Raw genomic sequence first — 72089 nt, 5'->3', positions numbered from 1 at the left:
AGAGCAACTGCAGTCATGTTCAAAGGATTTCACGAACAAAACCTGGAGAGAATAGAGGCACTGAAGGGTGGGCCTAGACCAGCTGAGGCGGTTGTAGAACACAGGTGTGTGTGTGTGTGTGTGTGTGTGTGTGTGTGTGTGTGTGTGTACCTGGAACAGTAATGGTAGTGGCTCTGGTTCTACCTTTTTGATATTTGCCTTCCATAATAACTAGTTAATGAGGCAGCAATAACAAGCACAGGACATGGAAATACCAACCACTCTTTGCTTAAAAATTGAGAAATGAAAATTAAAAAAGCATAACAACACACAGAGGAGTAGATGTAGTTTGAAATGTACTGCATGTGTGCTCTGGAGAAAGACTGCCTAGGTTTCAAAGTTAGTGACGCTAGTCAAGTGTGCAGCTCTGCCATAGTTTTCTCATCATTAAAATGACTATATTTATGTATTTTTATTTTTAAGCCATTCTCAGAAATAAATGAGCTAATAATACGCCAAGTGCTTTAATCTGTGTTTTGTACAAGGTAAATTGTAAATGTTTCTCATTGCTAAAAGAGGAAAATACTTTGTGAAATTTTATTATACTGAATAAATTTACCTTATGTTTGCGTAGCTTTTATTCTTTATTTCAAATACGTTTTAAAGATGATAGATATTCAACCATTAAAAAAAGCTAACTTTCTCTGACCTATTTTCTGAAAGTCAAAGAATTCACATTACACATGTGCACTGAGAATTTCCTGTGTTGTGGTTTCCAGAACATTTTAGAAGCTAGTGATTTTACTGCTTCTTGTTCATACTATACATCGTGTCTCACCAATGCATGATTGAAGAACACCGCTGGAATATACAATTTTTCTTTTCCTTTTTATTTAAATTTCTACATGTACAACGTTCAGATTGCTAGCCTCCAGCTGATTCCGTGATCCAACAACGTGCTTCTTGAACAAGAGCATATCGTGTCTTACCGGTATCGACATTCGAACATTTCTCATGGCAGGTATGTTGGCCCGAGTCATAAAATTAAGTGTATGTCATTAAAATTTTGGTGTTGGATGGACCTCTGAGTGGGATGTTTTCATTTTCCAAAGTTGCATTGGCAAGATGATTGAGTTGTCAAACCAAAGAACTTTTTAAATTCTGTTCTCCAGATTTCTGCTTTTACACCTTCAGCTCCTGTGTTTCTTCTTTAAGTCATCACCCTACCTCTCTTTCTCTACAGCTTTTCAGACCACTCCATGGAGGTTGATCTGTGGGATCTTAGCGGTAATATGCCTTGTGTTAATGGCTGTTTCGGGAATATTGTTGAAAAATTGTAAGTTTTTGCAAGCAAGTCTATATTAAAATAAAAGTGTGATGAAAACATTTAATAATAAAGGTTTCAATTTACTAATGTGTAATAACTTGTTATTCCATGGTCAATGTATAATCAATTTCTAATCATTGCCTATAGTATTATCTAAACAAAGAATTCGGCCAACATCATCACCAGGAAACATGGAACCCCAAGAAGGTAGGTTCCATACTTTGGAAAAACTTAATGTTCATAGAGGATGATATAGACAGTTTCTTGTTTTCTTCACACAGAAGCTTGATGGACCATTACACATAGTAATACAAGTTTAACTACTAATTGTTGGAGAGTCTCATTTTATTATTCTCTCATGTATAATTAAACTACATTGATGTGCTTTATTTATTTATTTATGTATTTATTATTTAATAAGGGTATATAGTCTAAAATAGCATATTTTCCCTATATGACTACTGATGTTTAAGTAACAAATGAAAAATAAATTACAATAAATATTTCAGCTAATGCTAATCACCCTTCCATGATTGCTCACAAGTCATACTTTTATATCTCTGTAATATTCCTTCTATTTTTCCAAAATGCAGAATATAGTGCAGAGATTTCTGCAATTAATTAATTTTTTACTTAATTTTGTGTGTGACATTAGATAATTAAATTATATAGGATTGAAGCATTCAATTCTATAATACATCACCTATATTTTGCATTATGTGTTCACCACCCAAAGTGAAATTTCCTTTCATCACCATATATTTAACCCCCTTTGCCCTCTTCAACCTCATCCTCACCCCCTTACCCTTTGGTGACCACCAAACTGTTGTCTGTGTCTATGTGTTTTTGTTGCTTTGTTAGTCTTGTTCCTTTCTGCTTTCAGTTTTATATGCCACATATGAATAAAGACACATGGTTCTTGACTTTTTCTGTCTGACTTGTTTTGCTTGATATGATAATCTCAAAATCTGTGCATGTAGTTGCAAATGGCAGTATTTCAGCTTTTGTTATGACTAATAATCCATTGTGTATATGTACCACATCTTCTTTATCCAATGATCTATCAAAGAACCCTTTGGTTGTTTCCATGTTTTAGCCACCATGAATAACGCTGCAATGAATATAGAGATACATACATCTCTACAGTAAGTGTTTTCAGATTTTTTTGGGTAGATAGATACCCAGAAGCCCAAAAGAGAGATTGCAGAGTCATATGGAAATTCTATTATTAATTTTTCGAAGAAACTCTATACTGTTTTCCCCAGTGGCTGTACCCATTTACATTCCCACCAGAGGTGTATGACGGTTTCTTTTCTTCCACAAGCTCTCCAACTGTTGCAATTACTTGTCCTTGTTGATAATAGCTATTCAAACAGGTGTGAGGTGGTCTCTCACTGTGGTTTTGATTTGCATTTCCCTAATAGCTAGTGAGGTTTAGCATTTTTTCATATAAGTGTTGGCTGTAAGTCTTCTTGGGAGAAGTGTCTATTCAGGTCATCTGCCCATTTTTAAGAGATTTCTGCAGTTCTGAACCTACTTATCCAGTGTGTAAGCCAGAACAATGTCCAATTTTTTAAATGTATATTTTCCAAATATTCTTCAAGTTGTCTTACCACCTTCTGTGATCCTATAGAATGTACTTATATTTGTGTTTCTCTTAGTGTTTTCCCAGCTTCATTGAGATATAGTTGATGTATAACATTGTGTAAGTTTAAGGTGTACACTGTGTTCATTTGACATACTTATATATTGCAATATGATTACCATGGTAGCACTACCTAATACCTCCATCATGTCAAATAATGACCATTTCTTTTATGTTGTGAAATTTAACATCTATTATTTATCAACTTACATGTATATAATACAGTACTGTTAACACGAACACAATATTATACAGTAGATCCTTAGAAGTTATCAATCTTCTAAGTGAAAGTTTGTACCCTTTGGCCAACATGTCTTTATTTCCCCCACATCCCAGCCACTGGTAACTGCCATTCTCTCTGTGACTTCAACACTATTCATTTGGCAAAGATTTGAGTAGCTCTCGCTGAGAATAGTACATGTTCAAGGTGCTATCACTGGTAAACTGTATGACTGGATTTCAAACTGATATTTTTTTTTGTGTTCAGTTTGGAAATAAAATATTCAAAATATATATCAAATTTCTCTCAAGGTACCATACTCTTTTCTGACTCAGGAAATATGCTAAAATGCTGACCTTCTTTAAATATCTCTTTCCTCTAATTTGCTCTATTTACACACCAGGGCTCAACTTTGGGTTACTTCTTCAAAACAAGATTCTTTTAACCACCCCCCCCCAATCCTACAGTCTTCTAAGGAACGTTTTAATATTATGTTTAATATAATGAATGTCTTGTGTATAATTACCCTTATTAAAATTAATATAATTAATAAATGATTGGAAATTAATTTCCATGAGGTGAAAGGATCATGTCTGCCTCAATCACATAAATATCCTCTGAACTTTGGTGTATGTAAGTAGATTCTCAAAGACTATTTGTAGAAATAACAAATGATTTTTGAATGAGTAAATAACAGTTAAATAGTTGAGTTTTCTAATAGATGGATCTTGAGATTATCATGCCAATCAAAATAGATCTCACAGAAAAAGTCGTGAATCATATGATTCACTGATATGTGGGATATAAAATTTAAAGCAACAAACAAACAAGCAAAAACTCACAGACACCCACAACTGTTTAGTGGTTACTAGAGGGACAGGGGTCAGAGGATGATAGAAGAGGGTATAGGGGACAAATATAAGGTAATGGAAGGCGAACTGACTCTAGGTGGTGAACTCACAATGCAATATATGGATCAAGTATTACAGAATTATGCACTTGAAAGCTATATAATTTTACTAACCAATGTCACCTCAATACATTTAATTAAAAAAAATTGAAATCCAATGTCATCACTCAACTTTTATTTTCTTATTTTAGGCTCTGAATGCTGTTCTTGTCAAGAAAATTGGATTGGATACCAATGCAACTGTTACTTCATTTCTAATGAAAGAAAAACTTGGGCAGAAAGCAGGGATTTCTGTGTATCTCAGAATTCCAGTCTGCTTCAGCTGCAAAACAAAGATGAATTGGTAAGTATTTAATTGTGGTTTTCTACACTTTATTTGAACTAGGAAAAATAATACTGTCTAAGTAAGATGAATACTTTGAAATCTCTAATTAGATCATAACTGGATGGTTATATTTAAACTAATGATGACTTACAGATATCTTATCCCTTAAAATATTCATAAAACCAATGTACAATTTCTCAAATATTTATATTATAGTAATAAAGCTCAAAATATATATAATATAAAGTTCAAGAAACATTTTAGATAAATCAGAGAAGAAATAATAGGTCATAATTTTTAATCAAATAACCAAAGAAACAACCTTTTATATGTTTAGATCTTTAACTTAATTTCTAATTTCTTTGTTAATTATATAGTTTTGTCATCATTCTTGGATATAATGTCAATGAACATGGAGAGCATGACCATAGTTACCCAATTCTTAAGAAAAAGTGAAAGATTTCTCCAGGTTCATGAAGACCTATGTTGAGTAGGTATATCCAAGAATTTTGTCCCATAACATATTGATGATTTGGCATAAAATTTGACTGTCGATATCTATGAAGGAAGTGTTCTATGAAAATTTAACCCTTTATAATATTTTTCAGTCCTTCAAGAATGAGATTTTGTGGTATTTTGTCTCCATAAATGAATGGGCCTTATAGTGAGGAAATATGAGACATGTGACTATACCTCCTAAACTGGACATAAAAAAGAATTTCAGTTTAAGTGATTGGAAGTCTCAATATGATGCTGGACACTGACTTTCTGGAAAGTACTTCATTTTCAGAATAGACTCAAATTAAGTTAATATGTTTGTCTCTGTTTCTCATCAGAGTTTCTCAAACCACATCAAATTTTTTTACTGGATTGGACTGTCTTACAATGAAGAACAAGGTCTCTGGCAGTGGGAGGATGGCTCTGCTCTCTCCCCAGATCTGTGAGTTTCTCCCGCTCAAGGCTTTTTCTGAGTTTATCCTTAGGTCTGACCAAAGAATGTGACATCAGGAATACTGTAGGTAAAATAACCTCTCCGCATCCTGAGAATACAGAAAGTAGAATAGATACAGGACAGTAACAATTTTAGCCCTATCTGGAACAACCAGGTTTATGCTCAAGTGACATGAAGTTAGTGTACTTGTGACCATAAAAAAGCTTATGACTTTTTCTTTCTTCTTTGGTACACACACTTGGATGTGTTGTGCATGTACTGTTGTTCACACAGACAGAAGCTGCCCTGGGAAAACAGGATAGTCATTATATTCTTTATTTTGGGGGCGCCCAATATTCTCAGCATCCTCATGTTTTAAACATGCTGGTCTTCAGCATATTTGTAATCTTAAAATTTCATGTTCATTTATAAACATGGTATTTGCATCATCGCAATGACAATATTTATGATCTGTTTCTTTTCCTAGGCTAAATTAGTTAATACATTTTTAAACAAAATAGAGGCAAAGTTTAAAACATATCAAAACCATCAATGACAATGGCAGGAACAAAAATGTCCCTGACCTATTGATTATTGAGGCAATAAAGCAATTTTGTAATATTATAATATCATGAAAACTGTGACTAATGAAAAAGATGCAGTGGCTAGTATGTTAGTAACTCATTCAATTGTTTTAAAAAGTTCTGTCATTTAATAAAAACACCATCCCTGAATACTATTTTTTTCCTTTTATCATATGTTAATATTTTTTTTCTTTACAGGTTTTCATTCTCTCAACTTGTAAATACACGGTACTGCATAATATATAGCACAAGTGGAAGTTTTATGGGTGAAGCTTGTCAAAGAGAAAATCGTTATGTCTGTAAGAAGCAGCTTATTTAGTTGTTTCTTAGCGCAGAAACAGTAGGCCACAAGGTCCGGTATTACTCTTATGTTATTACTAATTACCTACTTCTAAGATATGTGAAATGTTTCAAATTGTTTCTTATTATGCAATTCTTTCATACTCATATATTTGAAACCCAGTGTTTTAAGGTTGATGAAATTGTTCACCTACAGGTAAAATTATTAAGCATCAAGATAAATAATTTCATGAATATTTTGAGTTAATGCGTGTGTTCAATATTGCATGCAATATATTCTTCCATATATATTGTTATAAATTTTCCCTGCAGAAATTTAAAAATTTACATAATAAAATACATATCAACATCATTTCAGTCCTGTATATGTTATAAAGTACCATCTCTACTCACTTTTCTGGAAGTCAGTTCTTTCTGGATATTTATCCATCTATATGTTTTAATTTGGAGCCTAAAATTCCATAGGGAAGTTTCCTCAGATGTGTCATTCAGCTTCAGAGGGGAACACATTTGTGTGTCTTCTATTGATGCTCCTGAGTTCTGTAGAACAACCGTAAGTTTTGGCCAAATATGTGGTTCCTGTGTGATTGCTTTGAGATTTTCAAAGGTGAAGGGACACAAGCCCTGATTATATAAATTTACAACAGCTGTTTCTTTACTCCACAGATGTTTCTTGCCTTATGCTTATTCATCAGTAAAAGAGTCACTTACATGGGCGTTGAACATCTTAATCGCTAATTAATACTAAAAATATTTTTCTAAAAGTTATGTGTACAATATGAACAACTCGAATATGTGCTGATGGAAAGAGAACAGACTTTGGGTGGTGAACACACAATGTGAGATATAGATGCCATATTACAGAATTGTACACCTGAAACCTATGTAACTTTAGTAACAATTGTCACCCCAATAAACTTTAATTTAAAAAAAGTTTAAAAAAATAAAATAAAATATGAACAACTCCTTTTTCTTTTTCTTTTTTTCTTGTGAGAGAGGGAGCAATCCATTTTATTGAGGGATTTCTGAGTGTCTCACAAAGGACTGGGAACTCAGTGAGTCCTGATGCCTTTGACTGGATGGGATTTTCCTGACCTCCCAGATATCAAAAGCCTATTCTCTTTTTTTAACTGTTGTTTAGACATCTTTACAAATTTATATTGACATCTGTGTTTTTCTCATTTTATGTTTTAATTATATCATACTAATTAAGAATCCAAATTAATATTTAATATATAAAGATCCAGGAAGAAGAAAAGACCTCTTTTTTTTATTTCTCAAACTATAAACATAATAGGACTTCAATAAATATATTCTGAGCTCTTCACATTCTTGTATGAAGATTGACTTACAAAGATCCACTAAAGGTATATTGCAAAAAATAAAGGATGGGCTATAACACATTGCAAATATTTAGCTTCGCCTAAGAGAACATGCATTGTACTTAATGGATATTTCATATTCTTTTTTATTGTCCATTCACAATGTCCAATCACATTTTATTGTGATTTCACAATAATATATATTTAATTACAAATTTAAATTAATATCAGTCAGCTGACAATGGAAATGAATAATTTACTGTCCCAACTACCCCATCTCCCTTATTTCCTCTCATTAGGCAATTTCATGTTTGTTTATTGTTTGTTTTGCTTGTTTTTTTCCTGTTTAGAGTGGTTTTCTCTGTAATGAACAAAGTACGGTCCATTTTTATATTTGTTCAGGGTGAATCTCACCTCTTTTCATTTAGCCAACCCAAGCATAGGTTCAAATGAATCACTTTTCACATCATCACCCATGAAGTGTCCAGAGTCAAATCCATGTTTTTTTCTGAGAACTCATAAACATTCATCACAGTTACAAAAGCAATAAGTAAACAGAAGGTGATTAATACCGTGGATTATGTGTGACTTCAGAGAATAATCTATGTCAAAATTGTCCCTCTGATAGTAGAAATTTCCGTTGCCTCCTTATTACAACTCAGAGGTTTTCTCCAGCTTCCTATCATTTCAGGGAATTGTGATGGAAAGTTCTGTGTTTAATGGGGGATATGGTCACCCATGGCAGAGTGTCTTTCTCACAGCATGGTCTTATCATGTTGGTTATAGTCAGTTCAGGACCTCCTGCCCATTGCATTTTGCTTATTGTTCCCCCCACTCTTACCTGCATTCTGCTTTCCTTTATCCTGAAAATATAATAGCAGTCTTTGGGATGGGAAAGATATTTTATGTAAAAGTCTTTCTACCAAAAGCAAACAAACAAAGAAACAAACAAACAAACAAATGTTTTTCCCTTTGAAATGAGATTTCTCATATATTCTCTGGGGAAAGACACATTGATTTTCTTCTTTTGCTCTCTGCTTGTTTGTTTTTGTTTTTTGTGGGGTTTTTTTGCTATGACATGAGCTAATGCAGATGGAAAAGTCTACTTGACTGACTATCTCATTGTTGAATGTAAAGGGTAAGGAAATGTCCAAGAAACACACCATATAACAAAATAATATTGCCAATAGTTCACTTATACTTTTGTTATCATTTTTTATTAGTTTCAGGTGTACAGAACAATGTAATAGTTAGACATTTAAACCCCTCACAAAGTGATAACCCCCGCCGCAAACTTCTACCCTTCTGACATTCTATATAGCTATTACAATTCCATTGAATCGATTCCCTATGCTGTACCCCACATCCTGTGACAATATATACATATATATTTATTTATTTATTACTGATATATTTATTATTGATGTTCAATATATTTATTATTGATGCTCAATATTATTCAGCTTCAACTTCAGGTGTATATTACAGTGTCAGGAATCTACACCATCCATGAAGTGATCTCCCTAATAAGAAAAGTACCAACCTGACACCCTTAATTAACTCAACACCAAAAAAACGAACAACCCGATTGAAAAATGGGCAGAGGAGATGAAGAGACAGTTCTCTAAGGAGAACATGATGTGGTCACACAGCAGCCTAGCCATCTGTCCCCCCCAACCTTTCCCTAAGGAAAGAAGAATCTGTGGGACTGTGCCTCTCTGGGATTGAGTTTATAATATCCTGAGTCTCTCCATCTGGTCTTCAAGAGAAGGGTCTGCGGTCAACGACAAGTAAGAATCCTCACGGGAGGGACAACTCAAGCCAGACGGGACCCTGTTGAGACCCCAATGAGCTGTTATAAGTAATAACAGGAGGGAGCCTTGCCCCTCCTTCCTCTTGTTCTTGTGGGAAGCTGCTGCTTGCCTCTGCTCCTCCCTCTCACCTTATTGTGAGAGGCCCATTAGAGCATTAAGATCAAGCTCTTTCTGCTCAGCTCATGGGACAGTTTCACTGAGAGACTCTCTCCCCCAGGGTGGTACATACCGGACCTTAGTCATCTTGGGACTATATGCTTCGGCTGCTTTGGGACAAATAATTGGGTATTGAAATCATTTTTTTGAAATGGTGTAAGAGTTTCACAGACCCTGCCTCTAATCATGTGATGTTCATTGTTTGTAAATACTGTCAGTGATCCAATTTGGGGTTCCAGTCTCTTGAGGCTGCGAGTCCCTTGGTCCTCTGTGATTTAACTATATTTGAGTCTCTGTCTCTTTATTATAGTTTAATCCTCGCGGCCTCCCTAGTCTTCCATGGCTTGTGTTGTGCAGGTCGCAACACATACAAACGGCCAACAGACATGAAAAAATGTTCAACCTCACTAATCATTAGAGAAATGCAAATAAAAACCACAATGAGATACCACTTCACTCCAGTCAGAATGCCTATCATCAATAAATCAACAAACAATAAGTGCCTTCGAGGATGTGGAGAAAAGAGAACCCTTGTACACTATTGGGGGGATTGTAGATTGGTGCAGCCACTATGGAAATCAGTATAAAGGTATCTCAAAAAAACTGAAAACGAAGCTACCTTATGACCCAGCAATTGCACTTCTAGGTATTTATCCAGAGAACTCCAGAATGCAAATTCGAAAAAATCTACGCACCTCATGTTTATTGCAGTACTATTCACAATAGCCAAGACATGGAAACAACCAAAATGCCCATCGGTAGACCACTGGATTAAGAAAATGTGGTACATTTATACAATAGAGTATTACCCGGCTATAAAGAAGAATGAAATCTTACCATTTGCAAAGATATAAATAGACCTAGAGAATATTATGCTAAAGAAATAAGTCAAATGGAGAAAGACAAATATCATATGATCTCACTTATATGTGGAATTTAAAGAACAGAATAAATGAGCAAACTAAACAGAAATAGTCTCAGAGATATAGAGAAAAATTTGATGGTTGCTAGATGGGAGGTGGGTGGGGATGGGGGAGAAGGTAAGGGGATTAGAAAGCGCAAATTGGTAGCCACAATATTGCCATAGGGACATGAAAGGCAATTTGGGGAATATAATGAACAACATTGTAAAGCTTATACCTTTTTAATTTTATCTTGTTACCCTAAATGTATGACCCTAATGTATATAATACATGTTATATATTGGTACATAACAAATAATGAGTACTTTGGAAACATAAAACAGCACATATTTATTATCTCATATTATTTATGGATCAGAAACTGGGCATGGCTTAGTTGTTTCCTTTATGCGTGGTTCCACAAGGCTGGAATCAGGGTCTTGGCTAGGCTGCATTCTCATATGAAACTCAGCTTCCTCTTCAAGTTCATTGAGGCTGTTGGCAGAATTTCTTTGTGGTTGTAGGACTGAGGCCCTCAGCCCACAAGGCTGCCACTCTGCACTGACAGTCACACCATGGCTGCTTGTTTCTTCAAGGCCATGTGGAGAGCTTCTCTGACTCCTCTCTCTATCTGTCCTGTATAATCTTTTTGCAGTGTATTTCTGATTATGTCAGGATAACTGAAAATTGGCTAATGTAGATCCTTCATAACATCTGGAAAATAGCCTCATCTTTGATATTTACTGTATTCTCATCACAGAGTCACATCCCATCATACAGGCATACCTCAGAGATATTGTGGGGTTGGTTCCAAAACACATTAATAAAGAAAGTATCACAAAAATGCTAGTCATAATATTTTTGCTGGTGGATGGTCTTGCCTTCCATTTGTAAAAAATGCAACACCTGTGAAGCACAATAAAGAGAAGCTCAGAGAAAGGAGGTATGCCTGTCCTCACAAATCCCAATGAAACTAAAGGAGAGGAGGTTATACAGGTATATATCACATCATGGAAACTATGAGTCATCTTAAAGCCTGAATACCATACCAACAATTCCTAAAATTTGTTTTAATTGCTACTGTATACTTTGTTGAAATTAAACACTGCCTTTTGGTTTCTGATGAGGTAACTGGAATTTAATTCACATATGCCACAACGAGGAATACTTTTCTAGTATCCTGATATACAAATTCTTAGTTCCTCCATTAGTGACCTCTACAGTTGCCTAATAAAGATTATTATTTCATAGCGGACTGGGACATCTCTATGCTTATCTCTTATGAACAACTAGCAATTAAATCAAGTCTATTCCAACAGCTATGAACCTCAACAATAATGAGCCTTTCTTTCCCACCCTAGTCCAGCCTTCAGATGACTATAGTCCCAGCCATTATTTTGACAGTAACCTCATGAGAGAATCTGAGTCATCCTTCCTCCTAAGTTGTTCAAGCATTCCTAATCCTCAGAAACTTTGTGATATAATACATGTTTATTATTTTAACCTGCTAATTTTTGGACTTAGTGGTGGAGTCAGTCACGAAGACCTATCTAAGAAAAAATGGAAACTAAACAAAAACAACCAAAATATTATTGAAAGGAGTCAGCAATTTTCCAAAGTTCATCGTCCAGCAGTTCCATGCATAAACATTTTCTTTATGTAATAATCATTATGAGCCACTTGTTTTCAGTAAGGTTTTTAAAACTTCAGTTTTAATGTGAGTCCTTTCTTTGTTTCTTTCTGAAGTTGTCTGTCCCTTTTCTGTGACTGTGGCATGGTTCATAGTAGATTGGGGACAGATGCAAGTGTGACCTCATTTGTAATGATGCAAAATTTTTGATAGAGTGTGAGGGTCTGTGATTGTCAGAATCCCAGTGTATTTCAGTTACAAGGTATAGATACATCAATATTTTCTCAAACCAAGTATCACACAGGTTCCTTGGGGAGAAATTAAAAATACTTCATAATTAAGCTGAACAATTTTAATTTGATTATTAGACATTAAGTGGACTTTTGAACATATTATCTGGTTATTACCTATACTATAAACACTTATTGTAAAACTGGCATAAATGCCTTAACAAATTACATGAGTAGCACAAAATTTAGGTTTTTGGAAAACGTTATAAAACTGTCAGAAAAACTGACAATACATAAAAAATTGGTCATTACTAAACACTAAGATATAGCCAATTGTGTGTGAAAATCAAATGGTCTAAGTCATGAATAAAGTACATGTATTTAATATTCTTACTATGTGATGTATTATTTAAATAAACTTATGAATTTTGTGTTTTGTAATTTAGGTAATTAAAAATAAAATAGGTGATCACAATTCTAACACATGGCTTCAATAGACAATAAAATATCTTACCCGTCGATTTATTCAACAGCAAATTAAAGTACTTTGAATCATAATAATTTTTTATCATCGCTGTCATTTGGTTTAAATTAATGTAGCTTTTTCCATGTCTCTGAAATAACATGAGGAACCATATTAGAGATATGAAAATAGAAATTAGTCCATCCTTTTTTTTTTCTTTAATTAAAGTTTATTGCGGTGACAATTGTTAGTAAAGTTACATAGATTTCAGGTGTACAATTCTGTAACACATCATCTATTTATCACATCCTTTTAAGAAAGAAAGTCTTGCTACCGCTGCATTCAAAACCTAAGTTCAGCGACATACAAACTCTAGGACATGCCCAGTGTTTTATTCACAAAGTTTCATTGAATTTAGATGTCTTGGGATGAGCTCTCTAATTATTTAGGAAGGAACTGTTGCTTAACACATTAAGTTCTGACCTCTGTTAAGATGAGTGAAGTTTGGTAGTGATTTATACTCCATGGCTGAATGTGTATACGGAGAGGGGAATGGGGGAGAGACAGAGACACAGAGACAGAGAGAGATCAAGAGAGAGATAAATGAGTCATGATTATTCTTTTATGGTAAGAGAAAGTAACTTATAAGCATTACTTTAAATGGCTGAGGCTGATGGCATGCATTTATTTTATTCAAAATGCAAGGTGGGCCCAGGGCTGTACAGGAAGAAGTAAATGTACGAATCTTGTGTCTTCTAAGCTGCCAGGAAAGGGATTCATTTCCAGTGTTTGACTGTTCCCAACCAGGGCTTAGGAACTCTGCACCACCTGTGTACAGGGGCAGACAGCCCTTGGTTCTGGGAGGATGGCTCTGCTTTCAACCCTAATTTGTTAAGTGTCTCCTAGTTCAACTGTTCTTTCGCTGTTTTTGAGTTCAAGCTGAGGTCGGACTAAGCAATTCACGTTTCATAGACTCGCACAAAAATAAGGTCTTAGCGCATGAAATTTGAACCAAGGAAACAATAATAATTTACCTTTACCCTGATATTGCAGCAGGCTCACGGGATGAAAGTGCTCCTGTGCTCGCACAAATTTTAGAGTTCTGTTCCTTTTGTGAGTGCGCGCGCGCGCGCGCATACGTATCTTCTCTATTTTATCATCCTATAGAGTACGGGGAATGGGAAATGTTATGAAATGAAAACCATTATATTTATAAGACACAGCTTGTGTAACTGTTTTCCTAGGAAAAATTCAAATCTCATATGAGTCAAAATAGAAAGTTATTATATTTTTAAAAATCATGCTAATTTCTTTGCATCCAGTACACAGAGAAATGTATCAATGTGTATTTTGTCTAATTGTAATAAATATTATATAAATAAAATTTAAACCATTTATATTGGTGACAATTAAATTTATTTGTCTCTACTTTAAATAAAAATATATTTTAAAAATTTTTCTGATTTTTTTTTATTTCATTAATTTGAACCTCTTGCCTTGAAACCAGGGTTCACACGGTGTTTGCGTCCACATTTTCCCAAGACAAACATAATCTATGTCCTGGTCACTTTTGTTCAGCACTGTGTACTTTTTCTCTTTGGTGTTTTTGCTTACGCTTCTCACTTGCCTTTTTTCCCCGATTAATCCAGAAAACGCTTTCCCTAAATACCATGAGTTGTGCTTTGTTAAACTAACTTTGATGATAATGTTACACAGATATATTAAGAAACTTGGACTGATATACTTATTTTGCATCTACTTGTATATTTCAAGCACTGAAAGCACAACTGAGGCACATCGGACTTGATTTCACTGTTACCACACAATGGGCCAATGCTGATTAAAAAAAAAACCCTTCATTTATTTCTTCAAGTATTAAGACAACGTGACTATGAAAGCCAAATCATTATGCTTTTTGGAACTTTCCTCTCAATTGTCTTTTTATTTTTTATTTTTTTTGCCACGGCCTAGGGTATATATATATTTTAAAAACAAAATACGGAAGGACTTATGAAAATGAACAATTATTTTTCCTACTTGTTCTCACTTGGTGTCTCTCTAAGGGGCAGCTGCTTTTCATTCTGTTTTTTATACTTTTATCAGCTTTCTCTGTAAAAGTGTGAAGAGGTGTTTTCTTAATTTCTGGCCAAGGATGAATCTTGGAGTCCTTTCATCTGACCAAGCAAAGGTTCTGAAATACTCTTTTCTACCTGACTATTAGAGTTGCATCTTAGTTTTTAATTAATTTATTGTTGTTATTATTTTTTTATATTGCTGAGGGATTACACAGTTTATTATTATTATTTTTTTTTCCCTGCTATTTTTTTTAAATTAAAGGTAGATAAATGGATAAAGAAGTTGGGGTATATATACACAATGGAATACTATTCTGCCATAAGAAATGACGAAATAGTACCATTTGCAACAACATGGATGGATCATGAGATTATAATGTTAAGCAAAATAAGTCAGACAGAAAAAGTCGAGAACTACATGATTTCACTGATATGTGGTATATAAAACTGCAAACAACACAAGAACAAGACAAACAAATGAAGAAACAAAAACTCATAGACACAGACAATAGTTCAGTGGTTACCAGAGGGTAAGGAGAGTGGGGGTGGTAGATGAGGGTAAAGGGGATCACATATATGGTGATGGAAAGAATACAAAGATTATTAGGTACTGTAGGAAACTAGTTGTATGACGTTATTAAATTTTACAGAGGTTTCTCTTTAAAAGGGAAATTATCTCCTGATAATGGTAAGAAGAAGAGAGTTGTCTTCAGATGTGTGCTCATTTCCCATAATGATTTGAGATGTTGATGAAGGACTCTGCTGATTCCAGTATATATGAGTTGTCCCCCAATGTGTTCTCTCCTCTCATAGCATGTTTTCTTCCTTTCAGTAGTGCTCAGTTTAGCCACCTGACCTCTTTTTTTATCTTCTTACCCTCCTCCACCATTCCACCATTAGTTTATCCTCCTTTTCATCATGTCAAGGAAGTTTTTCATAGTCTTAGGAATGGGTAACACCATTTCACCCATTTCTTTTTTCTTTTTTTTGTGTGTAGTCTTATCTGAATTTATTTATTTATTTATTTAAAGTTTATTGGGGTGACAGTGGTTAGTAAAGTTACACAGGCTTCAGGTGTACAATTCTGTAATACATCATCTATATATCACATTGTGTGTCACCACCAAGAGTCAGTTCTCCTTCCATCACCATATATTTGATCCCGTTTACCCTCATCTACTACCCGTTTCCCCTTATCCTTGGTAACCATTAAACTATTGTCTATGTCTATGTGTTTTTTCCTTTGTTTGTTTTTCTTGTTCTTTTAATGCTATCAGTTTTATCTACCACATATCAGTGAAATCATATCGTTTTCGACTTTTTCTGTCTGACTTATTTTGCTTAGCATAATAACCTTAAGATCTATCCAGGTTTCAAAGCATGCATCCTCAAAGAGTCACTGCATATTAAAGAGGCAAAAGGATCTGGGATATTTATATCTTCAGCACATACTCTATGGCTACTGGTCCAGACTTACAGATTAACTTATGAGATATTTAACTGATGGTTGTGATTGCACAGGGTAAGCAAAAGGATGTGTTTTGGTCATGACACATCTTCATTTTATACTGAGATTTTTATATAATTTATGTGACATTTTCAAGGTTGCATGCTACACAATCTGTGTAGTCTAGACCCATCTTTTGTTTTGTTTTGGGCGTAAACAATATTAGGCAATCTAATACATCTTGCCCAAAGCATTCCCTAGGTAAGGATTTTGAGCAGTCAAACTTTCTAGTGTTTGTTAGTAAATTTGTCATTAGCATGTTTAAGAAGACTCTACAATGTCAGAATCCTTTTTTTTTTCTTTCTCAGGGAAGATTCCCAATTCCTTAAAAGGAGAATAATTTGCCGCCTGATGCTAGCAATTTTCTTTCCCCTCAGGCAATGAATGCATTTTCAAAGCAGTGAGATCAAAATAAATTTCTCATTTGGGACTATTGCCATGTATACTATTATTTTGATATACAACATTTTAGTTAGAAATTGCTGGTAGAGAAAAGACCTCACTGTTCACATCTTAAGTGGATATTCATTTCTTTTTTTAGGCTCTTTATTCAGGGTTAGATGGTCTTGTAGTTATTAGAGTCCTTATTTGCTTTGAACAAGGGGCGATCCTAAATTGCAGGGGATAAAATGTGTGGTTGCCTGCAGTGGCCACTAGGGGAGAGGAGATCCTGCAAAGAGAGGTGCGTCTTCTGCAAGAATACCTAACTTTTCAAAACAAAGCACATAAGTTAATCTGAACATTTCAGTGGAATACCCTGCTTGGTTGTCTGTGCAGCAGACCCTGAGAACGACGTTGGGTGCAAAGTTTGTTTGGATGTGCATGGAATAGAGATTGGAGAGAATATTAACACAGGAAATGGAAGGAAGAACACAATAAAGTTCCTCCTCAGAATGTAGTTACTAGAAGAGGCTGGTGCTTAACACTGTTGACTGATTCTAGTAAATGTTCAGACTTACCTTATGGTAAGGCTGAGGTTGCTGGACTACGCTATATCCTGATATTTGTTTGTTATGGCTCATTGAGGTAAGAACTACTCAGCACTTCTGGACTGCCACGTATGAGAGCAGCAAGGCTTTCAACTGCTGTAGAAGAAAAAGTCAGCAATACAAAGTTGCAGACAGTGGTTGGCTAGAGTTCACCCAATATCCTAAGGGATGGATGGGGCCATGACAACCATTGTCCCAAGTAGATATAAGTGACAATCACACTGGCACAAAAACAATTCAACTGCCTATTCACAAAAAGGAATCAAACAAGCAATCACAGTTGGCAATTCAGAAAGAATTAAAGGGAGGGGTTGTATATATATAATCTTATCTGTGAGTGTGTACATTTGTGTGTTCTTTATCTTCTTTGTGCTTTGAGACTAGAGTTTTAAATCGAACACATCTTTGATGGAATTTACTTTTGAGTCAGTGAATGAAGATGAAAAATAAAAGGCAACAGTTGATTTAAGTCTCAACAAATACGGTTCTGAAAACTTATAGTAACTTTCAAATGAAGGTGGTCCTGTTAATACTGGAAGTGGAGTAATAACCCTATGATATATTCTATCACAAAATTGCATCATTTCAAAACTAAAGCTGAAGTTTAAATCTATTTAGTTAAAGCAATGTTTCATAGGTAAAAATGAACAAAATTGGGCAGTTTTTGTTAGTTCAGCTTAGTTCAACATTAAAACTGTAAAATAATAGACTTCAAGTGGGCAAAAAATCATTTATACATTATCTCTCATCTTGGATTTGCATAAATTATGGATGAAGAATTTTCACACTTGCATTATCAGGCAAGGATTTAAATTTTATCCATTTTGGTGGCTCTGAGAATGGACCTTTATTCACACAATGCACAGTAAAAGGATGGAAACTTTTAACTTCAGAGAAACTGAGATATCATATCACAGTTCTTGTTTTTTCTTTTTCTTTTTGTCATTTTATTTGGTTGAAATGCCTTCTTTTACAAAAAGTTTAATCTGTGATAATATTGTAATACTTAAACAAAAATAATACCAACAACAAAAAACTTAGGAAGTCTGCTTTCTATGTGTTGAATAGTAGATTGTATTTCCAGATATTTATCGTTCAAGGTTCTTAATCTACCCATCTGTCCTACATTTAAATTTCCCCTGATACGGTATTCTTCTGAGGACAAAACCTTGTAAATTCAACTGTCAGTATACTATCTGAATGAGAAAACACCGTAAATTGTATAATACTTAAAATATTATACAAATAATTACAATAGAACAACTGCAGTCTTGTTCAAAAGATTTCATGGAACAGAACCTGGAGAGAACAGAGGCACTGAAGGGTGGGCCTAGACCAGCTGAGGCAGTTGTGGAGCACAGGTGTGTGTGTGTATGTGTGTGTGTTGCGTGTGTGTGTGTGTGTTCATGGAAGAGTAATGGGGAGTCACTCTGGTTCTACCTTTTTGATATTTGCCTTCCATAATAGCTGGTTAATGAGGCAGGGATAAGAAGCACAGAATGAGAGGTGGAAATACCAATTTCTCTCTGTTTAAAAAAAAAAGAAAGAAAATTAGAAAAACACAGCGACACAGAGAAGAATAGGTATGATTTGAATGTACTGCATGTGTGCTCTATAGAAAGACTGCCTGGGTTTCAAAGTTAGTGACTTTAGTTAAGTGTGCAGTTCTGCCATAGTTTTCTCATCATTAAAATGAGTGTATTTATGTATCTTTATTGTTAAGTCATTCTCAGAAATAAGTGTGAGCTAATATACACCAAGTGCTTTAATCTGTGTTTTGTACAAGGTAAATTGTAAATGTTTCTCATTATGAAAAGAGGAAAATACTTTGTGGAACTTTATTATACTAAGTAAATTTATGTTAGGTTTGCATAGCTTTTGTTCTCTATTTCAAATACTTTTCAAAGATGACAGATATTTGAACATCAAAAGAAAAACAAACTGTCTCTCACCCTCTTCTCTGATAGTCAAAGAATTCGCCTACAGATGTGCACTGAGAATTTCCTGTGTTGTGGTTCCGGAACATTTTAGACGTTAGTGAGTTTACTGCTTCTTGTTCATATTATATATCGTGTCTCACCAATGTATGATTGAAGAACACTGCTTGAATATACAATTTTTCTTTTAAATTTCTACATATACAATGTACAGATTCCTAGAGTCCACGTGAATTCCGTGATCCAACAACGTGCTTCTTGAAGAAGCGCACATCGTGTCTTAACCGGTATCAACACTGGAACAAATTGCTCATGGCAGGTATGTTGGCCAAAGTCATAAAACTAAGTGTATGTCATAAAAATTTTGATGATGGATGAACTTCTGAATGGAATGTCTTCATTATCCAAAATTGCACTGGCAAGATGATTGGGTTGTCAAACCAAAGAACTTTTTGGATTCTTCCTGCCTGGGTTCTGCTTTTACACCTTCAGTTCCTGGGTTTGTTCTTTAAGTCATCACCCTACCTCTCTTTCTCTACAGCTTTTCAGACCACTCCATGGAGGTTGATTTGTGGGATCTTCGCAGCAATGTGCCTTGTGTTGATTGCTGCTTTGGGGATATTGTTGAAAAATTGTAAGTTTTTGTAAGCAAATCTATATTAAAATTAAAACTGTGATGAAAACATTTAAAAATAAAGGTTTCAATTTACAATGTGTAATAATTTGTTTATCCATAGTCTGTATATATTTAATTTCTAATCATTTCCTACAGCATTTCCTAAACAAAGTATTCGGCCAACATCATCACCAGTAGGAACCACAGAACCCCAGGAAGGTAGGTTCTATACTTTGGGAAAACTTAATGTTCGTAGAGGATGAAATAGACAGTTACTTCTTTTTTTCACACAGAAACTTGATGGCCCATTACACATAGTAATGCGAATTTAACTACTAATTGTAGATAGTCGCATTTTATTCTTCTCTAATGTAAGAATTAAACTACATTGATGAGCTTTATTTATTTATTTATTTATTTATTTATTTATTAAGTATATAGTAACAAATGAAAAATAAATTATAATAATTATAATAATTATTTCAGCTAATCCTAATCATCCTCCCATGATTGTTCATAACTAATATTTCATATCTCTATAATTTTGCTTCTATTTATTCCATAATTCAGAGTATAGTGCAGAGATTTCTGCAATTAATTAATTTTTTAATTAAAATTGTTGGGTGACATTAGTTAATAAAATTATATAGGATTCAAATATACAATTATGTAATATATCATCTATATATTGCATTGTGTTCACTACAAAAAGTCAAACTAACTTTCATCACCATATATTTAATACCCTTTACCCTCTTCAGCCTCACCCCCACCTCCTTACACTTTGGTAACCACCAAATTGTTGTCTGTGTCTATGAGTTTTGCTGCTTGTTGTTTGTTAGTCTTGGTTCTTTCTTGCTTTCAGTTTTATATGCCATACATGAGTGAAGTCATATGGTTCTTGACTTTTTCTGTCTGACTTATTTTGCTTGGCATGATCTATTCAAGTTGTCGCAAATGGCTGTATTTCATCTTTTCTTATGACTAGCATTCCATTTTATATATGTACCACATCTTCTTTATCCAATTATATATCGAAGGACACTTTGGTTGTTTTCATGTCTTAGCCATCATGAATAAAGCTGCAATGAACATAGAGGTACACATATCTTTACAGTTAAGTGTTTTTGGTAGATAAATACCCGTAAGTTCAGAAGAGGGACTGCTGGATCATATGGTAATTTTATTATTAATATTTTGAGGAACCTCTATACTGTTTTCAATATGGGCTGTACCAGTTTATATTCCCACCAGCAGTGTACGAGGGTTCCCTTTTTTCCACAACCTCTCCAACTCTTGCAATTACTTGTCTTGTTGATAATAGCCATTCTAACAGGTGTGAGGTGGTTTCTTGTTGTGGTTTTGATTTGCATTTCCTTAATAGCTAGTGAGGTTTAGCATTTTTTGTTGATTGTATATTATCTTGGGAGAAGTCTCTATTCATGTCCTCTGCCCATTTTTAAGAGATTTCTGCAGTTCTGACCTCACTTATCCAGTGGAAGACAGGACAAGGTTCAATTTTTTAAAATGTATTTGTTTTAAATGTTCTGCAAGTTGTCTTACCATCTTCTGTGAACCTAGAGAATTTACTTACATCTGTGGTTCTCATAGTGTTTTCCCAGCTACATTGAGATATAATTGATGTATAGCATTGTGCAAGTTTAAGGTGTACACTGTGTTCTTTTGACATATTTATATATTGCAATATGATTGCCAAGGTAGGACTACCTAATACCTCCATCATGTCAAATAATGACTATTTATTTTATGTTATGAGAAGACTTAGCATCTACTATTTAGCAACTTAGAAGTAAATAACACAGCATTATTAACTCTAACCACATGTTATACAGTAGATCTTCAGAATGTATTAATCTTCTGAGTGAAAGTTTGTACCCTTTTGTCAACATGTCTTCATTGCCTCCACCACTCAGCCACTGGTAACCACCATTCTCTCTACAACTTCAACAACATTCATTTGGCAATGATTTGAGTAGCAATCACTGAGAACAGTATATGTTCAAGACTCAATCACTGGTAAACTTTATGACTGGTCTTCAAATTAATTGTTTTATTTATGTTCGTTTTGAAAATAAAATATTCAAAATATATATCAAATTTCTCCCAAGGTATCATACTTTTTTCTGACTCAGGAAATATGCTACAATGCTTGCCTTCTTTAAATATCTCTTTCCTCTAATTCACTCTAGTTACACAGCAGGGCTCAACTTTGGGTTACTTCCTTAAATAAAGATTCTTCTAACCATCCCCCATCATATACTCTTTTAGGGGATGTTTTAACATAAGGAATGTCTTGTGTATAATTACCCTAATTAACATGAAATATAATTAATAAATGATTGGAAGTTATATATACCCTCCACGAAGAAAAGAGTCATCTCTAACTCAGTCACATAAATATCCTTGAACTTTGGTGTATGTAGTACATTCTCAAAGAATATTTGTAGAAACAATAACAAATGATTTTAGAATAAGTAAATAACATTTAAAAAATTGAATCTCGCAGTGGATGAATCTTGAGATTATCATGCCAATCAAAATAAGTCAGACAGAAAAATTCAAGAACCATATGATTCACTCATATGTGGGATATAAAACTTAACTCAACAAACAAGACAAACAAACAAGCAAAAACTCATAGATACAGACAATGGTTTAGTGGTTACCCGAGGGCAAGGGGAGAGGGGACAAAAGAAGAGCGTAAGGGGGACAAATATATGGTAATGGAAGGAGAACTGACACTGGGTGGTGAACACACAATGCAATATATGAATGATGTATTACAGAATTATATACTTAGAGCTATATAATTTTACTAACCAATGTCACCTCTATACATCTAATAAAAAAAATTGAATCTCCAATGTTATCACTCATGTTTCATTTTTTCTTTTAGGTTCTGGCTGCTGTTATTGTCAAGAAAAGTGGATTGGGTACAAATGCAACTGTTACTTCATTTCTAATGAAATAAAAACCTGGGCAGAAAGCAGGGATTTCTGTGCCTCTCAGAATTCCAGTTTGCTTCAAGTGCAAAACAAAGATGAATTAGTATGTATTTAATTGTGGTTTCTTGCACTTTCTTTGAGCTAGGAAAAATATACTATCTAAGTAACATGAATACTTTGAAACCTCTAATCATATCATAACTGGATGGCTATAATTGAAGTAATAATGATTTACTCATTTCTATCCCTTAAAACACTCATTACAAAACCTATGTAAAATTTCTCAAATATTTATATTATAAATATTTGATATATTTCATATAGTATAAAATATTTATAGAATATGTATTATAAAATTTATAAAATATTTTATGTATTATAAATATTATAAAAATCAAGATGCCAGATAAAGTTCAAGAGACATTTCAGAGAAATCAAAGAAGAAATAATAGGTCATTATTTTTATTCAAATGACCAAAGAACTTTTTTTTTTTTTTAAAGATTTTATTGGGGAAGAGGAACAGGATTTTATTGGGGAATAGTGTGTACTTCCAGGCCTTTTTTTCCAAGTCAAGTTGTTGTCCTTTCAGTCTTAGTTGTGGAGAGCGCAGCTCAGCCCCAGGTCCAGTTGCCATTTCTAGTTGCAGGGGGCACAGCCCACCATCCCTTGCGGGAGTTGAACTGGCAACCTTGTGGTTGAGAGGATGTGCTCCAACCAACTGAGCCATCCGGGAGCTCAGCGGCAGCTCAGCTCAAGGTGCCATGTTCAATCTTAGTTGCAGGGGGCGCTGCCCACCATCCCTTGCGGGACTCGAGGAATTGAACTGGCAATCTTGTGGTTGAGAGCCCACTGGCCCATGTGGGAATTGAACCGGCAGCCTTCGGAGTTAGGAGGATGGAGCTCTAACCGCCTGAGCCACCGGGCCGGCCCACCAAAGAACTTTTTAAATGTTTCGATCTTTAATTGAATTTGTACTCTCTTTAGTAATTATATAGCTTTTATCATCATTCATGAATATAATGTGCAATGAATACGGAGAGCATAATCATAATAATTACCCATTGCTTAAGAAAAAGGGAAAGGTTTCTTCAGCTGCATGAGGAAACTGTGTTGAGTGTAGGTTGAGTAGGTCTATCAGAGAATTTTGTCTGACAATATACTGATGAATTAGGTTGAAATTTGATTGTTGATATCTGTGAAGTTATTGTTCTATGAAAATTCAACCCTTTAGAATATTTCTTATTCTTTCAAGAATGAGATTTTGTGATACTTTTTCTAACCAATGAAAGAGCCTTATAGTGAGAAAATATGAGACATGTAATTATACTTCCTAAACTGGACATAAAAAAGAATTTAAGTTCAAGTGATTTGAAGTCTGGATCTGATGTTGGACATTAACTTTCTTGAAAGTACAGTATTCCCAGAGTAGATTCAAATTAGGTTAAGATGTTTGTCTCTGTTTCCCATCAGAATTTCACGAACTCCCTTATGTATTTGTACTGGATTGGACTGTTTTATAGTGAAGAACATGGTGCCTGGTTGTGGGAGGATGGCTCTGCTGTCTCGCAAGATCTGTAAGTTCCTGGCAGTCCCAGCCTTTATGAGTTTTTCCATAGGTCTCAGTAGAGAATATAGCATCCAGGAACACTGTAGCTAAAATAATGTCTAAGGCATGAGAATACAGAAAAGAGAATAAATACAGTAACATACCAATTTAAGCCCCACCTAGATCATCCGATGTTGTGCTCAAGTGACATGAAGTTACTGTAGTCATGACCATAAAAGAACTTTTGACTTTCTCTTTCTTCCATGGTACACGCACTTGGATGTGTTGTGCATGTACCGATGCTCACGCAGACAGAAGCTGTCCCCGGAAATCAGGATAGTTATTATATTCTTTATCCTGGAGGCTCCCAATATTCTCAGAATCCTCATGTTTCAAATATGCTGGGCTTCTGCATATCTATAATCTTTGAATCTCATGTTCATTTATAAACATGGTATTTGCAGCATCACACAATGAGAAATGTTATGCTCTGATTTCTTTTCCTAGGCTACATTAGTCAATACATCTTTAAATAAAATAGAGGCAAAGTTTATTATATATTAAAACCATTAATAACAATGGCAAGAAAGAAAACAAACCCTGACCTAAATGCTATTGATTGTTGAGGCAATACGTCAATTTTATAATATTGTAATATAGTTAAAACTGTGGGTATTGAATGAAAAAGATGCAATGGTTCACTCAGTATGTTACTATCTCTTTCAAATGTTTGAAAAATTTCTATTACTTAATAAAAACACCATCTCTGAACATTCTCTTTTCCTTTTATCATATGTTAGTATTTTATTTTTCATTACAGATTTTCATTCTCTCAAACCATGAATACACGGAAATGTGTAACGTATTCCAGAAGCAGAAAAGTTCTGGGTGAACCCTGTGGGAAAAGAAATCGTTATATCTGCAAGAAGCAGTTTATTTAGGTGTTTTTTAGGGCAGAAGGGGTGGGTAACAAGATCCAGTATTACTAAGAATGGTAAGTTTACCTCTTATATTATTATTATCTACTTCTAAGATGTGTGCAATGTTTCAAATTCTTTCTTATTATACAATTGTTTCATGTATTTTGATACCTCATGTTTTAAGGTTGATGAAATTGTGCACATACAGGTAAAATTATAAAGCATCAAGATAAATAATTTAATGAACATTTTGATTTAATGCATATGTTCAATATTGCATGCAATATATTCTTCCATATACATAGTTATAAATTTTCCCTGCCGAAATTTTAAAATTTACATAATAAAATACATATCAACAATATTTCAGTCCTGTCTATGTTATAAAGGACCATCTCTACCTCACTTTTCTGACAGTTAGTTCTTTCTGGATATTTATCCATCTATATGTTTTAATTTAGAGCTAAAAGTGCCATAGGACACTTTCCTCATGTGTATCATTCAGCCTCACAGATGAACATATTTGTGTGTCATCTCTTGAATTCCTGAGTTCTGTAGAACAATCATAAGTCTTTGGCTAAATATGTGGTTCCTGTGTGATGGCTTTGAGATTTGCAAAGGTGAAGGGACACAAGCCCTGATCACATAAATTTACAATAGCTATTTCTTTACTCCACAGATGTTTCTCGCCATTTGTTTACCTATCAGTAAAAGAGTAATCTACATGTGCATTGAAAATCTTAATTGCTACTTAATCTCAAGAACTTCTTCCTAAAAGTTATGTGTAAAATATGAACAACTCACCCTCCCCCTTTTTTTTGTGGGAGAGGGAGCAATCCATTTTATTGAGGGGTTGCTGAGTGTCTTACAGAAGGACTGGGAACACAGAGTCCTGATGCCTGTGACCTGGATGGGATTTTGCTGACCTCACAGATTTCACATGCCTATTTTCTTTTTTTAACTATTGTTCAGACAACTTAAAAAATTTATATTGACATCTGTGTTTGCTTTCTAGTTTATAATTGGAATTAAATCATAATAATTAAACATTCAATTAATATTTAATATATAAAGATGAGGAAGAAGAAAAGACCTCTTATATTTTATTTCTCAAGTATAAATATAATAGGATTACAAATTGAATTCTTCACATTCTTGTATGAAGTTTTACTTAGGAAAATACACTGAAGTTGTATTGCAAAAAATTATGAATGGGATCTAACATCTTTCAAATGTTTTTAACTTGGTCTAAGAGAACATGCATTGTACTTAATGGATATTTCATGTTTTGCCTTTATTTTCCATGTGATTTCACAATAATATATTTTTAATTATAAATTGAAACACAGTATAGGTAAGCTGATAATGAAAATGAATAGAGTCTTGTCACAACTATCCCATCTCCCTGTCTTCCTCCCATGAGGCAATTTCATCTCTGTTTTTTTTTTTTGGGGGGGGGTTGTTTGTTTTTTACCTGCTTAGGAGAGTTTTCTCTGTAATGAACCAAGGGTGGTCCATTTTCATATTTGTTCAGGATGATTCTCAACTCTTTTCATTTAACCAAACCCAATCATAGGTTCAAATTATCACTTTTCACATCATATTCCATGAGGTGTCCAGAGCCAAGTCCATGTTTTTTCTTTGCTTATCTCCAGAGATACTTCAACATAGGTTTTTGCTCATGACCAATAAGGACAATAAAACTAAGTAACTAACTAATTAACTAACTAACTAACTAAGTGACTAATTATTTCTGGTAAGTTTTTTTTTTTTTTTTAAAGTTGGTAAATCTCAGGTGAAACCTAACTCCAATTTGTTTCTTGATAATTTACAGTTGAGGCAATCGGTTAGATATTATCTCCACTATGTGACAAGACTCTCAGGAAACTTCTGCTTCCGCGCTCCTAAAACCAAGTTTTATCACACAAATATCAGCAGTCTCATCCAGAGAAGAATGAGGTCTCTGTACAGATGAAAAGATCATTGGGGAGATTGTCCTGGAAGTTTCTTGGTCCCCATCTTCTTATCTGAATTTTCTTTCTCCTTTTGTATCATATTATTTTCCATTATTAAAAACATTATATGAGTATTCTCATTGGAGCCTTATGATTTCTTTAAATTAAATATCCCTTCAAATATTTGAACATGTTCCCCCTTTTTCATATCCACAATTTTGGACGTTTGGAATGTTTTCGTTTTACATCCTAGTGCATGGGTCAAAAAACACTCTAAAGAACTGGCTAGCAAATGTTTTCAACTTTGTGGGCCAGTCTCTTTGAAACTACTCAGTTGGGCTATTGTAGTGCAATTTAAAACACAGAACACATGTAAACGATTATTTGGCTTTCTTGCAAAGGAAACTTATTTACCAAATAGATGGTGAGACAAATTGGTCCACAGGCCATAGTTTGCCAACCTCTGTCAAACTATGTATAATGAGACTATAGAGGCACCAACCCTACTCTTCACTTTGTTCATCCTTTTTGGGTCACATCATAAATGTTGTAATCGTACTTATAAATGTTACAGTACTAAAGCAGTTATGTCTTATTTAATCAGGCTGTGTTCACTGTAAGAGGTGAAAATTCATAAAGTAGGTGTTATGGCCAATCTGCAAGATTTCCCCCATAATCCCCTCCTTCTGGTGCACACATCTTTGCCTGATTTCCTTCCACATTATATCAGGGTTGATCTGTGTGACCAGTGGAATACAGTGGAAATGATAGCATGCCACTTCTGTGTCTAGTTTATAAAAGACAGTGTGGCTTCTCCCTCATTACTACTCCCTTTGGATCGCTTGATCTGGGGAAGCCAACTATCCTCCCATGAGCAGCACTGATGAAAGGACCATGTGACAAGGAACTAAAACCTCTTATGAAAAACCAGCAATGAAATCAAGTCTATTTCCAACAGCTACATGGAGAGCCTCTCTTGGAAAACTACTTTTCTGCCCTAGTCAAGCCTTCAGATGACTACATAGCCCCAGCCATTATTTTGAAAGTGACCTCATGAGAGAATCTGAGTCATATCCTTCATCCAAGGTTGCTCAAGGATTCCTAATCCTCAGAAACTGTGTCATATAATGCATGTTTATTATTTTAACCTGCTAATTTTTGGACTTAGTGGGAGACACATTCACAAAGACCTAAGGAAAAAGGAAACAAAACAAAAACAACCAAAATATTATTGAAAGGAGTCAGCAATTTGCCAAAGTTCATCCTCCTAGCAGTTCCATGCATAAAAATTTTATTTTGTAATAATCATTATAATCCCTTTGTTTTCAGTAAAGTTGACCCCACTTTAGTATCCAAATTGCCCCCCAACTAATTTAAATCAATCATGTGTCTTATACACCAGCCACAGTAATTCCCACATAGCCTAGTCATCATCAGTAAGGTGGAGAGGTGTTCTTGGGTGACTATCACAAGACCTTGAGGAGAATAAGCTAGACACAGAAGAATTTATATTGCATTGTTCTTGTTACAAAATTTGAAAAACAGGCAAAACTAGCATATAGTACACATTAGATGTCTAAATAATGGTAGAGAGCTTGGTGGTGGTAATATATGTAAGGAGAAAGAAGATGTTAACTGGAAATTTAAATGAGGACAGATCTTGGTGATCCTGGAATTTTGTATCTTGACAGGGGTGGTAGTTGCATGGGTGTTGGATCTGATACTTATCAAACTTTATATTTTATTGCTTTTTGATACATAAGTTATATTGTATTCAAATATGTGAGAAGAGAGAATATGTTTGTTGAGGTATTTCTGTCTTAAGTAGGATTTGATATGAGACAAGTCTGTTATCCAATTGTAACTCTATAGTAACCTCAGTTTTCTATTTCCAAGTCCTTTTTACCTTATACGATCTTGTTAAAACTTCAATTTTAATGTGAGTCCTTTCTTCGTTTCTTTCTGAAGTTGTCTCTCCCTCTTCTGTGAATGTGACTTGTTTCAGAGTAGATTGAGGACAAATGCCAAGTCTTACATCAGCTGTAAAGATGCAAAAATTTTGATGGAGTGCGGAGTCTCTGTGATTGTTAGACTCACAGTATGTTTCAGTTAGAGAGTAGCGCTACATCAATATTTTCTCAAACCAAGTACATACAAGTTCCTTTGGGAGAAATTGAAAATACTTCATAATTAAACTGAAAAATTTTAATTTGATTGTTAGACAGTAAGTGGACTTTTAAACATATCATCTAGTTATTACTTGTACCTTTAATGCTTATTATAAAACTGACATAAGGTGCCTTAACAAATTATATTAGTTCCATAAAATTCAGGATTTTTGGGAAAAGTTATTAAACTCTTAGAAAAATTTACAATGCATAAAAAATGGGTGATTATTAAATACAAATATATAGCCAACTGTGTGTGAAAATCAAATCATCTAATTCATGATAAAGTATATATATTTAAGACTCTTACTATATGATGTATTATTTAAATAAACATGAATTTTGTGTTTTGTAATTTAGGTAAAAGATAAAATAGGCGATTATAATTGTAACACTTGGCTTCAATTGCGAGTAAAATTTCATCTTGTCCATCAATTCATTCAACAACAAATTAAAGTGCTTTAAATCATACCAATTTTTCAGTCATCACTATCACTTGATTTAAACTAACGTAGCTCTTTTCATGTCTCTGAAATAACATGTGGAACTATATTAGAGGTATGAAAATAGAAATGAGTCCATCCTTTTAAAAAAGAAAGTCTTGCTACCGCTGCATTCAAAACCTGAGCTGACGGACTATACAAACTCTAGTAGACACCCAGTGTTTTATTCACAAAGTTTCATTGAATTCAGTTGCCATGGATTGGGCTCTCTAATTACTTAGGAATGGACTGTTGCTTAAACTTTAAGTTCTGACCGATCTCTGCTGAGTGCAATTTGGTGATGATTTTATACTGCATAGCTGAATGGGGGGGGGGGGAGAGAGAGAGAGAGAGAGAGAGAGAGAGAGAGAGAGAGAGAGAGAATAGACATGGAGTCAGAGAGAGACCGAGAGAGAGAGAGAAATGCTTTAAATGGCTCAGGCGGAATGAATGCAATTTGCTTTATCCAAAATGCAAGGTGTCCAGGGCTGCACAGGCAGAATATATGAATCTTGTGTCATCAGAGCTGCAAGGAAAGGGATTCATCTCCTGTGTTTGACTGTTCCCAACCAGGGCTTAGGAACTCTGCACCACCTGTGTACAGGGTCAGACACTCAGCCCCTGGTTCTGGGAGGATGGCTCTGCTTTCAACCCTTACTTGTTAAGTGTCTCCTAGTTCTACTCTTCTTTCTCTATTTTTGAGTTCAAGCTGAGGTCTGACCAAGTAATTCACGTTTCATAGACTTGTACTAAAAATAAGATCTCAGAGTATGAAATTTGAGACAAGAAAACAGAGGAAACAATAATTCACCTTCACCCTGATATTGCAGCAGGCTCACGGGATGAAAGTGTTCCTGTGCTCATACAACTTTTAGAGTTCTGTTCCTTGTACACTTGTACACACACACACACACACACACATCACCATCATCTCTATTTTATCATCCTGTAGAGTGCAGAGAATGGGAAATGTTACGAAATCAAAACCATTGTATATTTAAGAAACAGCCTGTTTAAATGTTTTCTTAGAAAAATTCAAATCTCGAATGACTAAAAATAGGAAGTTATTGCATTTAAAAAACCATGCTGATTTCTTTACCTCTTGTATGCAGTGAAATGTATCAATGTGCATTTTATCTCATTTTAATAAATGCTATGGAAATAAATTTTAAGCCATTTATATTGGTGACAATTAAATTTATTTGTCTCTACTTTAAATAAAAATATTTTAAAAAATTGTTCTGATTTTTTAAAATTTCATTAAACTTAATTTGAACCTCTTGCTCTGAAATGAGGGTTCACACAAAGATTGTTTCAACATTTTCCCAAGACAAACATATGTCCCGGTCACTTTTGTTCAGCACTGTGTACTTTTTCTCTTGGGTGTTTATGCTTACGCTTCTCACTTGTTCCTTTTTTCTGATTAATCCAGAAAATACTTTCCCTAAATATCATGTGTCATGCTTTGTAAAACTCACTTTTATGATATTGTTACACAGATATCTTAAGAAACTTAAATTGATATTCTTATTTTTCATCTACTTGTATATTTCAAGCACTGAAAACACAACTGAGACACATAGGACTTTACTTTGTTACCACACAACGGGCCAATGCTGATTAAAGAAACCCCTTCATTTATTTCTTAAAGTATAAGGACAATATGATTATGAAAGCCAAATCATTATGCTTTTTGGAGTTTTTCTCTCAATTGCCTCTTTTTTTTTTTTTGCCAATGCAAAGCATATATATATTTTTAAAAACCAAAATACAAAGGGACTTATGAAAATGAGCAATTATTTTTCCCACTTGTTCTCACTTGGTCTCGCTGTAAGGTACAACTGCTTTGCATTCTGTTCTTTACACTTTTTATCAGCCTTCTCTGTAAAAGTATAAAGAGGTGTTTTATTAATTTGTAGCCAAGGATGAATCTTGGAGTTAATTTGTCTGACCAAACAAAAGTTAAGAAATATTCTTTTCTACCTGACTATTAGAGTTGCATCTTGGCTTTTAATTAGTTTTTCTGTTTTGTTTTTTTTTAATATTGCTGAGGGCTTACAAAAATTATTAGATGTTGCAGGAAACTAGGGTGTCTAATGGTATTAAATTTGATGGATGTTATCTCTTCAAAAGGGAAATTATCTTCTGATAATGCTAAGAAGAACAGAGTTGTCGTCAGATGTTTACTCACTTCCATAATGATTTAAGATGTTGGTGAAGGAGTCTGCTGATTCCAGTGTACATGAGTGTCCCCCAATGTGTTCTCTCCTCTCACAGCATGTTTCCTTCCTATCAGATGCACTCAGTCTGGCCACTCCTCTAACCTCTCTTTTTTCATCTTCCTGCCCTCCTCCACCATTACACCATTAGTTTATCCTCCTTTTTGTCATGTCAAGGAAGTTCTTCATAGTTTTAGGAATGGAAAACCCAATTCACCCATTTTTTTTTCAAAGCATGCATCCTCAAAGAGTCCCTGCATATTAAAGAGGCAAAAGGACCTGGGATATTTATATCCTTAGCATACACTTTATGGCCACTTGTCCAGACTTACAGATTGACATACGAGGTATTTAACTGACGGTTGTGATTGCATAGGATAAATAAAAGGAGGTGCTTTGGTCATGACATATTCATTTTATACTGAGATTTTTATATAGTTTATGTGATACTTTCCAAATGCCGTGCTCCATAAATCCTTATATTCTAGTCCTAGCTTTTGTTTTGATGTGGCCATAAACAATGTGAGGCAATCTAATACATCTTGCCCAAAGCGTTTCATAGGTAAGGATTTTGAGCAGCCAAACCTACTAGTTTTTTGCAGTCTGTCGTTAACATGTTTACAGGAGACTCTATCAAGTGAGAATCCCTTGTTTTTCTTTCTCAGGGAACATTCCCTCTTCCTTAACAGGAGCATAATTTGCAGCCTGAAGTTAGCGATTTTCTTTCCACTCAGAGAATGAGTGCATTTTCAAAGCAGTGATATCAAAATGAATTTCTCCTTTGGGCCTATGGCCCTGTATACTATTATTATGTTATACTACATTTTAGTTAGAAATTGCTGGTAGAGAAAAGACCTCATTGTTTACAGCTTAAGTGGACATTTGTTTCTTTTTTCCGGTCCTTTGTTCAGGGTTGGATGTTCTTGTATTATTGGAGTCATCATTTGCTTCAAATAAATGATGGTTGTCTACAGTGGCCACTAGGGGAGAGGACATCCTGCAAAGGGAGGTGCATCTTCTGGAAGGATGCCTAACTTTTCAAAAAACAAAAACACGTAAGTCAATCTGAACATTTCAGTGGCATTTTGGACTTGGTTGTTTCTGCAACAGACCCTGAAAACAGTTTTGAGTGTAAAGTTTATTTGGATGTGCATGGAATAACGTTTGGAAAGAGAATATTAACTCAGGAAAGGGGGGAAGAACACCATAAAAGTTGTGTCAGAATGTAGCTACTAGAAGAAGATACTAGTGCTTACCACTGTTGACTGATTCTGGAAATAAGACAAACCCCAATGTTCAGACTTGCCTTCTGGTAGGGATGAGGTTGCTGGACTATGCTGTGTCTTGATATTTGTTTGTTGTGGCCCATTGAGGTGACTACTGCTCAGCACATCTGGGCTGCCATGTGTGAGAGCAGTAAGACATTCAGGTGCTGTAGGAGAAAATCTCTGCAAATACAAAGTTGCAGATAGTGATTGACTAGAGTTCGCCAATATCCTAAGGGATGAGATTGGGGCAATAACAAGTATTGCTCCAAGCAGATATAAGTGATAGTCACACTGGTGCAAAAACAATTCAACTGCCTATTCACAAAAAGGAATCAAACAAGCAAACACAGTTGGCAGTTCAGAAAGAATTAAAGGGAGTGGATATATATATAATCTTATCTGTGAGTGTGTACATTTGTGTGTTCTTTATCTTCTTTGTGCTTTGAGACTAGGGTTTTTAATCGAACACATCTTTGATGGAATTTACTTCTGAGTCAGTGAACAAAAGATGAAAAATAAAAGGCAACAGTTGATTTAAGTCTAATCAAATATGGTTCTGAACTTAGAGTAACTTCCAAATGAAGGTGGTCCTGTTACTATTGGAAGTGAAGTAATAGCCCCTATGATATATTCTGTCACAAAATTGTATCATTTCAAAACTAAAGCTGAAAGCAAAATCTTAAACTTCTATTTAAGCAATGTTACACGGGCAAAATGAGCAAAATTAGGCGGTCTTTGCTAGTTCATCTTAGTCCAACATTAAAACTGTTAAAGAATAGACTTTAAATGGGCAAAGGATTAGTTATACGTTACCTGTCTCAACTTGAATTTGCATAAACTATGAATGAAGAATTTTCATGTTTGCATTATCAAGTAAGGATTAAATCTTATCCATTTGGGTGATTCAGTGAAAGCACCTTTATTCACACAATGCAAATTAAAAGAATGGAAACTTTTAACTTTAGGCAAACTTATATATCATATCACAGTCCTTGTTTTATCTTTTTCTTTTTGTTCTTTTTTTGTTGTTGAAAAGCCCATCTTTTATAAAAAGTTTCATCTATGACAATATTGTATTACTTAAAGATAAATGATATAGACAACAAGAACTTCAGGAAGTCTGCTTTATATGGGTGAATGGTGGATTGTATTTCTAGATACTTAATCATAAATCAAAGTCCCTTCTCTCAAGGTTCTTATTCTACGCATCTGTCCCACATTTAAATTTCCCCTGGTAAGGTATTCTTCTGAAGACAAAACCTTGTAAATTCAACTATCAGTATACTATCTGAATGAGAAAACACAGTAAATCATGTAATACTTAAAATGTTATACAAATAAGTACAATAGAGCAACTGCAGTTATGTTCAAAGGATTTCAGGGGACAGAACCTGGAGAGAACAGAGGCACTGAAGGGTGGGGCTGGACCAGCTGAGGCAGTTGTAGAGCACAGGTGTGTGTGTGTGTGTGTGTGTGTGTGTGTGTGTGTGTATTCATGGAAGAGTAATGAGGAGTCACTCTGCTTCTAGTTTTTTTTTTTTTATCTTTGCCTTTCATAGCTGGTTAATGAGGGAGTGTCAGAAGCACAGAATGAAAGATGGAACTATCATCTGCTCTCTGCTGAAGAAAAGAAATGAAAATCAGAAAACACTGCGACACACAGAGGAATAGGTGTGATTTGAAATGTATGGCATGTGTGCTGTGGAGAGAGACTGCCTGGATTTCAAAGTTAGTGACTTTAGACTTCAGTCAAGTGTGTAGTTCTTCCTTAGTTTTCTCATCATTTAAATGAGTATATTTATGTATCTTTATTATCAAGCCATTCTCAGAAATAAATGAGCTTATGTATGCCTTGTGCTTTAATCTGTGTTTTGCACAAGATAAATTGTAAATGTCTCTCATTATTCAAAAAGGAAACTACTTTGTGGAACTTTATCTTACTAAGCTAATTTACCTTTGATTTACTTATCTTTTCCTATTTTCCAAATATTTTTAAAAGTACATATTACATATTAATTTTTTTTCCTTTCACCTTGTGTTCTGATAGTCAAAGAAGAATTCACATTACCCATGCGCACTGAGAATTTCCTGTGTTGTGGTTTCCAGAACATTTTAGAAGCTAGTGATTTTACTGCTTCTTGTTCATACTATACATCATGTCTCACTAATGCATGATTGAAGAACACTGCTTAAATACACAATTTTTCATTTCATTTTTCTTTTAAATTTCTACACACACAACCTTCAGATTGCTAGCCTCCGGCTGAATTCCGTGATTCAACAACATGCTTCTGGAACAAGCACACATCGTGTCTTAACCGGTATTGACACTGGAACAACATTTCTCATGGCAGGTATGTTGGCCCAAGTCATAAAATTAAGTGTATGTCATAAAAATTTTGGTGTTGGGTGGACTTCTGATCGGAATGTCTTCATTTTCCAATGATGCCTTGGCAAGATGATTGGGTTGTCAAACCAAAGACCTTTCTAAATTCTGTCCTCCAGATTTCTGCTTTTAAGAACTTCAGCTCCTAGGTTTGTTCTTTAAGTCATCACCCTACCTCTCTTTCTCTACAGCTTTTCAGACCACTCGATGGAGGTTGATTTGTGGGATCTTAGCAGTAATGTGCCTTGTGTTGATGGCTGCTTTGGGAATATTGTTGAAAATTTGTAAGTTTTTCTAGGCTATTTTATATAAAGATCAAAACTGTAACAAAACCATTTAATAATAATGATTCATTCTACTAATGTGCAATAATTTCTTATCCCATAGCCTGTATATAATTAAGTGATTTCTAATAATTTCCTATAGCATTTCTTAAACAAAGTGTTCGACCAACATCATCACCAGGAGTCACAGAACCCCAGGAAGGTAGGTTCCATACTTTGGAAAAACTTAATGTTTGGAGAGGATAAAATACAGTTTCTTGTTTTCTTCACATAGAAGCTTGGTGGACCATTACACATACTAATGGAAGTTTAACTAGTAATTCTAGGATATCTCATGTCATTGTTCTCTAACGTAAGATTTAAATTATATTGATGTCTATTATTTATTTAATTAATAAGGGTAATGTAGTCTGAAATGACATATTTTTCTATACGAATACTTATGTTTAAGTAACAAATAAAAAATAAATTATAATAAATATGTCAGTTAATCCTAATTACCCTCCCATGATTGCTCACAACTCATACACTTGTAGCTCTATATTTTTCCTTCTATTTATTCCATAATGCAGAATATAGTGCAGAGATTTCTGTAATTCATTTATCTTTTAACTGATTGTTTTGGGTGACACTAATTAATAAAGTTATATGCGTTTCAAGTGTACATTTCTATAATGCATCACCTATATATTGCATTGTGAGTTTACCACCCAAAGTCAAATTTACTTTCATCACCATATATTTGACCTCCTTCACATTCTTCTACCTCATCTGCACCCCCCTTACACTTTGGTAACCACCAAACTGTTGTCTGTGTCTATGATTCTTTTGTTTGTTTGTTTGTCTTGTTCTTTGTTGATTTCAGGTTTATAGCCCACATATGAGTGAAATCATACGGTTCTTGAGTTTTTCTGTCTGATTTATTTTGCTTATCATGATAATCTCAAGATCCATCCATGTTGTTGCAAATGGCAGTACGTATTTCATCTTTTCCTATGGCTGAGTAATATTACATTGTATATATATTACCAATCATTCATTGAAGGACACTTTGGTTGTTTCCATGTCTTAGCTACCATGAATAATACTGCAGTGAACATAGGGGTGCATGTACCCTTACAGAAAATGTTTTCAGATCTTTGGGGTAGATACCCAGAAGCCAAGAAGAGGGATTTCTGGGTCATATGGTAATTCTATTCTTATTTTTCTGAGGAACCTTCATACTGTTTTCAATAGTGGCTGTACCAATTTACATTCCCACCAATAGTGTATGAATGTTCCATTTCCTCCACAACCTCTCCAACTCTTGTAATTACTTGTCTTGTTGATAATAGCCATTCTAACAGGTGTGAGGTGATCTCTCATTGTGGTTTTGATTTACATTTCCCTAATAGCTAGTGAAGTTCACTGTAGGTCTTCTTGGGAGAAGTGTCTGTTCAGGTCCTCTGTCCATTTTTAAGAGACTTCTGCAATTCTGACCTGACTTGTCCAGTGTAAGCCAGGTCAAAGTCCAACTTTTTAAACGTGTTTTTTTCCACATGTTCTGAAAGTTGTCATACCATCTTCTGTGATTCTGTAGAATTTACTTATATTTGTGGTTCTCTTAGTGTTTTCCCAGCTTCATTGAGATATAACTTATGTATAACATGTAATTTTAAGATATACAATGTGTTCATTTGATATACTTATATAATGCAATATGATGACTATAGTAGCGTTACCTAACAGCTCTATCATGTCAAATAATTGCCACTTTTTTATGTTGTGAGAAGATTTAACATCTACTATTTAGCAATTTAGAAGTACATAAGGTCAAATAATTAAGTTCGCGAATTTGTTGCAATGATGTGGCTAACCATTTTTTAATATCAGAGAGATTATTCATTATGAATTTGTAGCACCTAGACAAACAGTTAATTACTTACTATTGGGAAGTGCTGAAAAAGCTGCCTGGAAAAGTTAGACGGAAAGACCTGAATTTTTGCCAACAATTAATGGCTGTTACATCACAACAATGCACCAGCTCACACTGCACATCTGTGAGGGAGTTTTTAGACATTAAACAAATAACTATAGTGGAACACCCTCCCTACTCACCAGATCAGGACTCCAATGACTTATTTCTTTACCCAAAGATAAAGGAAATATGGGGAGATAAAGGAAGTATTGAAAGGAAGACATTTTGATGACATTCAGGACATGAAGAGTAATCTGATGACATCTCTGATGACCATTCCAGAAAAAGAGTTCCAAAATTTCTTTAAAGGGTGGACTAGGCCCTAATATTGGTGCATAGCTTCCCAAGGGGAGTACTTCAAAGGTAACCATAGTGATACTCAGCAGTGAGATATGCAGCACTTTTTCTATGTTGAGTTTGCAAAATTGTCAGACTTCGTAAAATACAATACTGTTAGCTGTAACCACAATACTATACAGTAGATCCTCAGAACTTATTAATCTTCTAAGTGGACGTTTGTACCCTTGGCCAAAACGTTTTCATTTCCCCCACCTCTCAGCCATTCTCTCTACAACTTCAACAACATTCATTTGGCAAAGATCTGAGTAGCTATCACTGAGAATAGTACATGTTCAAGGCATTATCACTGGTAAAATGTATGACTGGACTTCAAACTGATTGTTTTATTTATGTTCATTTTGAAAATAAAATATTCAAAATATATATTAAATTTCTCCCAAGGTACCATACTCTTTTCTGACTCAGGAAATACGATAAAATATTTACCTTCTTTAAATAATTCTGTCATCTAATTTACTCATATTTACACACCAGAACTCAACTTTGGGTCACTTCCTCAAAAAAGATTCTTCTAATAACCACCTGCCCCCATCCTACACTTTCCTAAGGGATATTTTAACATAATGAATTTCTTGTGTATAATTACCTTAATTAACATTAAATTTAATTAATAAATGATTGGAAGTTATAATGTCCATGAAGAAAAGGGTCATGTCTGACTCAGTCACATAAATATCCTCTGAACTTTGGTGTATGTAAGTAGATTCTCAAAGAATATTTCTAGAAACAAATAACAAATGAGTTTTTAATAAGTAAATAACATTTAAAAAATTGAGTCTCGCAATGGATGGTTCTTGAGATTATCATGCCAAGCAAAATAAATCGGAGAGAAAAAGGAAAGAACCATATGATTCACTCATATGTGGGATATAAAACTTAAAGCAACAAACAAACAAGCAAAAACTCATAGACACCCAAAAGGTTTAGTGTTTACCAGATGGTAAGGAGAGAAGTATGATAGAAGAGGGTAAGGGGGACAAATATATGGTGATGGAACGAAAACTGACTCTGGGTGGTGAATACACAATGCAATATACAGATGATGTATTATAGAATTGTATACTTGAAAGCTATATAATATTACTAACCAATCTCACCTCAATACATTTAATAAAAAAAATTGAATCTTCAATATTATCACTCATCTTTTATTTTTCTCTTAGGCTCTGACTGCTGTTCTTGTCAAGAAAAGTGGATTGGGTACCGATGCAACTGTTATTTCATTTCTAATGAAATAAAAACTTGGGCAGAAAGCAGGGCTTTCTGTGCCTCTCAGAATTCCAGTCTGCTTCAGCTGCAAAACAAAGATGAATTGGTATGTATTTAATTGTGGTTTCTTATACTTTCTTTGACCTAGGAAAAATAATACTGTCTAAGTAACATGAACAAATTGAAATCTCTAATCAGATCATAACTGGATGGTTATATATGGACTAGTAATGACTTATTAATTTCTATCCCTTAAAACACTCATTATAAAATCTATATAAAATTTATCAAATACTTTTATTATAGGAATAAAAATCAAGATAGATGCCAGATAAAGTACAAGAAACATTTTAGAGAAATCAAACAAGAAATATTAGGTCATTGTTTTTATTCAAATAACCAACCAAACAAGTTTTTAAATGTTTAGATTTTAAATGAATTTATAATTTCTTTGGTAATTATATAGCCTTTATCATCATTCTTGGATATAATGTGCAATAAATATGGAGAACATGATCATAAGAATTATCCAGTGTTTAAGAAAAAATGAAAGATTTTCCAGCTACATGAGGAACCTGTGTTGAGTGTAGGGTGTGTAGGTTTATCAGAGAATTTTGTCTGACAAGATACTGGTGATTTGGGTTGAAATTTGATTGCCAATATCTGTAAAGGGAATGTTCTATGAAAATTGAATTCTTGATGATATTTTTCATTCCTTTAAGAATGAGATTTTGTGATATTTTGTCTCCAGAAATGAATGGGCCTTATAGTGAGAAAATATGAGACATTTGACTATACCTCCTAAACTAGGCATAAAAGATGATTTCAGTTCAAGTGATTTGAAGCCTGGATCTGATGCTGGACACTGACTTTCTGCAAGTACATTATTCCCAGAGTAGATTCAAATTAAGTTAAGATGCTTGTCTCTGTTTCCCTTCAGATTTTAATGATATCCTCCATATATTTTTACTGGATTGGACTGTCTTACAATGAAGAACAACGTGTCTGGCAGTGGGAAGATGGCTCTGCTCTCTCCCCAGATCTGTGAGTTTCTCTCACTCAAGGTCTTTTTATGAGTTTATCCTTAGCTCTGACCAAAGATTGAAACATCTGGGGATACTTAGTTAAAATAACCTCTCTGCATCCTGAGAATACAGAAAATAGAATAGATACAGGACAGTAACAATTTTAGCCCCATCTAGAACATCCACGTTTATGCTCAGATGCCATGAAGTTAGTATACTTGTGACCATAAAAGAGCTTTTGACTTTTTCTTTCTTGATTGGTACATGCATGTGAGTGTGTTGTGCGTGTACTGATGCTCACGCAGACAGAAGCTGTCCTGGGAAAACAGGATAGTCATTATTTTCTTTATTCTGGGGGAGCCCAATATTCTCAGCATCCTCATGTTTCAACTATGCTGGGCTTCTACATATCTGTAATCTTAGAATCTCACATTCATTCATAAACATGGTATTTACATCATCATACAATGACAAATTTTATGCTCTGATTTCTTTTCCTAGGCTACATTAGTCAATACATCTTTAAATAAAATAGAGGCAAAGTATATTATATATTAAAACCATTAATAGCAATGGCAAGAAAAAAATTCCTGACCTCAATGCTATTTATTATTGAGGCAATAAATCAATTTTGTAATATTTTAATATTGTGAAAACTGTGGCTATTGAATGAAAAAATTAAATGACTCAGTATGTTAGTATCTATGTAAATGCTTTAAAAAGATCTGTCATTTAATAAAAACACCATCCCTGAACATTGTCTTTTCCTTTTATCATATGTTAATATTTTACTTTTCATTACAGATTTTCATCGTCTCTAACCTTAAATACACAGAACTGCATAATGTACAGCAAAACCGGAAGTGTTGGGCATGAATCTTGTGAAAATAAAAATCATTATATCTGTAAGAAGCAGCTTATTTAGTTGTTTCTTAGTACAGAAGGGGTGGGCAACAGGGTCCAGTATTACTAAGAATGGGAAGTTTACCTCTTATTACTTATTATCTACTTCTAGGATGTATGAAATGTTTCAAATTGTTTCTTCTTACACAATTGATTCATATATTTGAAACCCTGTGTTTTAAGGTTTATGAAATTGTGCACTTACAGGTAAAATTATACAGCACCAAGATAAATAATTTCATGAATGTTTTGATTTAATGCATGGGTTTAATACTGCATGGGATATATTCTTCCATATACATTATTGTAAATTTTCTCTGCATGAATTAAAAAATTTACATAATAAAATAGATATCAACATCATTTCAGTCCTGTGTAATGTTATGAAGTACCATCTCTACCTCACTTTTCTGAAAGTCAGTTCTTTCTGGATATTTATCCATCTATATGTTTTAATTTAGAGCTAAAAGTGCCGTAGGACAGTTTCCTGAGGTGTATCGTTCAGCCTCGCAGATGAACAATTTGTGTGTCTTCTCTTCATGCTCCTGAGTTCTGCAGAACAAGCATAAGTCTTTGGCCAAATATGTGGTTCCTGTGTGATTGCTTTGAGATTTGCAAAAGTAAAGGGACACAAGTCCTGATCACATAAATTTACAATAGCTATTTCTTTATTCCACAGATGTTTCTTACCTTATGCTTATCCATCAGTAGAAGAGTCACTTACATGTGCATTGAAGATCTTAGTTGCTAATTAATCCCCAAAATTTTCCTAAAAATTATGTGTAAAATATGAACAACTCCCCCCTTTTATTTTTGTGGGAGAGGGAGCAATAAATTTTATTGAGTTTCTGAGTGTCTCACAGAAGGACTGGGAACACAGAGTCCTGATGCCTGTGACCTGGATGGGATTTTGCTGACCTCACAGATTTCACATGCCTAGTCTCTTTTTTTAACTATTGTTCAGACATCTTAAAAAATTTATATTGAACAATGTGATATATTTATGATGTATTACAGAGTTGTACAGCTGAAACTTATGTAACTATACTAACAATTGTTTCCTTAATAAACTTTAATTTAAAAAAATTTATTGACGTCTGTGCTTGCCTTCTACTTTTATATTTCAATTAAATAATTATAATTAGGAATCCAAATTAATATTTAATATATAAGATCCAGGAAGAAGGAAAGACCTGTTATTTTTTATTTCTCAAAATAGAAATATGATAGGACTACAAGTTGAACTCTTCACATTGTTGTATGAAGGTTTACTTAGGAAATTGCACTAAAGTTATATTGAGAAAAATAATGGATGAGGAATAACATCTTTCAAATATTTAACTTGGTCTAAGAGAACATGCATTGCATTTAATAATTATTTCACATGTTTTGGCTTTATTGTCCATCTGATTGCACAATAATATATTTTTAATTACAATTTTAAAAATAGTATAGGTAAGCTGATAATGAAAATGAATAGTTTTCTGTCCCAAATATCCCATCTCCCTGTCTTCCTCCATGAGGCAATTTCATCTTTGTTTTTTGTTTGTTTGTTTTTACCTGCTTAGAGTGGTTTTCTCTATAATGAACCAAGGATGGTCCATTTTCATAATATTTGTTCAGGATGAATCTCAACTCTTTTCATGTAGCCAAACCCAAGCATAGGTTCAAATGAATCACTTTTCACATCATCACCCATAAAGTGGTCAGAGCCAAATGAGGTTTTTTTCTGAGAACTCATAAACATTTATTCCAGTTACAAGCACAATGAATAAACAGAATGTGATAAATACAGTGGGTGAAGTGTCATTTCAGAAAATAGTCTATGTCAAAATTGTCCCCCTTGAGAGAATAAAATTCCTGTTGCCTCCTAATTACAGCTCAGATGTTTTTTCAAGCTCCCCTATCATTTCAGAGAATTGTGATGGAAAGTTCTGTGTTGAATGGGGGATATGGTCACTCACAGCAGAGTGTCTTTCTCACAGCCTGGTCTTATCATGTTGGTTATAGTCAGGTCAGGACTTCCTGACCCATTTCATTTTGCTTATTCTTCCCTCCACTCTTACCTGCATTCTGCTTTCCTTTACCCTTGGAAAGACTTCTTTATGTAAAGTTCTTTCTACCAAAAAAAAAGAAAAGATTTCCTCTGAAATGAGATTTCTTATGTATTCTCTGGAGCTTTCTTTCTAATTTTCTTCTTTCACTTTCTGATTTTTTTGTTGTTGTTTGTTTTTTGCTATTAAATGGGCTAATACACACGAAAGGGTCTACTTGAGTGACCTTCTCAGTGTTGGACGTCAAGGGTAAGGAAATGTCTAAGAAACACACAATATAACAAAATAATATTGCCAATAGTTAGCTTATACCTTTTTAATTTTACATGGTTACCCTAAATGTATGACCCTAATGTATATAATACATGTTATCTATTGGTGCATAACAAATTATGAGTACTTTAGAAACATAAAACAACACATGTTTATTATCTCATATTATCTATGGATTGGAAACAGGGTATGGCTTAGTTGCTTCCTTTATTCGTGGTTCCACAAGGCTGGAGCCAGGGTCTTGGCCAGGCTGCATTCTTATCTGAAACAGCTTCCTCTGCCAAGCTCTTCAGGCTGTTGGCAAAATTTCTTCTTCATGGTTGTAAGGCTGAGAACTTCAGCTCCAGAAGCCACCCCTCTGTACTGGCAGTCACACTGTAGTTACTGTACTTGCTTCTTCAAGGCCACATGGAAAGTATCTCTGACTCCTCTATCTGTTCTGTGTAATCCTTTTTCAGTGCACTTCTGATTATGTCAGATTTTCCCATAATAATATCTCTATTGATTAACTGAAAATTGGCTGATGTGAAACCTTAATTGTATCTGAAAAATACCTCCATCTTTGCCATTTACCATATTCTAATCACAGATTCACATCCTACAGGCACATCTCGGAGTTATTGTTATTAATAAAGCAAGTATCACAAAAAAGCTAGTCATTTTGCTGGTGGAGGGTCTTGCCTTCCATTTGTAAAAAATGCAGCACCTGTGAAGCACAATAAAGAGAAGCCCAGCGAAAGGAGATGTGGCTGTCCTCACAAATCCCACTGAAACTAAAGGGGTGAGGGTTATTCAGGTGTACATCAGGGCATGGAATTTTTAGGGGTAATCTTAGAGCTCTGCATACCATACCAACATACCTCTAAAGTTTGTTTGAATTGCTAACCATACATTATTGAATTTAAACACTGCCTTTTAATTTCAGATAAATTAAGTAGGAATTAAATTCACACATGCCAGGAGAAGGAATCTTTTCTAGTTACCCCAATATGTTAATTCTTTGTTCCTCCATTAATGACATATAGGTTTGCTAATCAAGATAATTATTTTACAGCTGGACTGGCACACTCTTTGCTTATTTCCAGAGATGCTTGAGCATCCGTTTTGCCTCTTGACCATAATAAAGACAGTGAAGGTAACTATCTAATTTACTATTTCTGGTAAGATTTTTTAAAAGTTCAAAAGTCTCAAGTAGAGCCTACTGCCAATTTTTTATTGATATCTTACAGTTGAGATAATCGGTTAGAAGAGTTAAACATCCTGTATCCACTATGTGACAAGACTCTCAGGATACTTCTGCCTCAGCTCCCCTGAAACCAAGTTTCATCACATAAATGTCAGCATTATTAGTAGTAGTTTCATCCAGAGAAGAATCATGTCTTTCTACAAATAAGAAAAACATTGGGGTGCTTGCTCCTGGATGTTCCTTGATCCCCCAACTTCCTTATTTGAATTCTGTTTCTCCTGCTGTCATATTACTTGCCATTATTACAAGCATTATATGAGTATGCTCCTAGCAACTTTATGAAAACAAAAGCTTCATTATGAAAACCATTACAAATGATATAATTAGAAAAACTTGGAAGTAAATTCTTAATTCTATATGAAAAGATATTTGAAGAAAATAAAGAAACCAAAAATTCTACTAGGAAAAAAATGCTGAAAACTTACTATTGGATTTGCACATTCATTATCACATGGAATAGCCATGAACTATGGAAGCATATACAAAGCTTCCTTTAAATTTTTAAAGATTTCCTTTAGAGCTATAATAAAAATGATGCATTAAATATTCAGTTTGGTATAAAAGTCAAGGTGTTGGAGTTATAAAATGCACAAATAAATCTAATAAATGATTGTGGCAATAACAAAATTAAGACTTGACTCCTGCCATCGGCATGTGTCATAGTGAGAAAACAGCAGTAAAACAAAACAAAAGGTGATGACAGGTTGAAAGAGAACCAAGGAGAGTTTGTGGGAAGAGATAAATTCTGATTGAAAGATTTGAAAGTTTTTTTAAATAGCTATAATTTAAGTCATATTTTAAATAATTATCTGATGATAGTGGAGCAACACAGTGAAACAAATAATATACCAAAAAGAGAGAAAAGTTTAACCAGAAGTGTGAGGGTCCATAAGAACATGTCATAATTGAAGAGAGATCAAGTGGACATGGAGGTAGATGCCATGGGACGTAAAGTTCAGGGGGGAAAACTGTTGGTTAAATGAAATTGGCAGGATTTATATAGCAGGCTTAAGAAAAAACTTTTAATTATTATGCAATGATAATTAGTAACTAAACATGTGCTATCAATTAGTAATTTTGTAATTTGTAACTTAAAATAACCTGAGTATTAATCCAAAAAGAAAAAAAGCCATGAAAACTTGATTCAAAATCTTTTGTTAAACTTCAATGATCATGTATTCTTAAAAATATTCTCTAATTTGAAAGAAACTCCAAACTATTTGTTAGGTTAAAGTGTAACCCAGATTAAAGTCTTCATACACCATCCCTGCAGAAACACAGTGTATGCATGTAGTGCACTTTGTACAAGAGAAACCTAAAATGAAGAGTAACTTAAAGTGGTGGCTTAGAAATGCAGCTTATATAACATCTTCAGCAAAGAACAATAAGTTCATAAAGAAATGATAAGATAAAAACCAGTAATTTTAAGCTTCCAAAGGCAGCAAACTATGGAAAAGTAAATATATGACAGAAAACTAATGAATTAAGGTTTGTTTGCAGATTGCTCTGGTGGGCACTTTCTAGACTAAGAATCTGCCTTCTGTAAAAGAAGAATTTATATCCAGGCTTTAAGCAGAAAAGGGGCAGGTAGAGAGACCTTTTCCTGTATTTGATACTGCCTCTTTCCTTTTCATTTTTAGTGATAAAACCACCAATATACTGTTTCCACCCCAGTTTTATTGAGATGAGTTATAATTGATATACAACAATGTATAAGTTTAAGGTTTGATACACAGATATAGTGCGCAATGATTACCACAATAAGGCTAGTTAATACATCCATCACCTCACACAATTACCATTTTGTTGTTGTTTATAACTGGAAGTTTGTACCCTCTCCATCTTGCCCACTCCCCAGGCCCTGGCAACCACCATTCTACTCTCTGTTTCTATGAGCTTGGCTTTTTTGGGTTCCACACATAAGTGAGATCATACAGTGTTTGTCTTTCTGGGTCTGGTTTGTTTTACTTAGCATAATGTCCTTCAGATTCATTCATGTTATTGCAACTAGCAGGATTTCTTTTTTATGGCTGAATAATAGTCCAGTGAATAATAGTCCATCCCATAGTTTCTTTAATTAGTCATATATAAGTGGACACTTATGTTGTTTCCATGGCTTGTCTTTGCAAATAATGACGCAAAGAATATGAGGGTTCAGATGTCTTTTCGAGACAGTCATTTCAAACTGCTTCTTAATGGTGTTTAGGTAAAAATAATTTTTATCTCAAAGAGGCATATTTTGAGTGACATATTCTGGTTTACTTCACTAAAAAGTGTCCTTGTTACATTTTCTGAAATGTAGGTATTATTTGTTATTTTTTATATGAGATGGTAGCCTTTGAAGAAGTGCCCAGCTTTAGAAAATAACTTATACTTAACCCTTCCAGTTAGGTGGCCTTAAGCTTTATCTTGTGTTCCCAGTACTCCATGACAACAACAGAACAGAAACTAAGATTCCCCAAGTTCATTATAAATCCTCAAAATTCAAGCCAGTTTCTGTGGCTGCTTTTCTCTTGGTATTCCCATTTTCACCAAATTCTGAGAATCTGCAGAATTTTTACCTTCTTGTCAGTTTAGCAATGTTTTCTTTAAGCTATAATATATTGTACAACAACGTTACAAAACTTGTTCTGTTCTTTTCAGTGGAACATATGCCAGGCTTCCCCGCTTTAATTCTAGAAACATAGTACAATTTATATTGATTTATTTTTTCAACACAAATATATGGGCTTTTTATGTATGTTTTCCATGACTTAAATACTTAATAAAATCTTAAAGCAAAAAAATGCAAGAAAACACAGACAGGAAGTTTAATGAACTCAGAAACACAATCAAAGAACAAAACGAACATTTTACCAAAGGGATTGAAATTTTAAAACAGAATCAAATAGAATAACTAGAGATTAAGAACTCAATAAAAGAAATGAAGAATGAAATAGCCAGCTTAGGTAATAGAGCTGACCAGATGGAGGAAAGAATCAGTGACATAGAAGATAGAAATCTGGAAATGACACAGATCAAAGAAGAGAAAGACTTGAGAGTTAAAATAAATGAAAGAAGTCTATAAGAACTTTCTGACTCTATCAGAAAGATCAATATAAGAATAATGGGCATACCAAAAGGAGACGAAAGGGAGAAGGGAACAGAGAGTATATTCAAACACATAGTCGATGAGAACTTCCCAAACTTGTGGAAAGAACTGGATCCTTGAATCCAAGAAGCAAATAGAATACATAATTACCTCAACCCCAACAGGCCTTCTCCAAGGCACATTGTATTTAATCTGTCAAAAATTAGTGATAAAGAAAGAACTCTCAAGGCTGCCAGGAAAAAGAAGATGGTAACCTACAAAGGAAAGGCCATTAGATTATCATCAGATTTTTCAGCAGAAATTGCACAAGCCAGAGGGTGTGGACTCAAATATTAAAACAACTGAAAGAGAGAAATTATGAGCCAAGAATAATATATTGGGAAAAACTATCCTTTAGATATGAAGGAGAAATAAAGACCTCTACACATATTCAGAAGCTGAGGGGATTTTCTAACACAACCTGCACTACAAGCAATATGGAAGGAGGCTATTCAACCTGACACAAAAAAGCAAAAGAGTACAAAACCATGAGTAGTATTACAAACAGACAGACAGAAGCAGGGAATGGCAACCCTACACCAAATAGGACACTATACACTTAAACAGAACACACAGGGTAAAGAAGGGAAAGAACACTAAAAAGAAAGAAGAAAAAGACAACTTGCTACTACAGTGCAGAAATCAATCACGGCATACATAGGCATAATTTGTGACAACAAAAATATAAAAGGGGGAGGGTAGAGGTCTGAATTGGCAAAAGGGAATGGAGAAAGGAAGCATGCTGAAGAAAATGGAATACTCTAACTATGAAACTTTTTTTACATAAACTTAAAGGTAACCAATCAAAAAAAAATCCAGACCTGAACTATATAACATAATAAAGGAAGAAACACAGGGAAAAATCATATCATCACCCTGAAATAATACACAGCAAAAAAAGAGGGCAAAGAAACAATGGAGACACCGTCCTCCTAGAAAACCAAAGATAGAATGATAGGAAATCCTCATATATCAATAATCACCCTACAAGTAAATGGACTGAACTCATCAATAAAAAGGCACAGAGTAGCAAAATGGGTCAAAAAACTAAACCCAACCATACGCTGCCTCCAAGAGACATATCTGAGCTACAAGGACAAATATAGACTCAAAGTGAAAGGGTGGAAATTGACATTCCAAGCAAATGGTATTCAGAGAAAAACAGATGTAACTATACTTATATCAGATGATAAAAACTTCAGGACAAAAAAGGTAACAAGAGAGTAAGATGGACATTTCATAATGTTAAAAGGGACTATACAACAAGAAGACATAACAGTCATCAATATTTATGCCCCCAATCAGGGAGCACCAAAATATACTAAGCTACTAATAACAAAACTGAAGGGAGAAATTGACCAAAACACAATTATAGTAGGGGACCTAAATACATCATTGACAGCCATGGATAGATCATCCAAACAGAAAATAAATAAAGAAATATCAGCCCTAAATGACACATTAGATGAAACAGACATAATTGATATTTATAGAGTACCTCATCCTAGAACATCAGACTATACATTTTATTCCAGTGTACATAGGACATTCTCAAGGATAGACCATATATTGGGACATAAAACTAGTCTCAGCAAATTTAAGAAGATTGAAACCATACCAATCATATTCTCTGATCATAAGGCTTGGAAATAAGATATCAACAGCAAAAAGAAAGCAGGAAAACCCACAAATATGTGAAGATTAAACAACATAGTTTTAAAGAATGACTGGTTCAAAGAAAAAATAAGAGGAGAGATCAAAAGATACATAAAAAAGATACATCTCATTTGTTTCTAACAAATAAGAATGAAAATACATCCTACCAAATTTTGGGGGATGGAGCAAAAGCAGTTTTAAGAGGGAAATTTATATCCTTATAGGCCTATCTCAAGAAACAAGAAAAATCTCAGATAAATAACCTCACATTACACCTTAAAGAACTAGAAAAAGAAGAACAAATGAAACCCAAAGTAAGCAGAAGGAAGGAAATAATAAGAATCAGAGCAGAACTAAAGAAATAGAGAACAAAAAAATATATATAAAAAAATAAGACAATAAGAACAAAAGAGCTGATTCTTTGAAAGATTAATATAAGTTACAAACCTTTGGCTAGACTCACTAAGATAAAAGAGGAAAGACACAAATAAACAAAATCGGAAATGAAAGAGGGGAAATCATCACGAATATCACAGAAATACAAAGGGTCATCCAAGAATACTATGAAGGACTATATGCCACCAAATTCAATAAACTAGAAGAAATGTACAAGTTCTTAGAAATATATAGCCTTCCTAGGCTGAATCATGAAAAATTAGAAAATCTAAATAGACCGATCAACAGTAAGGAAATTTATCAGTCATCTGTAACCTTCCCAAAAGCAAAAGTCCAGGACCAGATGACTTCACCAGTGAATTCTACCAAATATTCAAAGAGGACATAATACATGTCCTACTCAAACTCTTCCAAAAAAACTGAAGACACAGTACTCCCTAACTCATTTTATGAGGCCAACATTACCCTGATACCAAAACCTGGTAAGGATAACACAAAAGAGAAAATTAGATTAGACCAATATCTCTGATGATTACAGACGCAAAAATCCTAAACAAAATACTAGAAAATTGAATGCAACAAGGTATTAAAAAGATTATACATCACAACCAAGTGGGGTTCATCCCAGAGGCACAAGTGTTGTCACACAGCAGCCTACCCGTCTGTCCCCTCGTGCCTACCCCTAAAGAAAGAAGAGTCTGTGAGACTAATCCTTTGAGGGACATTGCTTCACCTTTGTGCCATCTCCTTGTTTGGCCCCAAAGGATGGCTGGTTAGCCAATGATGGATAAGATTCCCCATGGGTGGGGGGGGCAACCCAAGCCAGGCACAGTCACGTGGGGGCCACCAGGAGAACTCACGGGGTTGATAGAGGTGGGTATAGACCCCCATCTTCCCCCGTCTAAGGAGAGCTTCTGCCTCTGTGGCTGTATTCCTTCCCACAACCTGCTTGGGAAGTGACGCAACATGTGATAACATCAGTTCTCCTTCTGTTCTTAACAATGAATTTCAGCATAAAGGTTTTTGTCCCTGGGGAGGTACATACCACTATTATTAAGACATCTTGGGACTTTCGATTCTGGCTGTTTGCAGGCTGTTTCAAGGGTGATTGGCTTGAATCAGTTTTTTGATATGATGTATGACACTCACAGACTGTGGAGAAAACAATGCTACCTCCTTGTGTGTACATCAATAAAAACCACAAGGTGGCCCGATTCGAGGCTCTCAGTCCTTTGAGGCTGTGAGACTCTTGGCCCCCTGTTTCATAATTTTCTTGATTTCTGTTTCTTTCTTAACCCTTTGCTGTCCCTTCTCGTTCTCTCACTGCCTGTGTTGTGCTGGACGCGACACACAAGGATGGTTCAACATATGCAAATCAATCAATGTGATACACCACATAAACAATATAAGGAACAAAATTATATGATTATACCAATAGATACAGAAAAAGCATTTCACAATATACAACAAAAATTTATGATTAAAACACTTAATAAAATAGGTACAGAAGGAAAAAAACCTTAACATAATTAAGGCCATATATGACAAACCCTCAGCTAATATCATAATTAATGGTGAAAAACTGAAGCCCTTTGCTCTACATTCAGGAATGCAAAGGGCTGTCCCCTATTACCTCTGCTTTTCAACACAGTATTGGAAATCCTAGCCAGAGCAATCAGGCAAGAGAAAGAAATAAAAGGCATCCAAATTGGGAATGAAGAAGTTAAAAATTGTCACTTTTTGCAGATGACATGATTCTATCTATAGAAAACCCTAATGACTCCACCAAAAAGCTATTAGAAACAATAAATGAATACAGTAAAGTTGTCGGCTACAAAATCAATGTATAAAAGTCCATTGCCTTCCTATATATTAACAATGAAATCTCGAAAAAGGAAATAAAAAGAACAATCCTTTTGCAATTGCAACAAAAAGAATAAAGTACCTGGGAATAAACTTAATCAAGGATGTGAAAGACCTATATACTGAAAATTATAAGACGTATTTAAAAGAAATTGAAGAAGACACAAAGAAATGTAAAGACATTCCATGTTCATGGATTGAAAGAATCAACATAGTTAAAATGGTCATATTACCCAAAGCAATATACTGATTGAATGCAATCCCCATCAAAATCCCAATGGCATGTTTTAAAGAAATAGAACAAAAAACCATCAGATTTGTACAAAACCATAAAAGACCACGAATAGCCAAAGCAATCCTAAGAAAAAAGAACAATGCTGGAACTATTATACTCCCTGACTTCAGCTTGTACTACACGGCAACAATAATCAAAACAGTGTGGTATTGGCAGAAAAACAGACACAACAGACCAATGGAATAGAATTGAGAACCCAGAAATAAACCCACATAAATATAGACAGATAATTTTTGACAAAGAAATAAAAAACAAACAGTGGAGAAAATATGGCCTCTTCAATAAATGGTGGTGGGAGAATTGGAAGGCCACGTGCAAAAGAATGAAACTAGACTGCTGTCACCATGTACCAAAATTAACTCAAAATGAATCAAAGACCTAAACATAAGACCTGAAACAATAAACTGTATAGAAGAAAACATAGGTACTAAACTTATGGACCTTGGGTTCAAATAGCACTTTATGAATTTGACTTCAAAGAAAGGGAAGTTAAAGCTAAAATAAATTAATGGGACTGTACCAAACTCAAAAGCTTCTGAACAGCAAAGAAACCATCGACAAAACACAGAGGCAACCAATTGAATGGGAGAAGATTTTTGCAAACAACATTTCTGATAAGGGGCTAATATCCAAAATATATAAGGAACTCACACAAGTCAACAACAAAAACAACAACAACAAAAAAAAACAAACAAACAAGCAATCCAAGTAAAAAATGGGCAGAGGACCTGAATAGACATTTCTCCAAAGAGGACGTACAACTGGCGAATAGACATATGAAAAAATGAAAAATGTTCAACATCACTAATCATTAGACAAATGAAATAAAAACCACAATGAGATATCACCTCACACCATTTAGAAAGACTATCATCAACAAGACAAATAATAACAAATGTTGGAGAGGCTATGGAGAAAAAGGAACCCTCATACACTTTTGGTGGGAATGCAGATTGGTGCTATATTCTTATTACAAGGAACAATTCATTTTGCTAAGTATGTCATGTGCCATATAAAATTAGTAGTGGCATTTTGAAATTTTTCAACTTTTATTTTGAAAATTTTCAAATATAGCAAATTTAATGAGCCCTCATACACTCTTCACCTAGCTTTAAGTCTATTTAATTTTCAAATATTTTATCTTTGAAAAGTTCTAAATGACTTATTAGTTTAATATTTGCACATATTTAATAAAACAATAGCTTAAAATTTATTTGAACCTAGGCATCAACAGTTTACTAAATTTAAAAATGAATTTGTTCATCACTCAAAAAATTTTAAAATAAATAAAACATTGTTATAGAAAATAAATTATTTAATTGTTAACCTTTATTCGCTGCAAGGTTATGTCTTGTGGCATGTTAAATAGAAAAAATATTTAACAAATATTGATGTAATTTTCTTCTGGAAGTTTTCTTCATAGAGAACACTCAGGGAATGGCTTTTGTGTCTTTGAATCCTTTATGTTTTATAAACAATAAACTCTTTATATATTCTTCTGCATACAAATGAACGTGTTTTGATTTGAACAGTTTTCTGTGTAACCTTTAAAACTTGAGCCATAAAGTGCACAGTTCCCAGGTCCCATGTTAATCATTGTTAGTCTAGAGAGAGAAAACAAATTACATTTATTAATGTAAGAATATAAAAATTAAACAGTATTTATTTAAATACAGGTACTAAAATAATATCATTTCAGGAGTATTTAGGACCGTGCCTGGCCTTTCCTAATTCACAGATATGCAATATATAGCCAACTCAAAAAAATAAAGTAAAAATAGCATTCTATTGTAAATTATGTACTACTATTTTTATACATTGGAAATCAGCCAATTTAGAAAGTCATGAAATTCTCTTCACATATGTACCTGAGTGAAATGGAAAATTTTAAATGTTTTTTAAAAAATGTTTAGAGTAGAAATCAATTAGAATTCATGTTCAGTGTCATGTTTTGTGAAAAGTATACAATCTTCAATTAGATGCAATTTTACTTGGTAAGAAAATTTTCAAAAGTTGTAAAATCCTCTAATACATACAGAAGGTGCCAAAAATATGTATACACATTTTAAGGAAGGAAAAAACTGTATTAAAATTGTAATGATACATACCGATAACAAAAGGTGAATACAAGTCATATTTGACTTCTGTAATCACAAGAGGTGCTCAAAGTGATTACCATCAGTGCAATTTTAATACAATTTTTTTCCTATCTTAAAATGTTTATACAATTTTTTGGCACCCTCTGTATATCATTAGATAAGAAGGTAGGTAGTCCCTGGTATATGAATACAAGGGGAAACTTGAAACGAACGCATGGCAGTAAAGAGTTGTCCATTGATCACTGCCAATTAACCATTAATGTAGCAACATAAATTTAACAATCAGTAAAAACAGCTTTTTTGTCACTTAATGGTAATTCTGGCTATAGAGTCAGAAAGACATATATTTGAATCCTTGTTGTAATTATTGCTAATGTTATGACTAGATGAGTTATTATACACTCTGAGACTCTGTTCTTTACAAGCAAAATTTGGTTAAAATTATATATGTTATATAAAACTTTTAAGAGTATTTCATGAGAAGATATATATATATATGGCTTAAAACTGTGTCACAGAGAGGAAAAGCACCAAATTAAATGAACATTAACATTAATGTTGTGATTGTCTTTATTACTTATTAAATCATTAAAGATTGAAATAAATAAAATGTACTTCAACTAAATAATTTAAAACACATTCTAGAGAACTTCTGTTTCATCTGTGATATTATGAGACTGAAGGAAAGCAGAAGTCGTAAACCACTTAGGTTTTGCTCCTGATCTTTGTGCCAGAATGGAGACATTACTAACCAGTGTAGTGACAGGCCAGATCTTCCAAAGGGAGCTCTGTGAATACTAGGCTATTGTCACTTGGCTGGTGTACAGACTTGAGCTGTATAATCAATGGCTAAAAGAGAAACATATAGATACCTAATACACATGATACCTGAGTCTAGAAAGATGTAGAAAGCTGCGGTTCATAGGACACTGTAATTGAGATGACAGTTGAAGAAAAAAATAAATCTGAAGATATGCAAAATGTCCCAGATGAGTACTTAGCAGAATATTGATCAATATATATCTACTCAATAACTACTCAAAGACAAAGAAAGGATTATCTAAAATGGTTTAGAGGGAACAGTTCTTAGTGCTTACTCTAAGTTCCAGTGCTTACATTGGAATCAACCACATTTGTCCCAGTCATATTGCAAAACCTCATATTTCTCAAGGCTTTGAGATTATATAGAAGGGGCTTGGCTCAGTTGTGGGGGATAATTAGCTCTAGAATGATAACACTAACTAATAATAAATAAAGCAAGACGAAAACAAATCAAACTGTTCCCAAGTAACTTATCTGAGTTCCACAAAAAAATGTTCATGAGTATTTATAGCAATAAAAAAAATGTGGCATCAAAGAAGGTGCTCCATATCATTAGTCGTTAAGGAAATGCACATTGAAACTATGAGACACCACTGCACACATTAGAATGGCTAAAATTTAAGAGACTGACCATACGTGTTGACCAGGATGTTGAGCAACTAGAAGTCTCACGCACTGCTGGCTGGGAATGTAAAATTGCAAAACCCCTTTGGATAGTAGTTTGACTTAAAAAGTTAAACATGCTTATTATATGATCCATCCATTCCACTCCTAGGTATTTATGTAAGAAAAAGGAAAGCCTATGTTCATACAAAGACTTGCACACAAATGTTCATAGCAAGTAGCTTTATTTTTAATATTCAAAAACTGGGAACTTCCCAAACATCCATCAACAAGTGAAAGGATAAACAAATTGAGCAACACTCATAAATGGAATGCCTCTCAGCAATAAAAACAAATTAACTCTTTATACATGCTATGAGGTGGATAATCTCAAAATATTTATACTGAATAAAAAATCAGACATAAAAATAGTACATACTGTAGGACTCCATTTATATTAAATTCTATAAATTACAAACTAATCTGTAGTGACAGGAAGCAGATTAGTTGCCTGGAGTTTGAAGCAGGTAGGTCGGAGGGGCATGAAGGAGGCATTACAAAAGTGCAAAGGGAAAGTTTTGCAGGTAACAAAATATGTTAATTATCCTGATGTTATTAATGATTTCATGGATGTATACATTTGTCAAAATTAGACTTTAAATATGTGCGCTTTGTTGAATGTCAATTATGTCTCAACAAATTGAGTAATAACTTCAAAAAAGAATGTATGTGACACTTAGCCTCTCTGCTTTAGAGTCCTCATTTGTAAAATGAGCATTGTATTAGACCTATCTTGCACAGTATTTAGCACATAGCAAACAATCAGTGTTACTCATTATCACTGGTATTGGCTGCTCTGCTCCACAATGTACTAAATTTAGTCCCTAAAAGGTTTTTTTTTGTTGTTGTTTTTTGTTTTTGTATATGGGGATGTCCTGCCATTATGTAAAGAAAAATGTGATCGTTAACTGATCATAGGAATAGCTTAGGGACAAATTCAAAAATAGAGACCTATTGGCACAGACTTACTGGTTGGGTGAAAGAATGGAGCCATCTTCCCACTGCCAGGATCCACTTTTTGGATTTTGTACTAGTCCCATCCAATGAAAGGATTTCACCAATTTGAAGAAATCCTGTTTGAAATAACAAGTAAAGTCAGTGCTCAGAATTTTAGTATATACAAGGTCATAATCATTTAATTATTTTTCCCACACTTGGGAAAAATGCAGCCTGTCTTCTAGCATAATTCCAACTTAAACAACACATACACAATACCTGCAATTTTTGGGCTTTATTTTTAATGTAGAATTATTTGGGGTTGATATCTGAGCTTTAGTGCCTCTATTATTATATTTCGGGTTCCTATTCCAGAGAGTTGCTTTATATGGTAGGACCAAATATAGGAAAAGGAATTAAAACAATACTTAACCTGGTCCTCTTTGCTGTATATCTTCAGGAGACTGGAATTGTGAGACATACAAGAAGCTTGGCTCTGGGACCAGGTTTTGCTCTCTTCAAAAAATTGATAGCAGTTATTTCTGTAGCACAACCAGTTTTTAGGACATGGGCCACAGTAACTTTCTAGAAAGGGAGACTATATTATTAATTCTGCACATGTCTGACTATTGTAACAGATTTTGTCTAGACAGGTTCAACACCTTTTATATTCTAGTTCTAAAATTCTAGATAATTAAACCAGTAAGGTCATACCCAATGACATCGCTACACATAGATAGATGATAGATAGAATGATAGATAAACCAAAAGAGTTCTCTACTTTTTACAAGTACTCCATCATTGTAAAAAATAAAATAAAATTTAAAAAGCTATGGTGAATTGTGGACAAGAATTTATTTTCTTACAGTTTTTTTGTTAACACAATTAGATACATGCCTAAAACCAAGTATACATAGATGCATGCAATTTGCGCTTCAAAATATTACAAAACTTCCACTCACCATTCACAGAAGTTGGAGCCACTTGGTTGAATAATGCTATTAAAATAATCATAATTATTAGAAGGGTTTTTGTTGTTAGTAACATAGTCCAAGCAAAAATAAAAAATAATTGACAACTTTCTAGACTAACAGTTAAAATATAAAATATAGTCAATATTTCTAATTTATGTTTCTGTCCTTTTGAATATTAATCAAAGTAATTCATTACAATCATTAGATCAACAATGCTGCATTCTACTTCTCTGTTATCACTTACAATTTATGACTATGGCACTGCATATCATTACCATTACAATGAAACGGATTCCCATAGCTACAGCAATGGACTGGGTGAGAAAAAATGGAGATGCTGTCAAAGAAAAAAAGAGAGAGAAAGATGAAAAAAGGATAAAGGGTTCTGCTATCTTCATGTTTAATATAAACATTAAAGTGTTTTTTTATGTGGGGGTGATATCAGTGCTTTTTCCTTATTTATTTTTCTCAGAACAGGTAACATAAGTACTTTGGAAATTACTAAAAAATAAGACTATAAAAATGTAATATTCATTTCCTCCTTTTCCTCTCTAGTACCCCAGTCCACCACCATAGAATAAATCATAGTTATAATTTATAAAATTTTCCATGGAGATAGAATAATAAATATGGACACTTCCCCCTTTTAATAACACATATTTAAAAAACCATACAAAATATTCTATGATTTTTTTCACTTAAGAAACTATCCTAATGATTATTCTATATCATGTCTTATAAAACTGTCAATTTTTAATAGATAGCTTCTTGTATTGTGTTTCATTGGTACATGGACAAAGTCTAATTACTGACAGACTTTTAATTTTTTCCCAATGCATAAATTGTTCCTTAGTTTTCACTATTAGATATAAATAACATTTCATATAAACCTGTGCATATTTTTTGATATCTCTCTTGGAGAAATTCCTAAAAGGGTAATTACTGAGTCAAAGGGCATTTGCTTTTTAAATTTTTATAATGATTGAAAATTTCAGTCCAAAGAGGTTATACTAATTACATAGTACCAAATACAAATTTAAAGGCCTGTTTTCTCACATCTTCCTCTGCATTAAATATTATTCACACTTTCTAAATGTATAAATCTGATAAGCAATACTATTTTTTAATTTTAACTTTATTTTTCTTCTTATGAATAAGATAACAGAAGATTGAACATCTCTTATTATGATTAAATTATGATTTTATTTTATTTCTCTGATACTTGTTGTATGTGTATTAACTGGTTTTTTCCTCACTTTTTAGGTTGAGAATATTAGTTTCATTTCTTGCCATATGTTTTGCAAATATGATACTGTTGGGGTGTTGAAATGGATAATGGTTGACTTGCTCAAACCATTGTGCTTTTTTTGGTATGAATAAAAATACTTTTATTATTCTGAGCTTACAAAATAAATTACGACCATGTTTCAATATAAGTTACATGGTTTCCCTTTTTTATTTATTTGGTGTGTGTGTGTGTGTGTGTGTGTGTTTATGTTTAATAATAAATGAGGTGGAAACTCACATTTACAAAAAATTTTCTTTTTCAATTGGGCACCAAATTTTTCTATGATTTACTGAATAAATCAATGTGTCCTCATTGATATGAAATACCAACTTTAGCATATAATACATTCCTATATGTCTTTGCATTTATTCCTATATTCTTTAATTTGTCTTTCCAGTCAAATTATTATTAAAACATCCTTGCTTCTATAATATGCTTGAGTACTGATAACTTCTAATGCCCATAATATTATATCACATTTCTTTTCCAGAATGTTTTAGCTATCATTACACTTCATATATGCCTTCAGAACTTTAAAATGAGCTTTTCAAGAACCTGCCACTTTTAGAATATAGTACACTGGTCTTTCAACAGAATTACTTTAAATGTATAAACATATAGAGAAGATTTACATGGGTATAATGTCTTTTAGCCTTGAATAGTTGCTGTTTCCATTATATATGTCTTACTTTGTGTTCATTAATACAACTTTTTTTTTCTCAACCATTTTTATTTCATTATAAATTCCCCCCCCCATCCTAAGGAGAAAAATTTAACTCAAATTTAATTAATAAATTTTACTTTATATTTCTCATAATGGGAAAAATTAATACTAAGGAGTAAGATTTTATTGGGTATTATTTAGCTTTGGAAGGCTATATTCCAAAGCTAAACATTACCCAATAAAATCTTACAATGGAATACAACTTTAAAGTAATAAATTTATTTCTAGTATTTTTAATTAAAAAGTTTATTTCTGATTTTGATTTTATAAATATTGCATTTTTTTTCATCACATGTTCCTTGTTTTGGATCATTAAGACAGTTGATTTTTACATCTTATTTTCAGTCAAACCCACAAATCAGAATCAGATTTCTTTATTGTTTGTAATATTTTAGGGTGAAGCTTTTGAGGGTTTTAAAAATATTTTAAATCATATGTTCTTGCTAATATTAGTTTTGCCTTTTCATTCTAATTCTAGATCATTTGCTTTTTTTCTTTGCTTGATTATTAACATTGACTAGTACCACCAAGCAATCAATATTGATCAGCAATAATGATGATAAAAATTCTTGCCTTTTTCTAACTAAAATAAAAATGCTGTTAGCATTTATCAATAAGCACAATGAGAGCATTTGAACATATATCTTAAAGGCAGTATTTATATTTTAGAGGTTTTAAAGTTAAGGTCTTATAAGTTAAGAATTTATAAGATTTTGATTTTGTCCAAAGCCTTTTTAACATTATGCTTAAGGTTTACAATGTTTGATTATTACATATGACACATATTTATTCCTATAGCACTTGAAAGTGATGCTATTTGATAATCACTTATTTTTTAACACTTAATCAAAATTTATAAGTGAGAGTAGTGTGTTGTTTTTCTTTGTGTGCAAATAAGCTATTTCAGGTTCCATTTTCAGTCAAATGTATTCTGCGTTGATAAAGGCCAGCGAGCATATTGCGTTCACTACACAGAAACATTTCTGTTAATAGCAATCCACTCATTGTTTCCATACTATTTAAAAACATAATTCTGAAGGATATTTATATTCCTTTTCTTTTGTTTTCCATTTTTATTTACTCCTACTTAAACCTAGTTGTTCAGTGATCCCTTAGAAATTGCTGTCTCAATTGTCATTATTATGATAATGTCATTATTTTTAGAGCATGAAAGATCCTAACAATTTCTACTAATTTTATTATATATTACAATATTATATTAGAGTTAATATCATTTCTCCTTCTCTAATGAAGGTAAAATAAACTGAATACTTATCACTGATAATTACATAGTTTCCAACTATCACCTCAAGACGACACATGAAGTATAGTACTTACAGTTTTCTCCACATGTGTTTGTGGCTAATGTAGGTCTTTTCTTTTGTGATGGTATAGAAGTATCACAATTTGCGAATTCAAGTTTATAATTATGAGAGTCACTCATCACTGGAGAAAAAGAATTCATGCCAACATGAGTGAAGGTCTTTCTGTCACTTGGATTATAACTTTTTAAAATTTAACTTGCCATTTCTATCCTTTTCATTTTTTATTTTTTTTTTTGGTATAGGAGATATAGTCAACAATATTGTAATAACTGTGTATAGTGCCAGGTGGGTACTGCATCTATCCTTTTCCTTTTAAAGTATAACATCAAGTTACTTTTGCTTTATATTACTTCATTTTTATGATTTTTACAGTTTGTAATATAAATAAAATTATATTTATTCTATAGCAAAATATTTTTATCAGGATCTTATATACTATTAAAATAAGTTAATTCTTAACATGTATTAAAGTCTAACATTAATGAAGACACTATATAGTGAAAAGGACAGGGACCTATGGAGTTAGACATGTGTTTAATTTACAGAACCACATTTACTAAGTTAATAATTTCAAAAATTAAAAATAATGAAAAAGGAAAGAAAGAAGAAAAAGGAGGGAAGGAAGGAAGGAAGAAAGGAAGGAAGGAAAAAAGAAGGAAGAAAGAAAGGAAAGAAGTAGAAAGAATAAAGGATATCAATACAACCTGGTATTTTAAAAAGTGAAATAAAATAATATACACTTAGTATCAATGATGCAGTCACATAGTAAACACTTAGTAAAGGGCAGAGTGTCTATAGTGAAGGACATACAGAGAATAAAAAAGTACAGTATAAAACTTTAGGATAAAAACAAAGAATCTTGCTTCTGAAAAAAACAAATATAAAATCATTTTACTCTCTTCTTGAAATAGTAAAAATTACTAAATATGTAAAAACCTCCTATAAATGAAATGCTAATGTTAATTACCTTTTATACATAAAATTTAACTCAAAATTGTACATACAATATGTGATTTAATTATTAAACATGTGAAAAGAGTAGGTATTATTTTATGGATGAAGAAATTGAATCTTAGAAGTCGCCAATATTATATTGCTTATTTAATGCAGTGTTATCAACTATGAGTAATTTATAATACTTTTAGTTTAAAAAACACTTTCAAATACATGTCATTTTATTTGAATATTATAGAAATCCACTAAAATAAGTGTCACATGTTTGGTATCTCTACTTCATAGAAAAGAAAACTTAAGTGCATAGAGGCTGTGGGTTGCCAAGATTTCAAAGCTAGAGACCGGTAAAAGTTTGATTGAAATTCAATTCTTTTGACTCCAATTCTGATGCTGTTGCTATTCCAGGCTGCTTCAAATTGTCAGAGACTTTTGGTAGTTAATAAAGGAAAGGAGAGAAATAGCTTTCAAGTTTTTGAAAACTTGATTTAAAATATAACATGAACATAACATGAAATGGACATAAAATGAACATAAGTGAATCAGAGTAAATTGCTTTCCTATGCCTTACATGCTTGTATCAAATTTTGGCTATATTAAAATTACACACAGTCTAAACTACACATTTATGTGAAAGAACATACCCGTACTCTGATGAGCCCACTGATCTCGGACCGACCTCATCATATAATTGTAACTGCTCATCTACCTCAGAGATGAATCCAAAGTCTTCACTGTACAAAAGTTCCTGAATAAAATAAAATGACACATTTATTTTATTCTGTCTCTTTCCTTGTGGTGAGATGATATAGCTTGATCGGAAAAGTGAGAATACAGAAAAAATTCCCCCCATGCATATATAAATAAGAAAAGAATGAAAAATGAGAATTTATATAAAAACAGGTAAAATTCATTGTTAAAATTTATCTTGGTTATAAAATAATAAACAATTAATTTAAAAATGTAAAATATATAATGGTTTTTAAACATCCCCTACAATAAGATACTTAATCAAAAAAATGTTTCCATCACTCAAATTGAATGACAGCACATATATTTTTCTAGTCATAGTTGTTTTGCTTTATTTGGTAATAATTGCTTTCTTGGCAAGGTAAATTTGGATAAGATAGATGAATTTTTGTTGAATGTTTCCTCCTAGTACATTTTACTTCAAGTTCCGTTCATATGGTCATCATCATCATTTATAAGTTATTATAAGTATCATTATAAACAAAAATGATTTCACATTTGTTTATATAGCAACTGGTTATAGTGTGTAGCTGAGCTCTCAGAAGAAAATAACTATGTAGTAAATATGCATAGTGCTTAGATTTTACAAATAAAATCTGTTTCATACATATACATAATAGTTGGAAGCAACTATTATGCAAGTAAAGTTGTGTATCACATAAGGTAAGTGCTTTGCATAAGAGCACAAAACTCATAAGGGTGAGAATTCAAATTGAAATTCAATTCTTTAATTTCAAATGTAAAGATTCATTATTCTAGTTTTGTTTAGAGATAGGGCTCCATCTTACAGCAACATCATAACTTCTAATTCTTCAATAAATTTATTCTAATTATCTATAATTGAATAAAAAGAGTACACCTCAGACATTGGTTGCCTTCAGTAATTCTAGTCAAACACTTAAGAAACAATTAGAATTACCTCACAATGTAAATATTTTTAGAAAACTTTCTTGAGGTTGAAACCTCAAGAGTTCCTCATTTCTTGAATAATAGTTGTTAGAAACACACACACACACAGAGAAGGACACACACCTGATCAGAGATGGAAGGTCCTGCTTCTTGCGAAAATTTTAGACATGTCCTGAGTTCCCAATTTAGAACTGAAATAAGAGATGTTTAAACAATTTTGATCCCTGAGAAAATTATGACAAATATTATTCTAATCTCATCTTCCTGTTGAAAAAAACAGCACAAACCACAGTACTTCAGCTTCATCACTACACAGAAAGTGTTGCTAACTTGTGAAAGAAATGCTAGGTCCTAACATTTTATGACTTAAAATGGATGAATTCAGTGTTAAAAAGTTTCCCAGAGTTTTGAGAAACAAATAGCAGGATCATATGATCTCTTTCTGAATCAAAAGTGAAAAATTATTATAAAATGTGGTTGTAAATACTGGGTGAAAAAAGAAAAGAAAATTAAATAAACTTTTTAATTATCCTGTGGATGTGCTATTATAAATTTGAGTGGAATTAAGTATGCTGTATCATATAAGTTAAAACTATAGAAAGACCTTTTCATAAATATACGCATATATATAAATACACACATATATGTGTACATACATGACCTTTTAATTATGAAAATATAAACTGTATACAATATTAAAATTCCATGATAAACCATCATATGCTTTGTTTAAATATTTATCAATTTATAGCCAATATTATTTCATTTTTGATATGTGTGGATGTCTCAGATATTGACTGACATAAAGACAGAGATCAACAGTAACACTATCATAGTAGGGAACTTCAACACACCTCTGACAACAAGGGACAGGTCTTCCAGACCGAAAATCAGTATGGAAACAACAACCTTAAATGACACATTGGACCACTTGGATTTAATCGATATTTTCAGAGCATTTCACCCAAAAGCTGCAGAATACATGTTCTTCTCAAGCACACATGAAACATTTTCCAAGATAGACCATATGTTAGACCACAAAACAAGTCTTGATAAATTTAAGAAAATTGAAATCATACCAATTGTCTTCTCTGACCACAGTGCTATGAAATTAGAAATGAACTACAAGAAAAAAACTGGAAGACACACCAATTCATGGAGGCTGAATAACATGTTACTAAATAATGAACGGGTCAACCAGGAGATAAAGGAAGAAATCAAAAGATATCTTGAGACAAACAAAAATGAAAACACGACGACCCAAAATCTATGGGATGCCGTGAAAGCAGTCCTAAGAGGGAAATTCATAGCATTGCAGGCCTATATAAGGGAACAAGAAACATCACTTGTCAACAATTTATCTTCACACTTAAGGGATCTGGAAAAACAGCAGCAAAATAAGCCCAAAGGGAGTACAAGGAAGGAGATAATAAAGATCAGAGCAGAAATAAATGAAATAGAAACCAGAAAAACAATACAAAAGATCAATGAATCCACGAGTTGGTTCTTAGAGAGGATAAACAAAATTGACAAACCTTTAGCCAGACTCATTAAAAAAAAAAAGAGGACCCAAATTAACAAAATCAGAAATGAAAGAGGAGAAGTGACAACAGACACTGCAAAAACACAAAAAATTTTAAGAAATTACTATGAGCAACTATATGCCAACAAATTTGACAATCTGGAAGAAATGGACAATTTTCTAGAGGCATACAACCTTCCAAGGCTAACTCAAGAAGAAACAGAAAACCTGAATAGACTGATTACCACCAGGGAAATTGAATCAGTAATCAACAATCTCCCAACAAACAAAAGCCCTGGACCAGATGGCTTTACAGGTGAATTTTACAAAAGGTTCAAAAAAGAATTATCACCTATTCTCCTCAAGCTCTTCCAAAATATCCAGAAGGAGGGAAGACTCCCAAACACTTTTTACGAAGACACTATCACCCTGATACCAAAATCAGACAAAGACACCACAAAACAAAACAAAACAACAACAATAACAACAACAACAAAACTACAGGCCGATATCTCTAATGCATATAGATGCAAAAATCCTCAACAAAATATTAGCAAACAGAATTCAACAATACATTAAAAAGATCATACACCATGATCAAGTGGGATTCATCCCTGGTATGCAAGAGTGGTTCAACATCTGCAAATCAATTAATGTGATACATCACATTAACAAAATGAAAAATAAAAATCACATGATCATATCTATAGATGCAGAAAAAGCATTTGATAAAATCCAGCAGCCATTTATGATAAAAACCCTTAAGAAAGTGGGAATAGAGGGATCATATCTTAACATAATAAAGGCCATCATAAAGGCCATAATAAAACCCACGGCTAACATCATACTCAATGGGGAAAAGCTAAAATCATTCCCCTTAAGATCAGGAACAAGGCAAGGTTGCCCACTTTCTCCATTTCTATTCAACATAGTGCTGGAAGTTCTGGCCACAGCAATTAGACAAGAAAAAGAAATAAAAGGCATCCAAATTGGTAAGGAGGAAGTAAAATTTACATTATATGCAGATGACATGATACTATAAGACACCACCAAGAAACTATTAGAGCTGATAGATGAATTTAGTAAAGTAGCAGGATACAAAATTAACATTCAGAAATCAGTTGCATTTGTATATACCAAAAATAAAACATCAGAATGAGAAATTAAAAAAACAATCCCATTTACAATTGCTCCAAAGACTATAAAATACCTGGGAATAAATTTAACCAAAGAAGTAAAAGATGTGTACTCAGAAAATTATAAGTCACTGAAGAAAGAAATGAAAGAAGATACAAATAGATGGAAACACATACCATCTTCATGGATAGGAAGAATTAATATAGTTAAAATGTCCATACTGCCTTAGGCAATATACATATTCAACACAATTCCTATCAAACTACCAACTACGTTTTTCACAGAAATAGAACATATAATCCTAAAATTTATATGGGACTATAAAAGACACCGGATAGCCTCGGCAATCTTGAGCAATAAGAACAAAGTGGGAGGTATAACAATACCTGACATCAAATTATACTACAAGGCTACAGTAATCAAAACAGCATGGTACTGGCATAAAAACAGACACATAGATCAATGGAACAGAATAGAGAGTCCAGAAATAAATCCATGCCTATATGGCCATTTAATCTACGACAATGGAAGCAAGAATGTACGGTGGGGTAAAGACAGTCTATTCAATAAATGGTGCTGGGAAACCTGGACAGACACATGCAAAAAAATGAAGCTGGACCACCTCCTTACACCATATACAAAAATAAATTCAAAATGGCTTAAAGACTTAAATGTAAGATCTGAAACCATAAAATTCCTAGAAGAAAATATAGGAAGAAACTTCACAGACATTACCCGGAGTAAGATTTTTACTGATATATCCCCTCGCGCAAGGGAAGTAAGAGAAAAAATAAACATGTGGGATTACATCAAACTAAAAAGTTTTTTCACAGCAAAGGAAACCATCAATAAAACAAAAAGGGATCCTACTGAATGGGAAAAGATATTTGCCAATGATATATCTGATAAGGGGTTAATATCACAAATTTATAAAAAACTCACTCAACTCAACTCCAAAAAAACAAACAACCCAATTAAAAATGGGCAGAGGACATGAAGAGACATTTTTCTAAAAAGGACATACAGATGGCAAACAGACATATGAAGAAATACTCAACCTCACTAACCATCAGAGAAATGCAAATAAAAACCACAATGAGATATCACCTCTCCCCAGTCAAAATGGCTATCATAAATAAATCAACAAACAACAAGTGCTGGTGAGGATGTGGAGAAAAGGGAACGCTTGTGCACTTTTGGTGGGATTGCAGATTGGTGCAGCCACTATGAAAAACAGTATGGCGGTATCTCAAAAATCTGAAAATGCAACTACCTTACGATCCAGCAATTCCACTCCTAGGTATCTATCCGGAGAAATCCAAAACTCCAATTCAAAAATCTTTATGCACTCCTATGTTTATTGCAGCACTATACACAATAGCCAAGACATGGAAACAACCGAAATGCCCACTGGTAGATGACTGGATTAAGAAACTGTGGTACATTTATACAATGGAGTATTACGCAGCCATAAAGAAGAAAGAAATCTTACCATTTGCAGCAACATGGATGGACCTAGAGAACATTATGCTAAGTGAAATAAGTCAGACAGAGAAAGACAAATACCATATGATCTCACTTATATGCGGAATCTAAAGAAAAGAATAAGTGAATGAACTAATCAGAAACAGTTTTGGAGACATAGAGGAAAAACTGAGGGTTGCTAGATGGGTGGGGGAGTGGGGATAAGAGGGAAGGTGAGGGGATTAGAAAACGGTCGGTAACCACAAGATGGCCACGGGGTTTTAAAAATTAATTTGGGGAATGTAATCAATAATGTTGTAAAGGTTTTGTAGGGTATCTGATGGACACTTATCCCATATGGGAGACCACCTCCAGGATGATGTAGATGCCTGATCACTGCACTGTACACCTGAAGCTGAACAATAATGAATGCCAACTACAATTATTAGTAAAGTTACATAGATTTCAGGTGTACCTCATCTATATATCACATTGTGTGTTCACCACCCAAAGTCAGTTCTCTTTCCATCACCATATATTTGATGCCCTTTAACCTCATCTACCACCTCCATTCCCCCCTACTCTCTGGTAACCATTAAACTATTGTCTATGTCTAAGAGCTTTTGTTTCTTCATTTGTTTGTCTTGTTCTTTTGTTGTTTTCAGTTTTATATACCACATATCAATTAAATCATATGGTTCTCGACTTTTTCTGTCTGACTTATTTCACTTAGTATAATAATCTCGAGGTCCATCCATGTTTTGTGCAAATGGTACTATTTCATCGTTTTTAATGGCTGAATAGTATTCCATTGTGTATGTATATCATAACTTCTTTATCCCATTGTCTATCGAAGGACACTTTTGTTGTTTCCATGTCTTAGCCACTATAAATAAAGCTGAAATGAACATCGGAGCACATATATCTTTATGGATAAATGTTTCCAGATGTTTGTGGATAGATACCAAGAGAATAATATGGTAATTTTATTCTTAATTTTTTTGAGGAACCTCCACACTGTGTTCCATAGAGGCTGCACCAATCTGTATTCCCACCAACAGTGTATGAGGGTTCCTTTTTCTCAACAGCCTCTCCAACACTTGTTACTATTTGTCTTGTTGATGATAACCATTCTAATTGGTGTGAGGTGATATCTTATTGTGGTTTTTATTTCATTTCTCTGATGATTAGTGATGTTGAACATTTTTTCATATGTCTATTTGTCATTTGTATGTTCTCTTTGGAGAAATGTCTCTTCAGGTGCTCTGCCCATTTTTTAATTAGATTTTTTGTTTTTTGTTGTTGAGTTGTATGAGTTCCTTATATATTTTGGATATTAGCCCCTTATCAGAGACGTTGTTTGCAAAAATCTTCTCCCATTTGGTTGGTTGCCTCTGTGTTTTGTCAATGGTTTCTTTTGCTGTGCAGAAGCTTTTGAGTTTGATATTGTCCCACTCATTTATTTCAGCTTTTACTTCCCTTGCCTTTGAAGTCAAATTCATAAAATGCTCTTTGAACCCAAGGTCCATAAGTTTAGTACCTATGTTTTCTTCTATGCAGTTTATTGTTTCAGGTCTTATGTTTAGGTCTTTGATTCATTTTGAGTTAATTTTGGTACATGGTGACAGATAGCAGTCTAGTTTCATTCTTTTGCATGTGGCCTTCCAATTCTCCCACTACCATTTATTGAAGAGGCCATATTTTCTCCATTGCATGTCTTTTGCCTCTTTGTCAAAAATTATCTGTCCATATTTATGTGGGTTTATTTCTGGGTTCTCAATTCTAGTCCATTGGTCTGTGTGTCTGTTTTTCTGCCAATACCATACTGTTTTGATTATTGTTGCCGTGTAGTACAAGCTGAAGTCAGGGAGTGTGAGACCTCCAGCATTGTTCTTTTTTCTTAGGATTGCTTTGGCTATTCGTGGTCTTTTGTGCTTTTGTACAAATCTGATGATTTTTTGTTGTATTTCTTTAAAACATGCAATTGGGATTTTGATGGTGATTGCATTTAAATCTGTATATTGCTTTGGGGAATATGGCTATTTTAACTATGTTGATTCTTCCAATCCATGAACACGGAATGTCTCTCCATTTCTTTGTGTCTTCTTCAATTTCTCTTAAATACGTCTTACAGTTTTCAGTATATAGGTCTTTCACATACTTGGTTAAGTTTATTCCCAGATATTTTATTCTTTTTGTTGCAATTGTAAAAGGAATTTTATTTTCTTTTTCTGAGATTTCATTGTTAGTATATAGGAATGCAATGGATTTTCTACATTGATTTGGTAGCTGACAACTTTACTGTATTCGTTTACTGTTTCTAACAGATTTTTGGTGGAGTCATTCGGGTTTTCTATAGATAGAATCATGTCATCTGCAAAAAGTGACAATTTAACTTCTTCATTCCCAATTTGGATGCCTTTTATTTCTTTTTCTTGTCTGATTGCTCTGGCTAGGACTTCCAATACCACGTTAAAAAGCAGAGGTTATAGGGGACAGCCCTTTGTATTCCTGAATGTAGAGCAAAGGGCTTCAGTTTTTCACCATTAATTATGATATTAGCTGAAGGTTTGTCATATATGGCCTTTATCACGTTAAGGTATTTTCCTTCTGTATCTATTTTATTAAGTGTTTTAATCATAAATGGATGTTGTATATTGTGAAATTCTTTTTGTGCATCTATTGATATAATCATATGATTTTGTTCCTTGTATTGTTTATGTGATGTATCACATTGATGGATTTGCGGATGTTGAACCATCCTTGTGCCCCGGGGATGAACCCCACTTGGTCGTAATGTATAATCTTTTTAATGCGTTGTTGCATTTGATTTGCTAGAATTTTGTTTAGGATTTTTGCATCTGTATTCATCAGAGATATTGGTCTGTAGTTTTCTTTTTTTTGTGTTGTCCTTACCAGGTTTTGGTATCAGGGTAATGTTGGCCTCATAAAATGAGTTAGGGATTATTGTCTCTTCTTCAATTTTTTGGAAGAGTTTGAGCAGGATTGGTATTAGATCCTCCTTGAAGGTTTGGTAGAATTCACTAGTGAAGGCATCTGATCCCGGACTTTTGCTTTTGGGAGGTTTTTGGATGACTGATTCAATTTTGTTACTGGTGATCGGTCTGTTTAGATTTTCCAGTTCTTCAAGGTTCAGCCTTGGAAGGCTATATGTTTCTAAGAACTTGTCCATTTCTTCTAGGTTATTGAATTTGGTGGCATATAGTCCTTCAAAGTATTCTTGGATGATCCTTTGTATTTCTGTGGTGTCCGTGATAACCTCCCCTTTTTCGTTTCTGATTTTGTTTATTTGTGTCTTTTCTCCTCTTAGTGAGTCTAGGCAAGGGTTTGTCAATTTTGTTAATCTTTTCAAAGAACCAGATCTTTGTCACATTATTTTTGTCTATTGTCTTTTTGTTCTCTATTTCATTTAGTTCTGCTCTGATTTTTATTATTTCCTTCCTTCTGCTGACTTTGGGTTTCATTTGTCTTCTTTTTCTAGGTCTCTAAGGTGTAACGTGAGGTTATGTCTGGGATTTTTCTTGTTTCTTGATATAGACCTGTAATGATATAAATTTGCCTCTTAAAAGTGCTTTTCCTCCATCCCCAAAATTTGGTAGGATATATTCATTCTGATTTATTTCTATTTTTGATCTCTTCCCTTTTTTCTTCTTTGACCCAGTCATTCTCTAAAAGCGTGTTGTTTAATCTGCACATATTTGTGGGTTTTCCTGCTTTCTTTTTGCAGTTAAATCCAATTTCAAAGACTTGTGATCAGAGTATATGCTTGATATTATTTCAAGCTTCTTAAATTTTCTGAGGCTAGTTTTATGTCCCAATATATGGTTTATCATTGAGGATGCTCCATGTACACTAGTATAGAATGCATAGTCTGATGTTCTAGGAAGAAGTGCTCTATAAATGTCAATTATGTCCATTTCATCTAATGTGTCATTTAGGGCTGATATTTCTTTCTTTCTGTTTAGATTGCCAGCTATCTATCCATAGCTGGCAATGATGTATGTAGGTCCTCTACTATAATTGTGTTTTGGTCAATTTCTCCCGTTAGTTCTGTTAGTAGTTGATTTGTATACTTCGGAC

The 72089-nt window shown here is 33.7% G+C and overlaps 4 protein-coding genes across 8 annotated transcripts; 3 read left to right on the top strand and 1 right to left on the bottom strand.

Annotated features, from left to right (window-relative positions):
• The first annotated feature begins 812 nt into the window (after window positions 1-812).
• On the top strand, window positions 813-7148 carry LOC109454245 (natural killer cells antigen CD94). 2 transcript variants are annotated; one of them, XM_074326014.1, is made up of 6 exons: window positions 813-1000; window positions 1223-1315; window positions 1454-1513; window positions 4273-4424; window positions 5243-5346; window positions 6120-7148. In XM_074326014.1, the coding sequence occupies exons 1-6, from the start codon at window positions 994-996 to the stop codon at window positions 6238-6240; spliced, it is 537 nt and encodes a 178-aa protein (XP_074182115.1). In that variant the 5' UTR covers window positions 813-993; the 3' UTR covers window positions 6241-7148. The 2 variants fall into 2 exon arrangements, with proteins under 2 accessions (XP_074182115.1, XP_074182116.1); XM_074326015.1 differs by lacking the exon at window positions 1454-1513.
• Window positions 7149-19379: 12231 nt separating this feature from the next.
• LOC109454244 (natural killer cells antigen CD94) lies at window positions 19380-27306 on the top strand. 2 transcript variants are annotated; one of them, XR_012494044.1, is made up of 7 exons: window positions 19380-19565; window positions 19788-19880; window positions 20019-20081; window positions 22780-22931; window positions 24300-24403; window positions 25196-25369; window positions 27130-27306. XR_012494044.1 is itself a non-coding variant. In XM_074326013.1 (6 exons), exons 1-6 carry the CDS (start codon window positions 19559-19561, stop codon window positions 25314-25316), a joined length of 540 nt encoding a protein of 179 aa, XP_074182114.1. In that variant the 5' UTR covers window positions 19380-19558; the 3' UTR covers window positions 25317-26275. The 2 variants fall into 2 exon arrangements, 1 of the variants encoding a protein (XP_074182114.1); XM_074326013.1 differs by lacking the exon at window positions 27130-27306 and having other exon boundaries at window positions 25196-26275.
• Window positions 27307-35550: 8244 nt separating this feature from the next.
• On the top strand, window positions 35551-42535 carry LOC109454246 (natural killer cells antigen CD94). Of its 2 annotated transcripts, XM_019744699.2 has the most exons (6): window positions 35551-35741; window positions 35965-36057; window positions 36200-36259; window positions 39538-39689; window positions 40524-40627; window positions 41413-42535. In XM_019744699.2, the coding sequence occupies exons 1-6, from the start codon at window positions 35735-35737 to the stop codon at window positions 41531-41533; spliced, it is 537 nt and encodes a 178-aa protein (XP_019600258.2). In that variant the 5' UTR covers window positions 35551-35734; the 3' UTR covers window positions 41534-42535. The 2 variants fall into 2 exon arrangements, with proteins under 2 accessions (XP_019600258.2, XP_074182113.1); XM_074326012.1 differs by lacking the exon at window positions 35965-36057.
• An 11016-nt stretch (window positions 42536-53551) lies between these two features.
• Window positions 53552-64092, bottom strand: KLRK1 (killer cell lectin like receptor K1). 2 transcript variants are annotated; one of them, XM_074319499.1, is made up of 8 exons: window positions 63989-64092; window positions 62851-62954; window positions 61269-61376; window positions 58163-58255; window positions 57907-57942; window positions 57378-57460; window positions 56978-57081; window positions 53552-54028 (listed from the first exon to the last, which is right to left on the bottom strand). In XM_074319499.1, the coding sequence occupies exons 2-8, from the start codon at window positions 62909-62911 to the stop codon at window positions 53911-53913; spliced, it is 603 nt and encodes a 200-aa protein (XP_074175600.1). In that variant the 5' UTR covers window positions 62912-62954; window positions 63989-64092; the 3' UTR covers window positions 53552-53910. The 2 variants fall into 2 exon arrangements, with proteins under 2 accessions (XP_074175600.1, XP_074175596.1); XM_074319495.1 differs by having other exon boundaries at window positions 53564-54028; window positions 57378-57529.
• Window positions 64093-72089: the final 7997 nt, after the last annotated feature.

The sequence above is a fragment of the Rhinolophus sinicus genome, linkage group LG02 (genome assembly GCF_036562045.2).
Source record: "Rhinolophus sinicus isolate RSC01 linkage group LG02, ASM3656204v1, whole genome shotgun sequence".
Taxonomy (NCBI): domain Eukaryota; kingdom Metazoa; phylum Chordata; class Mammalia; order Chiroptera; family Rhinolophidae; genus Rhinolophus; species Rhinolophus sinicus.
Note: the sequence above shows the minus strand (reverse complement) of the source record. Positions and strands in the feature narration are given on the sequence as shown.

What these genes read in the sequence shown, in the direction of transcription:
- LOC109454245 (XM_074326014.1), top strand. An exon ending in GGGAATATTGTTGAAAAATT is followed by an intron (nt 1,316 to 1,453) that starts GTAAGTTTTTGC and finishes CATTGCCTATAG; the next exon opens with TATTATCTAAACAAAGAATT. An exon ending in AAACATGGAACCCCAAGAAG is followed by an intron (nt 1,514 to 4,272) that starts GTAGGTTCCATA and finishes TTCTTATTTTAG; the next exon opens with GCTCTGAATGCTGTTCTTGT.
- LOC109454244 (XM_074326013.1), top strand. An exon ending in AACCACAGAACCCCAGGAAG is followed by an intron (nt 20,082 to 22,779) that starts GTAGGTTCTATA and finishes TTTTTCTTTTAG; the next exon opens with GTTCTGGCTGCTGTTATTGT. An exon ending in TCTGCTGTCTCGCAAGATCT is followed by an intron (nt 24,404 to 25,195) that starts GTAAGTTCCTGG and finishes TTTTCATTACAG; the next exon opens with ATTTTCATTCTCTCAAACCA.
- LOC109454246 (XM_019744699.2), top strand. An exon ending in AGTCACAGAACCCCAGGAAG is followed by an intron (nt 36,260 to 39,537) that starts GTAGGTTCCATA and finishes TTTTTCTCTTAG; the next exon opens with GCTCTGACTGCTGTTCTTGT. An exon ending in TGCAAAACAAAGATGAATTG is followed by an intron (nt 39,690 to 40,523) that starts GTATGTATTTAA and finishes GTTTCCCTTCAG; the next exon opens with ATTTTAATGATATCCTCCAT.
- KLRK1 (XM_074319495.1), bottom strand. Translation starts at nt 62,911, where the DNA reads ATGAGCAGTTACAATTATATGATGAGGTCGGTCCGAGATCAGTGGGCT. An exon ending in AAACACATGTGGAGAAAACT is followed by an intron (nt 58,256 to 61,268) that starts GTAAGTACTATA and finishes TTTCTTTGACAG; the next exon opens with CATCTCCATTTTTTCTCACC. An exon ending in TCCATTCTTTCACCCAACCA is followed by an intron (nt 54,029 to 56,977) that starts GTAAGTCTGTGC and finishes TTCTCTCTCTAG; the next exon opens with ACTAACAATGATTAACATGG.